Here is a 72089-nt window from a genome sequence, read left to right on the forward strand (position 1 = left end):
AAGGCGCCATCCTTCTTGTGAGAGTGAGATAGTGATTGAGAGATTGAAATCGAGTTTTCTCTTCCGTGAGAGAAATTTTCGTTCATGTAAGAATTCTGTCCATGAGATTGAGAGATTTCCGTTAATCTCCTTCCATTCGATTCATTGTTTCTTGAGAGATCTGCTTTGTGAAATTTCCATTCATTTCTTGAGTTCTTTGTGAGGATTTATCTTCATTCTGCTTATACACCGAGTGAGAGAGTTCTTTTCCTTGCTCTGAGAGAGAGACATTCTATCATATTCTATGAGTGCAATTCTCTAGAGCTTCTTTGACATCATTGTGAGAAATTTTGAGACAGTGGAGAGAGATTTCCTTGTCAATAGAGAGTTTCTTTGAAGAAGAGAGAGATCTTTAGAGCCTACAACATTAAAGGCTCATAATGGCTGCTACCAGTGACTCCATCTACAATAGCTCTATCTGCATAGCTGACTTCTAGATCCCGTGCATAGAGCAACCTAGACTGCACCTCACAATGGGCTCCTCCAAATGAACTGCAACGCAATCAACTCCTATCTATAACATTGGCCATTGCAGCTCCACGCCAACCTCCACATCATAGAGGGGTATCTCCATAGCTCCCACAGTAGACTCTATCGTCGCAGCAACTTCGCCAATAATAGCCTCACAGTTCGGAAGGCCGAGCTGTAGAAGGCTATCGCTAACCATGAAAGGCTCTCTACCAGCCCTCCAACGACCGATTGCTGCTGGCTATAGAGTCCACAATAGCTCCCTCGATGACCAAGCTCCCACACAAGGCCTCCAAGGCCCCAATGCCATTGACGGCAACAACAAGTTGCACCTCTAACAGGCCATGAGTCTCTCCAAAACGACCTCTTTCGAACTATCTTTGCACTAGCAGCCTCCTACGTAGCTGGATCTTCCATAGCAACTCCTTTGACAATACGCCACATCCAAAGCTCACGGGCAGCCAGTGCCCAAAGCTCACGGGTAGTAGTAGAGCTCCTAAGGCTCCAATGCCCATGACGAAGCATCTCCATTCGACCTTCAGAAGTGCCTACGCACGAGCAAAGCTTCTACATAGCCTCCACAAATAGCAATACCGGACACCTCATACGACAAACCTCACAGCAAGGGAACTCTCCATGGTGGCGCCTCCATGAGCCCCACCGTCTCCGCTCCAGACGACGGAATCCTTGGGATTTTGTCGAAATCTCAACGATTTCTGTGCATCTTCAAAAGATTCTGGTCGCCATCCTCTCAACACATGGTGACCCTATCCTCAGGTTAGAGCCTTGGGTCACGCAGCTGACACATGGCAACTGACTGCCATGTCAGCATTATCCATCCACGTCAGCACATTGTGAGAGTGCTCTCAACGGAAGTAGAACGGAAGAGGGAGAGAGAGAAACAGAGAGCCACACAAGTTTTTGGTGGGTGCAGAACACCCTAATCTTCTTTTTTATTCATTTATATATGTGTTTGAGTATTGTACATAACCAGGGTAAAGGCACTGTGACCTTTAAACCCCCACAACCTCCCACTTAAAGGACAATGTGCCTTTAAGGGAGAACAACCAGTAAGCATACTATCCAATGCCCATCAATACACAACAATACTCAAACCACTGACTAGGTAGACTCTTCGTCAACATATATGTAGGCTTATCGTATGTATGAACCTTGACAAGCTCTATGCGCTTGTCCTCAAGTACCTCCCTAATTGAATGGTACCTGACCTCAATGTGTTTGGTCTTTGCATGAACTACCGGATTCTGTGCTAGCTGAATAGCACTCATGGAATCACTATGCAATGTCGGTACACCTATATGAATCCCCAAATCTCTCACTTGCCGATCAAGCCATATAGCCTCCTTGCAACCCTCTGTGGCTGCAACATACTCAGCCTACATACTCAGCCTCTGTGGTAGACAAAGCAACACACTTCTGTGCGCGAGACATCCACAACACTACACCACCTGCAAAGGTGAACACGTAACCAGAAGTGGATCTCCTACTATCCACATGCCCTGCATAGTCTGAATCTGTGTACTCAAGTACATGCATGTCTCCTCTACCAAAGCAGATGCACATCTCCTTGGTACCCTTCATGTACCTCATGATGCACTTAACTGCCTCCCAATGCCTCTTTCCTAGATTAGCCATATACCGACTAACAACTCCCACTGCATATGCAATGTCTAGTCTAGTAGCTATCAGAGCATACATAAGACTCCTAACCATTGATGCATAAGGAACCTTGGCCATCATGGCCCTCTCCGCATCTGATTTAGGACTATTTGTATGACTCAATTTCACATATGGAGGCAATGGAGTACTCACTGCCTTCCCCCCCTCCATATTGAAACGTTGCAATACTTTTGTAACATACTCCTTTTGTGAAAGCCAAAGGAGTTTCCTACTCTGATCACGCGTGACGCGCATACCAAGAATATGACTTGCAAGTCCCAAATCCTTCATATCAAAGGCCTCATGCAACTTGGCCTTTAATGCATCTAGCTCATAAGTATTCTTGCTAGCAATTAGCATATCATCCACATATAGTGCCAGGAGTATCAAGCTATTATCCTTAGCCCTTTTAGAGTAGAGCCAGTGATCAATTTCACTCCTAGGACCCACAGCGGTGTGGGGACGAGTTAATAGAGTTTAGAATTAAAGGGCACATATTGACTCATGTTTGAAAATGCTTGTACAATCTTCTTTTTTTTTTTTTTTTTTTTGGTTGGGGTAATCTTGCAGCTTTTTTTTTTGTTTTTTTGAAACAAGCCGACTTGTATTGCATAACCGGGAGGTACAAAAAAAGGCCACACCAAGGGGTCAACACCCATGGCCCACGCTAAATTTAGCAATTAGACTCATCTCCACACGAGATGATATTTACACCAATAGAAACCCCACCATGTCCTTTAGGGACTGAGCTACCAGTGAATCACTTTTGAACAGGATACTCGAAAAATCTAGCAGTGTATTTCTGCAGTAAACCACCATCGCTGATTCTGTAAAGCCCTAGGGGTGTAGTTTACCAAAAGAAAGTCTATTCAGGACTAACCACACAACTTTAACCACCACAGCTCTGATATACCCAACACACCATTAGGGTAGAATGTAAACCTGAAGTATTACCCAAGACCCCCCGCTTCCAGTTTCCACCCAACCTGAAATTCGACATCAGCTGCGCTTTCCTTATAGCTGCCTCCCTTGCACCATAAAGACCTCATGGCTAGACAATGCCAAAAAACATGAAGGGCATGTTCCATTGCATTTCCACATGTTGCAAAGGGATTGACCACAAATTTTTTCATAAGTTTTGCTCGCAGGGGCAGCCAGTTATGCATCATCTTCCATAAGAAGAAACTGCTCTGTCTCACTTTACAATCCTTCCATACACTATTATGGGCACTCATCCACCATCTAGGGGACCTACGCATGCCCTAAACTTTGTTCAGATCCTGTGCCACTCCAATATTACTCATCAAACCTCTGTAGATTACTCTCATTGCTACCAGTTTATATAAGTAGGTCCTAGCTCTATAAACCACTACTTTGGTCTCAATCTAGCATATTCAACATAGTTTGTTGGCCAGGATTGTGGAACTCTATCCAACACCATGTGAAGGGGATTCTCTTCACGCTGACTCAGCCTAAACTATCCACGAATAAGCTCCAATGGCATCCAATCCCCTTTAGCTCGATCCCACAAGTGAGACCAAGATCTTAGACCCTTCTTGAAAAGATTCCGAGCGCAAGCTACGTTCAGTCGAGCAAATGGAACATCCGCAGCATTAACCGCCTTACCCCACCAAATACCTTCACTAAGGCTTCCATCACCCCGTAGGCCTCCATGGCCTTTCCACTCAAGCCGCAGGCTTTCCAAGCATCCACCAGGCCTGAAACCATGTCAGATCTAGTGATCTTAATGGGAAAGTAAGAAAATAACCTCTCATACTATGAGAGTCCCACCCACATTCCAACTGCCTTGCCCTTACCTCGCTCAATAAACCACTTGGTCATCTCTACCCATGGAATAGAAAGGTTGAACAACTTAGGCAACCATTTCCCAATCAAGGATGTGTTCTTGGATGCTATATCAATGAGTCCCAGCCCCCCCTGCACCTTTGGTAGCTTCAGCGGGGGCCAGGGAATGTAATGCATCCTATGCTTTCCTCCTTCCTCTGCCCAGAGAAAGGCTCATAACATCCTCTCAACCTCTGCCCAGTGAGACTTCCTAAACTTTCAAACTATAGAAACATATGTGGTGGCTACAGACAATACATGATTAATTACAATGACCTGAGCATTCCAGCCCAACAATAGCCCATGCTAATGCCTAAGTTTCTGCAATAGCTTGTCCTTGAACTAGCAAAATCTCTGCTTGACAGAGATACCCAGCCCGATAGGCGCTCCCAAGTATCTGACAACGTGGCCATGAGGGATCCATTCGATCGGTAGCGCCTTTGCCCATTCCGGGAGTGGATCCAGACAAGTTTGCAAGGCAAAGGTTTTTTGCCAACTGCAAATTGAACCTGAGGCATTGCAAAAGACATCCATGATTTGCCTAAGGGTTACCAACCCCATATCATTCTCCTGAGCAAAAATCATGATATCATCAGCAAAAAGCTGAGATGACATATGCTTACCCGAGGGCAGTTTTACCCCTTGCAGGTCCCCTTGTTGGACTGCTCTTTTGATCATATTAATCAGGGGTACCGTGCTAATCGCAAAAAGAAGTGGGGCAATGGGACAACCTTGCTTGATATAACGTTTCAAGTCGAAAGTACCTACCACACCACCGTTAAGACAGAGGATGGCTGAAGCAATGGCAAACAAGGTAGAGATCATTCCAACAAACCTCTCTCCAAAGCCCAGCCTCATCATTACAGCAGTGACAAAATCCCATTGAACTTAGTCATAAGCTTTATCTAAGTCAAGGGCATATACTATACTCTGTTGCCTGGAGGCACATGCATAATCCAAAGCCACAGACACATTCAAAATGTTCTCAAAGTTAGCCCGAGATTTCACAAACTCACATTGCTCCTTATCCACCACCTAAGAGCACACATACCTTATTCTCAATGCCAATGCCTTAGCCATTACCTCCAGTGGTGGGCATAAGCTGTGGTCAACTCTCACACACAACACACACACACAAACCCAACCACATGCTAGGACACCAGGTCCCAACCTCGAAGATTTGAACCCACGAATTTAATTCTCTTTACTTTCTGTGTTTAATTCTCTATCCATGCTAACATGTCATCAACAAGACATGCGTGTCACCTTTGTTTCCCTATCCTAGGTCCCCCGCACCCACACATCCACCCATACATGGCCAACTGTGAGAGGCATAGTCGCCCGTGGCTAGGTAGCAGGGGTCATCCGGAGGGAATCCAAGTTCACAGTGTTCACAGAAAACATATTTCTTAACAAATCACAAGACTGGAGGTTTCAAATATCGAAGGTTTTTCTTGAGAATTTGCGGATTTTAAAGCTGAAATATAGCTGAATCGCCCAAAATTTGGCCCTTATAGAATCGAGGAAATGTTTTTTTAAGAGGTGGAGATGTAAAAAAATGTTGCAGGTTGATTGTATATAGTTTGCAGGTTTACCGTGTGACCACTGACTCGGGGCGGGCACGCGCATATGTAGTGACTCATGGGGATCTGGAATATTCCATTGGGGAATCTCCTCCCTCCATCTTTGAAAGCGTGGAGGAGGTGGCAGAGGTCTTTTTGGAAATATGAATTGGCTCATAGCTAAACTCTGATCCCTGCACCTGCCCAAATCTATGGCGTCTCCTCCTCTCAGCTTCTTTGGTAAGAGCTTTTCTCGCCCTCTGCAATCAATTTCTTTCAATCCTTAGCTTTACAACATAGTCCTCTTGCATCCTAGAAAATCTTTGCATCATCTTCCTCATGCTTTGTATAAATTTTTGCAGTCAGAGGCCCTGAAGGGTTGTCGTTGCTGTCTGGGCCTCCCTTTGATGGAGAGCCTGCCGCTCAACTTAGCAGGTAAGACATTAATCGACGCACAGACTCCTTGATGAGCCTTTGTAACTCAAAAGTTTGCACTCCTTTGTTACTCAAAAGTTTGCACTGTCAAAATTCGTTTTTTATTGAGTATACAGGATATCATGTGCATCGGCACGGTTTAGTGACGACGGCAGTAAGTTAGCTGTAACCACAGCCGATGCTGTGAACATTTATGACACGAGCAGTGGCTCACAGATCCGATCATTCAAGTTAGCTGCGGTGAAAGCTGCTATTTTCTCGCCGAAGGGAACGTTCCTGCAAACCTTTGAGCCACCAACTCAACAGCAGAAAAATGTCACTCTTTGGAATATTATGACAGGAGATATTGTCTTCCAACAATTTCAGAAAACCTTTTCAAAGTCTGCTTGGTGTGTTCCTCAACCTTTCCATATGTGTCTCATTCCGATCTTTTGGACCATCAGGCATCTGTATCACAATGGTATGTATACGTGTTCACAATTTGCACATTAAATGCCATCTTATTTGGTTCCATGTTCAGGCCAACCATTCAATTTAGTGATGATGAAACCATGGCCTGCCGGTTGGTAACAAACGAGGTCCATTTTTTTGACCCTGGGGATTTCTCTAAGGGCATAGTGGATAGGCTTCGGCTTCCAGGTATTGCAAGTGTACAGCTTGCTATGTCACCTCCCACGCATGTTGCTGCATATGTGCCCGAGATGAAGGTTCCTCTCTCTCTCTCTCTCTCTCTCTCTCTCTCTCTCTCTCTTTTCCCCCCGTGTGTGCGCACATGCGTGCAAGCCTGTCTTTCTCTGTCTTAATTAGCAGGCTCTAGAACTTAACTCCCCAATGGAGGAGAGCATTAGTCTTTTTATGATGAGGATTTATGACATATTAGCTATGTTTACTCCTTCAAACGTTTTATGAATCAACGCAGGACTGCTGACGGTCAGTTATATTTTTAAGAGAGCAAGTTGGGCATGTTCCTGGATTCATATATATATATATATATACGTATATATTGCAATGTACTTAACCCGACATCCAGCCCTCTTTGCCTTAAAGCATAAGTATATCGTTACATTCTTAACCCGACATCCATCCTCAGGGACCTTGCTGCAAAAACTATGATATCTGACAACAAGCCCCTCCATGGCATGAGTTAACCCTCTAAAATACATTAGAATGTAGATCCGAGAAGGATATCCGTGCAGTTGAACTATCTTAGCTTAGTTTATATTATCCCTCTCTTTGGGTGATGGCATTTCCCACAATCTGAGAGCACCTTTATGGGTTCTACGAAATGCATTGGACCTACAGTGTCCAATGTATGCAAGTGTACTACTTACAAACAGTGGAAGACTTGCATTGCTTGTTGGAAAGGTCACCTCCCCATCTGTAAGCCTCCATATGAGGAGAGCGTGGGGGAGGGAGACCTAGGGCAGAACATGCCCAGAGAAAAGCATGTGGGCAGCAAGCAAAGGGAACACACCTGTAGTCAAGGTGGCTGCAACAGATGGCGCCAACAACAGGAGCAGATGGCGAGGCATTCAGCATCAGGTTCTGGCCTTGAAGAGGGTGGATCTGGAACAGCAGACATGGTGGGGTATCCCAGGTAAAAGGCTCCTATATGCTGAGCTCATTAGCAGGGGCTTGAAGGTGTCGCAGCAGATGGCGGGATCCGTGGGCAGGCTGATGGCCTGCAACAGGCCTTAGAGGTGGTGCGATATGATGGGGCAGGGATCACCTTGGATCAGTTAAGTGACAAGGCTGGTTGGGGCTGGTTAAGCCAGCCAACCAGGCCTTGGAAAGACTGGTTAAAAGGGCACAATGAAACAAACAGCCATTTTGGGCATGCTGGGTCGGTCCACATACCAGCCATCTGGGCGTATACAAGGAGGGCATTTAGCCCTCAGTTCTCATCCAGCCTAGCAGCTTTGGGAGGAGCAGAAAGAAGCAGCATATCCAGCATCCTTGGGCCTCTACACAGGAGAGAGGTGTTGCTGCAGACTTAGCTTCAGGGAGAGGCTGAACCTAGACTGTCTTCTAGGGCAGAAGGTTGCTGAGATCATTCTGGATGGAAAGTCTACAGAAGCTCGAGGTGGAGCATGCGGGCTGGAGTCTAGAGATAGCCGGCAGATAGGACACCACAGGGCGACGCAAGCTACCTTGGTTGGAACTTGGCACTAGCATCTTCTATGGCATTAGCAGCTCAGGGCGATTAGAGATGTTGGTACGCGCGTACATGCGGGTGGTTTGAGAGATTGGTATATAGACAGGCTGCCACCCTTCCAGTGCAGCATTGACGCTCCATTTGTCTCGTTCTGGGGAACCGAATTCAACCCAATCATCCAGGAGGATCTCTTACAGCTACACACATTCAAGACTTGGCTAACACACGCATAGCTCCCTGTGAAGCTCAGCTTCTATCGGGACCACTGCTTGCACATTTCAGCGGAGGGTTTCATCATTCCACTGGGGTATACCCAAATCCACCTATCACATTCACTCAGGATTGCCCTTGGACAATTACTTGTGTCATCGCACTGACTCCGTATCGAGAGCAGGCGAGCAGAGGGGATACCCAAGGAGAGTCCTATTTGCACATTGTGTGAGCACCATGAGGTGGAGTCAGAGGAGCACTTTTTCTTCCGTTGCCTAGTCTACTATGAGATTCGTGGACGACACCATTGCCTTTTCAGAGACGGATTCAAGGGTCTCTCTAGACTCCTCCCATACCTAGATTAGAGATGCCCGGTAGCTTTTATTCATGAGACGGTCCGGCATAGTGATTGTCTCATCAGATTGAGGAGTAGGAGCAGGGGACCGTGCATGGCACATCCCATAGTACGATTACAAAGTCTTTTCAGGTAGAGCAGGTTGCCCTCCTAGCCACAGATAGCAGGAGAGGTAGAGACCTTGAGACCGAGATGCGGTAACCCGACATAGGACAAACGCATAGATCACACTCATTGACATCTCCTCTATTTTCAGATTTGGGGTGCAGCCGATCGAGGTTACTGTGGCGCTCGTCAAGCGTCAGGTAGCGGTCAGGAGGGCATGGCAGATTACTCATCCAGATAGCAGACAACAATCCATTACGGGTTTCTTGCCTACACTACCTAGGCGGTCATCGGGTGTATCTTGACGTTTTGTATGCCTATTGTATTGTATTGGATTAGATTGCATCTCCACATGAGGATGATGACACCAGGATGGCTGTATATGATTATGGTGGACATGTACGATGATATCACTGACTACGTCTACACAGTTTTCTAGTATGGGTTAGAATGTTTGCGTAGTAGCTCCACCCTTTTTGTAGAGAAGGGGGTAGGGACAGATTTGGAGAAAGGGGGATAGAGGAGCAGAAGGGGGAGAGAGAGAGGGGGAGAGGGAGAGGAAGGGTAGGAGAGAGAGAATGAGGTAGGAAGAGAGGGAGAGATTGAGAGGGAGCAGGGAAGAGAGAGAGAGAGAGTGAGTGAGCGTAGGCAGGAAGGAGGAAGGGAGAGTAGATAGGATTACATGTCACATCAAAAAGTACATAGTAGGGGATGGATGGAGACTTATATAGTCCCTACACATTTTCCCCCTAAAGGGCCTCTAACTTGGCCTCTTTTTCCCCTTCATTATAGCCATCCCTTCCCATAGGTGCAGCAAACAGCAAATAATAATCAGCCCGGTAGGAGATAGGGGTTGTCCTCGACAATGCTCTCTGGCTGCCATGAGTTCTCATCCTCAGGGAGTCCTTGCCACTTGATAAGATACTCGGTGTAGACTTTGTTTCGGAGTACGTGATCCCTGAAACCCATGATGCACTCTGGAACATAGAGTATGTGGCCCTCCTCATCCATAGGTGGTAGCTCAGGAAGGACTTGGACATGCTGTCCGACATGTGGCTTCAGCAGGGACACATGGAAAACATTATGAATCCTGGAGGTCCTGGGTAGCTCCAACTCATACGCCACCTCGCCAACTTTGTGGATGATCCTGTAGGGACCATAATACTCTCCAAGTCATTTCTTGCTTGCTGATTTTTTACAGCCATGTCTGCAACTAAAGATGGCATACCCACTGTGCATCCATACATAGCCTCGAACGGGCTCATGCCAATAGAGATGTGCTTGGTATTGTTGTAACAAAATTCAGCAAGTGCCAACCACTTATCCCAAGATTTCTGTGTGTCATGACAGAAATGCCTCAAATACTCCTCCAGTTCACCCTTTCTGACTGTCCATCCGTCTCAGGGTGGTAAGTAGTGCTAGGTGCAAGAGAAGTACCGACTGCTGTAAATAATTCCTGCCAAAAGTGACCCATAAATTTTGCATCTCTGTCGCTGACAATCTCCTGAGGGAAACCATGATGCTTAAAAACATGCTCGATGAACTGCCAAGCAACCTGTGATGCTGAATAACGGGTCTTAGTGGGTATGAAATGGGCCTGCTTTGTCATTCTGTCAACCACCACAAAAATGCTATCCCATCCTGCTCTGTGGAAGGCAACCCTGTGATGAAATCCCTAGCAATGTGAGTCCCTTTGGCTTCTGGAATAGGTAATGGCTGCAAGAGACCCGCGGGTAGCCGGCTGTCCACTTAATTTTGCTGGCAGGGCAAACATTCATTGACAAATTTAACTACATCCCGCCACAAGCCATCCCAGATAAAGCTCTGTTTGACCTTTTCATATGTCTTAGTAATACCCGCATGTCCTGCCACATAAGATGAGTGCATTTCCTGTAAGACGAGCAGTCGGTACTTTGAATCTGGCACCAAATAAATTCTGTCCTTGCACCACAACAGCCCATTACGTAGCTTAAATTCAGCATGCCTCTGGCTCGATGGCCTCTGTAACTCCACAAGCTGCCTTAGAATCCTGCATGTATTCTTCCTGAATACCATGAATCCACTCCTGGTAGATGGTAGCAATGGCAGACAAACTGCAAGCCCACATATGGGATAAGGCATCTGCAACCACGTTTTCTTTCCCTTTCTTGTACTTGATGTCGAAATCATAAGACTGAACCTTAGCCAGCCACCTCTTCTACTTCATTGACAAGTTGGGCTGCGTAAGGATATACCCGAGTGTCCTATGATCTGTCTTAACCTTGATTTTGCTACCATACAGGTAGTGGTGCCATTTTTCGAAAGCATGGAGGATAGCCAACATTTCCTGATCATACACATGATAATCTAGTTCCTTGGCATCCAATTTCCTGCTTTCAAAAGCAATTACCCCGTGTTCCTGTCTTAGCACAACCCCTAATCCTTTGCCACTGGCATCTGCCTCCACAATGAAAGTACGTGAAAAATCAGGGCATACCAACATAGGAGCATGAGTGAGGGCAAATTTCAGGTCTTCAAAGCTGCGCTGTGCATGTGTAGACCACATAAAAGCATCCTTCTTCAAAAGGTCTGTCAGAGGGGCTGCCCTCTTGGCAAACTTGCGAATAAAGCACCTATAGAAGGAACTTGCAAATAAAGCGCTTGTAGAAGGAAGCAAGACCTAGAAATCCTCTCAACTGAGTAGGGTTGCGTGGTTGCGGCCAATCCTCAATGCATTTCACCTTTGCAGGATCCACTCGAATGCCATCCTTGCTCACAATGTGACCAAGATGCTCAACCTCTTGTGCCATAAAAGTGCATTTGCTGGCTTTAGCATAAAGCTAATGCAACCTCAAAATTTCCAGCAGTTGCTTGACATGTCTGATGTGCTCCTGCTTATCCTTGCTGTAAATGAGGATGTCATCAAAAAATACCAGCACATATTTTTTTTTTCAAGAAATACCAGCACATATTTGAAAAGGAGAGGCTGCAAAATCTTGTTCATGAGTGCCTAGAAGGTAGTTGGTGCATTGGTCAATCCAAAAGGCATCACCTTGAACTCATACAATCCCCTCACTGTGCGAAAGGCTGTCTTGTGCTCATCCCCAGTTTTCATTCTAATCTGATGATAGCCGGACCTCAAATCAATCTTAGTGAAGAACTGAGCACCCTTGAGTTCATCTAAGAGGTCATCTATCCTGGGGATGGGAAACCTGTTTTTGATGGTGACCTTATTCAAGTCTCTGTAGTCAGTGCACATATGGTAAGAACCATCCTTCTTTTTCACCAGGAGCACAGGGGATGCAAAGGATAAGTGCTATGAGTGATGAAACTCTTCTGAAGTAAGTCCCTCACTTGAGTTGCCACTTCTTCCCGTTCTACCTTAGAGAGTCGGTATGGGGCCTTATTGATTGGCTTACTGCCAGGTTCCAGGACTATGGTGATGGCAAATCAGCAAACACATCTGCAAACTTTGAGAGAAATCTCTGCATATCACAATCATCAACACGGGGAGTGCCACCCTCTTTAGTTACTGACACATTTAATGCATATGTGGTGCTGCCCCCTTGAGCTCTCTGGCCAACTGCCTTGCTGAAATGACCTGCAGTTTAGGAGCTGCAATACCATGCAATGTAACTGATCCATCCCTGTGGACAAAGCTGAGTGTTAAGGCATTGAAATCCATGCTGATTTTGCCCAGTGATTGCAACCAATCACAGCCCAGGACAACATCTATTGGGCCCATGTCAAGTGCCAACAGATCACCAGCAAATGTATAGTCATCAGAGAACTTAATCTTTGCATCTTGGCAATGAGATCTACTGATCATATGCTGTCCATTGGCCACTTCTACTCTCAGCCCATGGTCTATCTCAGTAGCAATCAGTCCCACCCTCTGTAGGGTCTTGCAGCTAACAAAACTGTGGGTGCTACCGCTGTCCACCAACACATGCACAATCCTGCCATTAATCATCCTTGTTAATCTGATAGTATCAACATCTTTGGCACCCATCAGGGCATGCATGGAAATAGTATAAAGTGTTGGCTGGGCACCCCAATAAACCTCATCCTCGTTCACAGGAGCATTATCACCTGCATCTTCACGTGCATAAAAAGGTATTGCATCGTGATGCTCCACAGAAAAGAGTGTTGGCCTACGGCCTCTCATGCCACCAGTGGGCAGAATCTCATACGAATGCGAAGCATGAGTGTCATGCGCAGTAGCACCACCAGGATCAAAAGGAAAGTTAGTGCCCTTCGTGGCTCCAGTGTCAGGAGCCTCATCTGCATCATGTGTATTTACCATCTCATCCTGAGATGTATTCAAAGACCCTGGGGCATCAAACAAATCCGCGTCATCTGAGAGGTCAATGATCATGCTGAGCTTGGCAGTACCACTGTTGCGCATCTTGCACACATTCGTGTGCTCAGGTGTCCATTTCTCGCCACATTTAAAACATAAGTTGGCCTCTAAGTCCATTCAAAAGAGAGTTTGTTTGAGTATACTTGTGCTTTCCAAGTTAGAAATGTATTTTTGCCTCTTTGTAGAAACGATACATAAGTGTAAAGGGCCATTTAGCTTTTTATGTTTTAAATAAGAGAGAGTTTCTAGTTTTTTGGAAGATTTTGTTTCTTGACTTGCTTGTTTATTTTTGCTTAGTCACCTGCTTCATTTCTTCTTTATTTCTTGTTTTCATTCTCTTTTGTTTTTTTGACGTATTTTAGTAAGCACTGGGTTTGCCCAAGAGACTCCGCGGGTCTTTAGAAACCCAGTATAGCTGCTTATGCTTGGGCACTGACGACGACATAAGTGTTGCTTTGCTTGCTAAGTATGTCTTCCTTTTGTTTTTCATTAAAGTTTTTGTTTACCTCTTTTTTCTTCTCTTTCATTTTCTCTTTTATATTCTTTGTAGATTTTTGATCTTTAGAACAACAAAAAATCTAAATTTGTATGATTAGACTTATTCTAGTCTTACAAAGGTATATTTTTCTATCACCTTAGCGGACATGCAAATTCTTTGAATTTTCATCCAAGTGGTGATCAGCTATTCAACTACATCGTTTTATCTTACGCGGGTGCAGAAGCCCCAACAGCTAATCTTATTCTCATTTATTCTTATTATTATTTCAATTCTTTTCTTTTTGTTTATTTTTTTAAAAAATTTTAATTCTCTCTCTCTCTCTCTCTCCCCCCCTTAATTTTATTTTATTTTTAATTTTATTTCTTTAAAAAGTGTGCTTTTGAGTTTAGTTTTAGTTGCTCTCCTTGGTTTATTTCACTGTATGACCGCTTTATTATTTATTTATTTTTTAAATTATTGGTAACTTTTCTTTTCTCTTTCTCTTTCTTTGGTGCTTCTAGGTTGATTAAGCTCTTATAGTGGCCTTGGGGCCCTGGCTAACCCTAACTGTAATCGCCAGTTTGGGGGTATATTGGCATTAGCGATACATGCTTTGATGAATTCGCCTTTTGGAAACCAACAGGGCAATCTCCTAGGATGTCATCTGGCTCGTGTGACATTCCCTTGTAGTAGTAAGGGAGGAGTTACCTTGGGACGAGTAATGACTGTGCAAGCAAGCCCTCCCCTAAATACTAGTCTCGTTCCTGCTAGAGTTAGGGGATATAGCAAGGGAGAAACTGCCTTGGGATGGGCAGGGAGAGTGCAAGCAAGTTCCCCAATGTTGGATCGTTTGACCTCACCCAACAACATTGGAAATTCTAGTGATGGTCTTGTTTCTTTGGTAGGTGATTTAGTTGGGTCTAGCTCGGTAAATCAAAACAAAAAAGTTAGAAGAAACATATATAGAGAAAGGTATAACTTTTTAGCTAGGTCAAACATGAATAATCTTCATGATTTTGGGGAAGGTAACATTAATTGGTCTAACTTTAAGGCTTTGTTAGTTAGCACTCATTATACTAATAATAACATAAGAATTCTTAATAAACTAAGACGTCTTAGAAACAAGCATCTCAAGACTTCTGTTTCTATTAGTCCTATTCATGCCACACAAGTAATTTATGTTGTCTATAACATACATAGTAGTAATATGCTTTATGTAGGACAAACCTATAGGATAGCTTTTATTCGTTTTCAAGAACATGTTAGGGAGGCTAGAAAAGTTCATAGGAAGAATTCCTTAATTGAGAATTCAAAACCCTTATATGCAGCAATGGCAAAGTCTAGTTTCGAGTCTTTTCGTTGCTTTCCCATTGAGCATATAGAGGGCCATTTTAATAATGCCAAGGACTTTTACAAGGCTGCTCGTCCTCGTGAATTGTTTTGGATGAGAACTTTACACACTTTCTTCCTAAGAGGTTTTAATTTGGAAGGAAAATCAACTCTTCATAAAAATAAATGAACCTCTAAAAAGAACCCTTTGATGTGGAGAACTCATATCAAGCCCTTTAACATTCCTCATTACCAACATAGTCATACACCTAACATCGTATGGAAACCTAAAGTTATGTTACGAGGTTGTCCTAGCTCTCCTGCAATCTCACATGTAGTTCGTGCTCCCTCACTTCCTCTTCCTCCATTTCCTCCTCCTTTAGTTCCTTTAACTTCCTCAGTTCCAAGAGTTTTTGCTTCTCGAGACTATAAAAGAAGACTACTCTACCTAGATAGATTAACGTCACTAGGTCTTTTTTCAATAAGAGTTTTTGAGAAATATAATGTCAAAGTTCTTTTTAAACTTCAATACACCTTGGAAAACTTCTCTTTTGAGGATTTGAATCTAAATAAGCTCCATTATATACAACTTAAAACTTCATTGGATCGCTTCTTAAAAGTAAAAGCTTCCTTTCAAAGCAAAGAAGTCTATCTAAATAAGGAACTCTTGATTTGTATTTTTACTTCTCCCTCACTTGACAAGATAGGCTTAAACTCCATTTTGAAGTCTCCTGAAGTAATGGATTCTCTCCCTCATTTTGTGAGAAGAATTTGGAAGCATCCAGTAGTAGCTTGGAAGTATGCAAAAACTTTAGAACAAAAGGCTTTCAACTATGGAGAGATAGGTAAAAGGCTTTCAGAGCATTCAAAATCTTCTATCCTTAAAGAACCTTGTTGTTGTAAAAGTAAGAGATTCCAAAGCTTTATTGATGCTGATTTAGGACATGTAGTCACAGCTAGTAACCTAAGAGACCTTTTCATGAAAGGCACGAAATTTCGATTGTACTCTTTTAAAGAGTCTTGCCTTTTAAAAGCTATCGATAAGGGAATCTCAAAGTTTGTTTTGCAATTAGAAGAATGTTTAGGAGTTAAAAATATCTTATCAGAATGGAAAGGGAAGATTTTGAAGAAAGTTACTTTGAAACTAGAAGAAGTCCCTTCGGTTAATTGCTCAAAGAAAAGTAACCATCTTTCTAAAGAAGATGAAACTCTTCTTTGAAAATTCCATAGGAATTTTGTCATTTCTTATGTGGACAAATGTTCCAATAACTTTGTTTTTATTTGCATAAAGTTTTACTTAAAATGTCTTTTGAGAGAAGTGAACTTGTCTGCCAAAACTTACGCCCTACCTTAGTTTCTCAAAAGGATTTGATCTCAAAACATTAGAGTTTTTGCAAGTCTTTTGGATTTGTTTGCAATCCAAGCATACCTTTTCTTTGTGCTGCTTGGAAGTTTCACTAAACTCTAAAAAAGCCAAGATTTATTGTAGCTGCTTGTGAGACTTCTTTGACGGATGTCTCTAAATGGCTAAGCTACTACTTCAAAGCCATGTTGCCTAGTGTCCATGAACTTTGGAGGGACTTATTAAAAGAGGCAGATGTCCCCTCGCACTCAAGCTGGATTTTAAATGACTCTGTAGGAGTCATTCCTGTTGTAAAATTTTTTAATTCCTCTCGAAGTATTCAGGAAAAAGAGTCTCCTATTCTCCTTCAAACCTATGATCTTACCATGCTTTATACAAAGATCGAGCTGGAAGACCTGAAGTTTAGAATTAAAAAGCTAGTGGCTGAAGTTTTCAAGCTGAGATTTGACAAAGATAGATGCAAAGTGCTAAAAGTTGAGAAAACAGCCTTATGCTTTGACTTTTTGTGGCTAAAAAATAAAGATCATGACATAGGTTCTAAAAAGAAAAGACACACAAAGGTAGTAAGTGTGGAAGATATTTACTCTTGGATAGATTTTCTTTTAGATAATCTTTACATCACAATAGGTGATTCTTTGTTTCAACAAGTTATAGGAATCCCTATGGGCACTAATTGTGCCGTCTTTTTAGCAAACTTTTATCTTTTCACTTATGAATTTGAGTTTATGCAACGTCTTATTTCTATCAATACCTGCCCTATCATTTTACATAAGCTTAGTTAAGTTAGGCGTTTTATAGATGATTTATTTGTACCAGGTGTTCCTAACTTTCAAGACTTTATGTACAAAGACGCTAGAGCTTTTGGAGAAGGAATCTATCCTCGTGACTCTTGTGAACTGAACTGCACTTCAAGAGGGGATTCTTGTGTTTTCTTAGATCTTAGACTTTCTCAATCTACCATAGGATTAGAGGTTGATATATACGATAAACGTGAACAACCTGAATATAGTGGTTTACACATTATAAAAATGCCTCACATTGACTCAAACATTTCTGATTTGGCAAAATATGGAGTCATTTCTTCCCAATTCCATAGATTTTCTCGCCTTTGTATAACTAAGGAGTCTTTTATCACTCAATGTAGTAATTTGATCACTTTACTATTACACAAGAGGTATAATCCAAGGAAAATAATGAAAAAAAGTTCGCACATTCTTAGATATGAAGTCTTTTATCTATAGTGTATCGGTCTTAGGTATGTTTAGAATGATTGAACATAAGCTGAAAACAAAAAACGGGGAGCTGAATAGCCCATTTTTCTTTTAGTTTCAAAAGAGAGTTTGTTTGAGTATGCTTGTGCTTTCTAAGTTAGAAATGTATTTTTGCCTCTTTGTAGAAACGATACATAAGTGTAAAGGGCCATTTAGCTTTTTATGTTTTAAATAAGAGAGAGAGTTTCTAGTTTTTTGAAAGATTTTGTTTCTTGACTTGTTTGTTTATTTTTGCTTAGTCACCTGCTTCGTTTCTTCTTTATTTCTTGTTTTCATTCTCTTTTGTTTATTTGACGTATTTTAGTAAGCACTGGGTTTGCCCAAGAGACTCCGCGGGTCTTTAGAAACCCGGGCACTGACGATGACATAAGTGTTGCTTTGCTTGCTAAGTATGTCTTCCTTTTGTTTTTCATAGAAGTTTTTGTTCAACCCTTGGATGAAACGCAGCAGCTTTCCCTTTTCCGATACATCCTGCACAAACAGGGAAAGCCTCCAAAAACGTTGCAAGTACTCTTGGACCGTACTGATCTGTGACAAGGCATAAAATTCAGCCAAGTATTGATCCAACACGAGTGGAGATACAAATGTGGTGACCATTAATTCTTTGAAACCCCTCCAAGTGGTTGGTTTTTGAGGCGAATCCCTCATGTATCGCCACCATGTGTGGGCATAGTCTTGCATATGCATACCTGCAAAAATGATGCGCTCCTCCTCAGACTTGGGGTAGAAGTGGAAATAGTCTTCTAGCTTCGTGAGCCACTCCTCCAACTCATTGGGAGTGCGAGTGTCCCCTTTAAACTTATGAACTGTGAGTTTGTCCTTCATATCCTTGGCTGCATAATTCTTGTGTGTATAGCGTCTTGAAGTGCGGGCATCATCACGCTTGAGGTTCACATAATCGGAGAAGTTTGATGGCCTCAGGTAGGGCCCTGTATGAACGCAAAGAATTTGCCAACATGTCATCAAAAGTGGCTTGCTGCCCACCACCAACCCCCTGCTGTGTAGAAGCTGTTGCCATCTGATGCACTGGCTGCGTCTGGCTAAATGTGCTCGTTGGTGGAGCGATAGGTGCATGAACTCCGGGCTGGGTCTCTCTGCCAAATGCATCTTTTCGGAATGATGGCATACCAAAGGGCTGAGAAGAGGACTGACCTCTCTCCTAGGGGTATGGGCTGTCATATAAACCCAAGCCAACTCTAGGCATACGTGTTGGTCTGGATACCAAGGGAGCACTAGCCGGATGCACATCAACGAGTCTGCCCAAAAGAGACAGCTCAGCCTGCATAGATGTAGAAAGCTGAGAGCCAAAAGATGGCATGACATCCTGCAAGAAGGTGCTCTGTGGCACAGAAAATGCATCATCTATGTCCAGATAATTCCCAAGCTGGGGTACATGCAATGGTCTAGAAGACTGATGCTCATAGGCACGACGGGCATCTGCCATAAAACCCCTGCGTGGAGCAGACCAAACCTCCTAATTGTCTGAATGGTCCCCTTGCTGGGGTGCGGGTTGCTTACCCTTATCTTGCATAGCAATGGCAGATGTGATCTGCTGACCAATCGGCTGTCCCATTTGGACAAGAGCCGTATCTTGCATAGCCATGGTTGTGGTAAGCTGATGACTGAACTCCTGTCCTATCTGGCGGAAAGCACTCTGGAGCATAGAAGAAAGGGCATCCAGAAACTGCCTCTGCGCTGCTTGCACTTCTCGGGATGCAGGAGAGAGAGGCTGAGTGGAAGGAACCTCTGCACCACCAGTGGATGCAACCACTGTGGCAGGCACTTGCTCATACTGAGAAGCCTCATCAGAGTCATGCGATATATCACGAGGAGCACGCTTCGGTGCCATTGTGATTGGTCCTTGAGAGAGAGCCGAATGTAGGCAAGGAGAAATGGATAACAAAAACCCTGTTGTAATGAGCCCCTGAGATAGTGTATGGAAAACATGAAAATGTTGATGGAGAGGCTTAGAAGAAAGGTCGTTGAAGAAGCTTCAAAACGGAGCCAAAATGATCCCAAACGGGCTCTGAAAGACCCCTTAAAGAAGCTGAAAAGTGGGCTTTTTCCTCTTTTTTTTAATTTAAAAATATTAAAAAAAAAATTAATTGGGGGGGGGTTCCCTAAGTCACCTAAGACAGTTAGTACAGCTTTAAACTAAGACCTTTAGGACACTGTCTTAGACCAAACTGACCCAACCTTTAACCTTAGTTAGTACTAACCTAACCTACACACCAACTAACTAAACCTAACTTAGCTAACCAGACCTACTAACCTAACTAACTCCGACTAAGTAGACCTAACTGACCTACTAATTAAACCTAACCTAACCCAAACCTCTAACGTAGTTAACCCAAACCCGGCTAACCTGCGGACCTTAGCAATTGCTAAGGTTCTGTAGCCGCGCAGCACTAATGTAAGGTGGCATCGTCGGGCACGGCGTGGTGAAAAGGTCATGGCGAGGGCACGCGTGACAGCGATGGTGACATACTAGCAATGTGAACAACTGAAATGGCAGGGTGGGCTTGGCGATGGGAAAACTAGATTCGAGGCGGCTTGCGAGGCAACAAAGATGGCGTAGCAGTGTTGGTAACACACGCATTGGGATTTGACGGGTCTGGCAGGGCACGGGCAAGGTGTCGATGAGCAAATACTCCTTCCTTCCTTTGCCTCGTCGGCTTTCTCCTTGAGCAAGCACCAGCTCATTAGCTATGGTGAATTCTAGGGAGTCCCGGCTGACGAGCTAGTTTGTTTGCAAAGAATAGCTGATGGCCGATGTGTCTGACGTTTGGCGCACGAAAAGGGTGAAGGAGGAAACAGAGGTGTCAGTGTTGGGCTCTGATACCAATGTAGAGAAGGGGGTAGGGACAGATTTGGCGAAAGGGGGATAGAGGAGTGGAAGAGAGAGAGAGAGAGGGGAAGAGGGAGAGGAAGGGTAGGAGAGAGAGAATGAGGTGGGAAGAGAGGGAGAGATTGAGAGGGAGTAGGGAAGAGAGAGAGAGAGAGTGAGTGAGCGTAGGCAGGAAGGAGGAAGGGAGAGTAGATAGGATTAGATGTCACATCAAAAAGTACATAGTAGGGGATGGATGGAGACTTATATAGTCCCTCCACGTTTTCCCCCTAAAGGGCCTCTAACTTGGCCTCTTTTTCCCCTTCATTACACTTTTGCTCAATGTATCAGGTTTTCCTTCAGTCTCATAGACGCATAACTTTCTTTCTTTCTCTTCCTGATCATTCCCCTCTCTTTGTATATAGCCTTGATGCTTTGGATGATCATTTTGTATCTCCTTTTGCCTCCATTCCCTCTCCTTGTGCTCCTTTGCATTTCCTCCCCTCTCTCTCCCTCACCATGCCCCCTTGTATGATAAATTCTCTCTTCCTTCTGCATCTACACACGTTCAAGACTTGGTTGGCCCTGAGTGAGGTTCCAGTGAAGCTCCGCTCTTATAAAAATCACTATTTGTGCATTTCTGATGAGGGCTTTATTGACCCCCCATGATGTACTCGGATTTATCTCCCACTCATTGAGGATCTTTATCCGACAGTTTTAGGTTTCATCACATTGACTTCGTATTTAGAGTGGACGAGCTGAGGGAGTACCCAGCAAGAGACGGATTTGTGCCCTATGTGATCTACAGGAGATCGAGTCAAAGGAGCATTTTACCTTCAGATGCCGTGTATATTATGAGATCCGAGGCCGCTACTATTGTCTCTTCAGAGATAGCTTTGGGCTGCTCTCCCACTTTCTTTCCTATCTGGATTAGAGATGCTTAGCTACCTTCATTCATGAGGCAGTTCAGCATTCACAACACTTGCTCAGATTACAGAGGCAGGGACGGAGCACACATGCAGACTCATCTCATAGCGTGGTCACATAGTTCTTTCAGCCAGATCACAGTTCACAGTTCCTCGGATAGTCGGCGAGGTCCTGTAGTTACTTGGATCAATGGGATCCCCTGCCTTGTGGATAGGTGTGGGAGTGTTGAGGGTCCAAGTGTGTGGGAAACCAAGACAAACTACTTCATTAAATAGCTTTGTAAGGATAGGGGCTAGGATATCATTCCCGTATGCAACAAAATCAGTGCGTAAACCCTCATGATCCTTTGCTTGGCCATTATGAAGCTTCATGACCGCGTCTTTGATGCCCCCCTTAGTGAAAAAAGTGCAAGAGGTCAGTCGTGGTATGTTCGAGAGATCAAGTTTGGGCTGGTTGGGGATGTCATAAAGTGTGCGGGTGTACTTATGCCAAACTTGAGTGTGTGTGTGGTGAGGGGGACAGCTGTTCAAGAAGCCGTCACCAAAAGTCTTTGGAATGGTTACTGAAAAGAATGTTCAGTAATTCATCCTCGTTTTGGCAAACAAAGTTTCGTTTCTTTTGGCGGACTAGATGGCGATACTTGCGTAACGTGTCTAGTTTGCTTGGTAGGCCATGTTGGGATTCGAATCAGAGTTGTCGGCGAAGAGCCTTACACTCGTCATCGTACCATCTATTACATGGCATGGACCCTAAAGGCGGTGGACGGTTAGAATGTGTGGTGTATGGGAAGGCACGAAGGGCAGCTTCGTGCAATGATTGGCTAATCAATGCGGCCTGGTCCTCTAGGAGGGGTATGTGGTCAATATAGGTGAGTAGAGTGTAGACCGTGCAGAGCATCTGGGTGAGAGGTTGTTGTCAAAGTGTATGTCGTGATAGGTAGTGTAGGTGGGTGGTGTGGTGAGTGGTAGAGCAAGGCGGGGAGTGGTGATATTGAAGAAGAGATATGTGTGACCAGCCCCAAGTGGTGGTCATGAAACGGAGAAGTTTGTGATGTGAAATGGAGAAGTTTGTGATGTGAAATGGAGAGAGCATCTACATAGAGAGGTGTCGAATGTAGAGCCCCCCAAACATCAAAGAGTGAACTTCTTTTATAGGCCAAGGTCTCCTCAATAAATTATCCCTCGCATGTGGATAGTGTGAGGGAGGCACCATCCATGTGGGCAAGTAGGTTGCACACTCATGCGACAATACCTTGCCTCAATTTTCCATATGAATCAAACCCCCCTTCTCCTAAGTCTAAGATGTCTCATGGCTCCTTCCTAATTTTATAGCATGTACAAGGATCTAGGTCCTTGGAGGACAAGTGGAGGGCTGGCACAAAGATGCTTGCCACCTCCTCCATACATGCACTAAAATATTCCTAGAGATAGGTTGGCACAAGATTCCTTGCCAGCTCAACCTCTTTTATACATTTTATATTTCCATGCCATTGACCTTGTGCGTAGCTGACTTAATGTTGCCATGGGTCCGCCTATGTGCCAAGATGGCCCTTGGAGATTCCTTCACACATCATCCACCTTTCCCATATCTTATTCTAGATGGACCACACTTGTATAAACAAACACTAAATGCACACAATATTTCAGAGCCTAGGCTAAATCACATAATCATCTTCATGAAATAACACCAAGCGCACTATAGCATATGGAATTTTAATTCCTATGTCAACACCCCATTGGGTGCTGGAAACTTCTCTTGTTCTTTCCCTGGAGTTAAATGATTTGTGCGTGATTGTTAATTTTTAAGTTATGGCTATTTGAAATTTTGAGTTTATTAAGTAATATAAGTGAGAATTTCCGCATAAGCACGACTCTGATAGTGAAACATCTCACCTCATGTCCAAATGCCAATGATAAGGTACCACACCTTTCCCTTTGCTGGAGAAGTCAAGACAAGGCCTCATGCCTCTCGTGTATTAGTGTTGCCCTCAACGAGCTTTTACAAGACAAAGATAGGTTATAGTAGTAGCGTCCTCGAATCTCATAGTAGGCTAGGTAAATACAAAGGAAATGCTCCTCTGTCTCAACCGCCCCCAGCGTACATAGCGTGCAGATCCGCTGCTCTCTAGGTATACCCGTTGCTCTCCCTGCCTCAATCCTCAGCGGATGGGATGAAACTTGCATCTGACCAATGGCAATCCTCAATGCATGAGATACTCCTCTATCCTCAAGATACTGGGGTTTGATAATGAATCCCTCCTCTGATACTCACAGGAAGTGGTCGCGATAAAACTGGGTCTTGGTGGGGAGTTCCTGGTCCTCCCCCCAAGTCCGGGATGTGTGAAGCTGGAGGAGGTCTAACCGTATAATACGGTTGATCTCATCTTGCAGGACCAACTCAAGAGGTGTATCCATGCTGTACTAAAAGGGGGGAAGCCTATCCATCTGGATATCGTGCCTGGCAAGCCATGTAGATATGTGTGCAAACCATGTGTCTACCCCGCTCTCCGCGAGTCGTCTGAATGACTCTAGGGCCAATCTTGGGAGTCTCCAATGGGGTAAATCCCACACCTTGTGGATGAAAGTCACTGTCTGAAAGATGGCATCAATCTGGAGAGGTGTCATGGCGAACTCTGCTTGTACTATCTCATGTGGAACTGAGGGCTTACATCGGATCATCCTGGATCCCATCGCCACCTGTAGCCGCTCGAAGCTCCTCCAATCTGTCCTCGGAAGATCGCATCCCCAGAAAGGTGCTGCATACATGACAGTCAGTCGCACTAGTGTGTCGAAAAGCCAAGCCTTCGGTGGTGGATCTTGGAAGTGAGCCTGGAAACACTGCCGCTCTAATCTAGCCATAGCACTACGCCCTCGTGTGAGTCATGCCTGGGCTGCATGTTTCATCGTGAAGATGGGTCGTGTGAAGACTGCTCCCAGATATGTGTATGGCTGCACTATCTCCATTGGTTCACTACGATAGGTGAAAGTGAGTCTGTTTGTCACTGCTCGTGAGGTGTTGAAGATCATAACCTTAGTTTTCCCAAGGTTGACCGTCATATCTCTCTCTCTGCAAAACACCTCTAAGGCCTCCAGATTTCTTTGTAGTCCCTCCGCTGAAGAGGATATGAGGACTATATCATCAGCATATAATAGTATCTGTATGAGGAGATCCCCTAGTGATGAGCCCTCACCACCTATGCGATCTATGAAAGATGTGATCTCATCAATGTAGAGTCCAAAAAGAGTTGGTGAGAGAGGGCAGCCCTGCTTCACCCCAATGGTGCTCTCGACCCACTCCGATAGGCCGCCTGGGGCACGGACCCTGCCTCTGACTGACTCATATAAGCTCATTACACCCCAAATCAGTATCTCTGGGATCTGCATCTCCTGTAGTCTCCTTATCCTGCGGGATCGTGGAACAGTGTCGAAAGCCTTTCGAAAGTCTACGAAGCATGTGTAGACTTTCTGATGTCTAGACCTCGCCGCCTCAATGATAGCCCTCAAAGTAAAAATGTGGTCTAGAGTAGACTCTAGAGTGCTGTCTCCTGAATCCTGCTTGCCCTAGTGCTCGTTGCCTTTGAGAGAGAGAGAGGGGGGGGGGGGTTGTGTGAGGCGGTAGGGGGGGAGGAGAGAGAAGGGGGTGTTTTGTGTGTGTGTGTGTGTGTGTGTGTGTGAGAGAGAGAGAGAGAGAGAGAGAGAGAGAGAGAGAGCTCGAAGTGACCTCTAATACTTTGTTTAATGTTAGGGCTCACCTGCAAGTGTGCGTATATTTGAGTGCACAAAGGTTAGCCAAAGTCAAGCGGTGGCTCGTCGAAGTTTCTATAAATCCTCTAGTGTGCAATTGCTGTGGAATCGTGGATCTACTGGGCTTTTGGTTCTAGCACAATCAGATGTCGACAAGTCGAACCAGAGTTACCTCGGAGAGTCTCGCCTACATTTCCTTACAAGCAATGGAAGCCATGAGGGATCTGTACCTTTAAGTAATCATTTTTACAGCCTTCAATGCATAGTCTTTGTTATACTTATCTTGAAATGCCTTTTTTTTTTGAGCCCGCTTTTCAATTGAACAGGCAAAGAAGGGCCTGTACATGATGTGCAATGGTCTCCCTCTGGTACAGAGTTTTTGGTTGTGTTTGGATGTATCCTTTGACCGTTGTATTTGTACCTGCTTTGTCAAATTTTAAAAGTCATACCCTCTGTTTGATACTAAACACATTTATCAGCTCTCCATTGTTGAAGTTGTGGATTTCGCCTTGAACATGTGTTGCATTGGTGGATTTGGAGGCAGTGAGCTAATAGTACATGTACTGTTGACAAATTATGCCCAGTTTTTACATTCCTTGACAACCTTACAGTTATGCCTGCATGTGCAACCCTATTTGATGCAAAGTGTAAGGTTATTTTCCATTTTAAGAGTGGTCCCTACAACACAGTTCGATGGAATCCGCACGGGAGATGTATCCTTGCAGGAAATAGGGGAAATTGTTATTTACAAAGCTGAACTTCTTGTGTAAAATTTAGAAGGATCAAACCATTTTAAATTTATGGCCGCTTGACTTTTTGTAAACTCTGGTCCACCCATGCTTTACTTACATGTATTCTACAGTCATGTGCCTTGCTGGATTTGGCAACCTTCCAGGAGATATTGTGAGTAGGTTTCATGGCTATTCGCAACTATTGAAAGATGTAATATATTATCATAGTTGGGTAACATTTTTTTCGTAATGGTATTTGCTTGTAGTCATTTTGGGATCGGGCAAGTTTATTGTGCCTGGGAAATACACGAGCTGAATGGTCAGTCACCAGTGAATGGTCAGCTGATGGTAGATATTTTCTGACAGCAACAACAGCTCCTCGCTTGCAAGTAGATAACGGGTATGCTGTTTAGTGACTGGCCTTTTTGTAGATTAATTAATATCTACTACACCGTACCTATATTGAAGATAACATGAGAGGCATGTTATACTCTGCAAATAATTACTCTCCTTTTGAAAACTGTACTATTAAATTAAGCAAAATAATGGGATCAAATGTATTCATTTTCTGTGTCTAAATTGTACATGAAACCACGTCTTTATATGTTCTGCTTGTTTGCAGAATAAGAATTTTCAAATATGATGGTTCTCTATGCTTTGAGAAGAGATTCGAGAAATTATACCAGGTCTTGTACTCCATCTATATCTTGCTAGATATGTTAATACAAATGGATTGTCTCAGCTATACTTTTTCCTTCAGGGATTGCTACAGCATAAACATTGAATTTTACTGATTCTTTTGAGGTGCATGAGTTGCAGGCAGAATGGAAGCCGGCAGCCATGGGGATTTATGAAGATAGGCCTGCTTCTCCACGGCTTGAAATAGGGAAACAGGACAATTTAGACAATTCAAAAGATACAGGTCTATTGTAACTTGCTTTACTGAACACGAATTTCGATTATTAGGCTCAACAATAAAATAATTGTAAATGTAGGCCCTCATGGTCCTGCGCTCTCCGATTGTGTAGTCTGCGAAGTGCTGCCCGTACATTCTGTGTGGTGAACAAGTGGCAAGTAGTGGGCCTGGGCATAAAGGACATATCCGGTGGTGTCTGCATTTGGGCATCATAGAGGGAGCTTGCATATGTGTGCCACACATATGGATCGATGATGGGAATAGGTGGCTTGCCCTACGATAGAAACCCCCATCCAGTGGTTGGGTCTCCTTGAAACGATATGACAATCTTGTCCATCCTATGTGTGAGGAAGGCCTGCCTCTTACGACGTGTCTCGTCAAAAGATCCTGTGTCTCAGGTGGTGTCAGATGACCCAGAGCCCGCTCCTGTTTCAGGTGGGCTCTCGCCTCTCTGCACTCGCCATCGAACCAGGGGTTTTGGGGCATCTTCCCATCTTGGACCTGCATGGGTCGGGTCGTGGGAAATGATCCAGTAGTAGCATCATGTACTACAGAGACAAGGGTGTCAGGGGTGCTGGCGAGGTCTACATCATCTCGAAGTAGAGTCGGGAGCCCCTTGGCTAAGTGACTCATATACACTGGGTCAAGGACACAGTCAAAGTGGATCTGGATGCGTGCAAGTGTGGCGGGGGGGCTCCCTGTGGCTGGCATAGTGACAGAGATATGAAAGGCCAAGTATGAGTGGTCAGCTGCGAGTGGGGGGGGAAGTATTGTTAGAATTATCATTATATTCTAGCAGTGACCAATGTAATGTACTAAGTAGGTTAGGGGCACTTTCCCCTCCTTAGAGGTTTTTCCCCCTGACCACAATTAGTTCACTAACTATGGTTAGTGAAGGATAAGGTTTTGTCACTTAGACAAAACCTTTCCCTCTTGTTATATTCAGTCACTTCATCCATTGCAAACTGACGTTCAGCTCTCCTGCTCTCTCACTATCCTCTTTCTGACCCTGCTCTTCCGTACAAATATATAGCAGCCCACGTTGATGTCCGTACGCCCGCACTAGTGTCGAAGCTCCAACCAATACATTCGTTGTACCTTCGTTGCACGACTGTCGTACAACTGGTAGCCTTTCGTACTGTTCTATATCTGGCCCGTCCGTATATCTGTACAATGTACGTGAGCCATACAGTCTGCATCCCATCCGTACAACGTACGGGCTTTTGTACTGCATGCGTCACTCCATCCGTACACATGCTGTCAGTCCGTATGTACGTCGTCCGTATGCATTTTGTACAAGATGTGCCGTACATGCTTCTGATGTCCGTACAGGTATCTGCGCCGTACGTATCTATCACACAATCGTACGGATTGTTAGTCGTCCGTACAGTTGTGCATCAGCAGTCCGTACTGTTGCTGGAAATCCGTACACATCTTGTAGGCCCTTGTACCTTTCGTTGGTGGCCACACTTTGTGTAGGTTTTCCTTTTAGGATTTTCTTGTAGGATTACTTTGCAGGTTTTTGCTTTATAGGTTCTTCTCTTTGCAGAGAAATTGGGGCTTTTGAGATCTTTGCAGGCACATTGCATTTTTTGAAGTGCTCTTGTGCAATTTTTGGGCAGACATTGCAAAGAAGAGCAATTTGGGAGCTTTGCAAGTTTTTTGGACTCATTTTGAGTCACATTTGAACACTCAGGAATTTTCATTTGGACACATTGGCCGTAGAATCTACTCCTTTTGCAGATAAATTGTGAATTGGGGCTTTCAATCAATTTGCCCCTTTTTGAGTTGCAATTTCTTGCAAAAATTTGGGGTTTTTTGCTTTACATGGCAATTTCTTGCATTTTTTGGGCTTTCAAGCAATTTGCCCTCTTTTGGATCCAATTTCCCTGAAAAAATTGGGGCTTTTGGCATTTTGATGCAATTTGGCAGTGTACAAGCATTTTGGGACTGTTGCAGGCAATTTTGGACTCATTTTGAGTGACGTTGCAGACATTGGCAAGTTTTGTAGGTATTTTTGAGTGACATTGGAGAGCATTTGCAAGATAATTGAAGTGCATTCTGAGCCTTTGATAGGCTGTGACAGTATTTGTCACTGTGGGCAGATTTTTCTTTGCAGATTTTACTTGTGCATTTTATATCCCAAGAAGGGATTTCACTTGGTCAGTCTGCTGTATTTTTTTGATATTATCTGGTATAAATGGCTCAGAATAACTCCAATGAGGTGTTCGGGGTTCTCACACAGGAGGATAAGTTGGATGGCACCAACTACTCCTTGTGGAGTTTCATGGTTCGCAACATCTTGGTTGGCAGACATCTTTGGGATTATGTCAATGGAGATGAAGCAAGACCAGATACAACGACTACACCTGTCACTCCTACAGCTGGAGGCAGGGGTAGAGGTACAAATGCAGGACAGGTGGTTGGAGCAGTCGCTCCAGGAGCTCCCACAGCAAAGCAGAAAAGATGGGACTCTAGAGATGCACAAGCTCTTTCAATAATTTCTCTTTTTGTCAAGAGGTTCATCATACCTCATATTCGGTCATGCAAGACATCTATGGCAGCTTGGGAGATACTAGAGAGTATGTTTGCAGCAAGAAATGATGCAAGGGTTTCCTTTCTGAAGCGAGAACTTTCCCATACACATATGGAGGAGGGAGATTCCATGAATTCTCACCTCACAAAGCTTTAGGATCTCAGGGAACAATTGTTGAATGTTGATGAAGTCATTCCGGATTCAGAGATGATCACCACCACTCTGAACTCTCTTCCTGAGTCCTATCTCGGTTTCCACACCTCGCTGAATTTGTCATTGAGGGGGGGCAGCAATCCTCTCTTCTTTCACGAGTTGGTAGGACTTCTGTTGCAGGAGGAACAAACTCGTAGAAATATGGCAACCCGGGCTGGCGAGCATGCTATGCTCTCCAAGTTCAAACCCAAGGGTAAAGGGCAGCAAAAGCCACATGCCAATCAGCCCACACATCAGCATAAAGCTGATTCTGGACAGCCTTCTTATAAGGCAAAGGGTGATACAAATAAGTAGAAAAAGAAGGCATCTGTCATTATTGCAAAAGGCCAGGTCATTATATTGGAGAGTGCAAGAAGCGTATAGCCAAAGAGAAGAAAAGGGATTCTGGTATGGCTGTGTCAGATGCATCAGTTCCACATTCTCATGATGGAGGAGATGTTGCAGCCAACTTGGTTGAAGAGCACTATGCCTTTTTGTCTTGCACTTCAGATTTTTCAGTGGGTAGTTCTGATATTACAGCCACTAAAGATGATGACCCATATGCTTTCTTGAATTGCAGCTACGATCCTTCAAAGGATGAATGCTCCTTTAGTGTTGATGAGACACTTCATACATGGTATTTTGACAGTGGTGCTTCAAAGCACATCACTTCCAAGAAGAGTCTGTTTGTAACTCTGCATTGTTCACCTACCAAGAAGAAGGTAACTTGTGCGAATAATTCTTCTTATTTAGTGTGTGGAGTGGAAGACATTATTCTCACATCCACTGATGGCACAGATTTCAGAATTTCAGATGTACTCTATGCTAGGGATAAAGAAGAATTTGCTTTCAGTGTCCTCACTCAATAGAGGAGGATTTCAAGTTGTTTTTTATGATGACAACTTACAAGTGTGCAGTCAGAGACAAAGAAAATGACTATGCTTTGATGTTGTCTGGCCCTTTGTATTGGGGTCTTTTTCAGCTTGATTTATATGAAAAAAGATCCCATCTTGCATTATCAGTTAGCACTCCCACTGCTGCGATGCAGAATGCGGAGTTATGGCATGCCAGGTTGGTCCCATGAGGACACTTGCTTTTGGGGGTTATCTCTATTTTGTTACATTCATAGATGACTTTACCAACTACACTATGGATCTATGGTCTCAAGGCAAAATCAGAAGTGTTTATGCATTTCAAACACTTTGTGACTATGGTTGAGAATGAGACAGGACTCAAGGTGCCGACACTTCGAACAGATCGAGGGGGGGGAGTATATGTCTCATGAATTTGAGACATTTTTGAAACAAAAAGGCATCATGCATCAGCTTACAGTGAGGCTTACACCTCAACAGAATGGCAAAGCTGAGCGGAAGAATCGCACCACCATGGAAATGGATAGATGCATGCTCACTAGTAAGAAGTTGCCTCACAGGTTTTGGTTGGAAGGCCTCATGTGTGCCAACTATATTTTAAATCGGGCTCCTACAAAGGCTTTGAAGACAATCACTCCCTATGAAGCATGGCATGGGAGAAAGCCTTCCGTGGACCATTTCAGAGTTTTTGGTTGTGTTGCATATGCCCACGTGCCTGTGGAGTTCAGACACAAGTTGTTAGATAAGGCACTCAAATGCATTTTTGTGGGACATAGTTCACAAAGCAAAGGCTATTGTCTCTACAATCCTGCTACACGCAAGATTTTTGTTAATAGAGATGTTATGTTCTCTGAAAATTCTGCACACACACATGCTGAATGTCAGATTCCAGCCTCTTCAGATGATGTGTTTGAGGGGATGCTTCCTATAGTATTTGGTTCCCCCGCTGAAACTCAGAATTTACAGCAACCTCCGTCAGATCCACATGTACAAATTCAGCCCCCAGCTGAATTAGTACAGCCTCAAGGTGTGGATGAAGTTGTCAGGCAAGAAATTCAAGAGATACACGCAGCCAAAACAGTCCCGCATTGGTTGCTTCAGACTCTTAGGGAGAGTAAGCTTGAGGCTCCATTGCCTAGTAGAACTCGTAGTGCAGTAAGGCACATGGGGGGGGCTCTTTCAGTTGAATCAGCTGATGCAGGTACTCTTCTTGATGAGAAGGAGCTTGAGACATTTGAAGAAGCAAAGGATAATGTGCATTGGATGAATGCCATGCACGATGAATTGCAGTCCATTCATAAAAATCAGACTTGGGATGTCATGGATTTGCCACCAGGTAAGAATGCCATAGGTACATGTTGGGTTTTCAAAGTCAAAAGAAAGCCAGATGGGTCCATTGATCGGTACAAGGCAAGGCTGGTTGCAAAAGGATATGCTTAGAAAAAGGGCATAGATTATGAGGAGACTTTTGCTCCTACATCTAGAATGACCACCATCAGGTCAGTTATAACAATGGCTGCAAATTTTGAATGGAATGTTCGATTCTCACTGATGGTCAGAGTGCTATAGCAGTGGCAAAGAATCCTGTGTTTCATGCTCGCACGAAGCACATTGAGATTCACTATTACTATGTCAGAGAGAAGTTGCATGCAGGAGAGATCAGTATAATCTGTGTGTCAACACATGACAATGTTGCAGACATCTTCACCAAAGCACTTCCACGTGAAAAGTTTGAGGCATTTCACAGTGCCCTGAACTTATCTCCTTTTGGTGATTGATCATTTCCTTGTACATGACATTGGCACTACAGGGGGGTGTTAGAATTATTATTATATTCTAGTAGTGACCAATGTAATGTAATAAGTAGGTTAGGGGCACTTTTCCCTCCTTAGAGGTTTTCCCCGTTGACCACAGTTAGTTCACTAACTATGGTTAGTGAAGGATGAGGTTTTGTCACTTAGACAAAACCTTTCCCTCTTGTTGTATTCAGTCACTTCATCCATTGCAATCTGACGTTCAGCTCTCTTGCTCTCTCACTCTCTCTTTGTCTAACAGGTATGACAAAGTCGTGTATCCGTGAGACAAAATCTAGTGGGCCCAGTAGATAGTCCACCGTACTAGATCCACCACCATGTGGAAAGTAGGTGAGTTCTCCCGATGATGGCCATCTCTAAAGACCATTATAAATGATCCTGCCCCTAGCTCAAGGAGATGTTGTCCATATCGTGTCACCTGTGGGGCATTTGCAAAGTGTCTCAATATCCGGAGCTCAACTGCATCTAGCTCTAGGACTATATATGGATCTTTGTCATCTTGAATCGTCTCATATGGCATGTGTCCGTCTGTAGTGACCTCTCGTGCACAGGATGATGTGTCTGGAGGGAAGTAACACACTGTAATGAAGATGGGTTGAGCATCTAGAAGCTGAACGTGTATCCACATGTGTCATGCATGCTCCTCTCTCCGGACCACAGATATATGTGGTCTCAAATGTGACTTAAAAAGGACAGCCACCCAAACGGAGCCTTGTACTCCGCTATCTCTCCTCAACTCCCTCCTCTGAGCTGAGTCCCAGGTGTATCCTGTTACTGTGGGCAGTCCTCTGCCAGGGATCTCATGTGTCTCAGTGTAGAAGATCAAATCTCTATTACTGTATGTCTTCGAGAGACCTCCCGGGTCAGACCATAGTGTGCCATTACAATTTCATACTGATATTTTCAGTCTGGTGTGTGCACACGTCCCCTAGGCTCGACACCGTCATAATTCCCCATCTTCTTTCTCCCCTCTATCTACTCTTTCTTTGATGATCACGTTGCCATCTCTGTAGGCAGCCCATTTTCCTGCTTTTCTTGCTGCCATGACTGGTACCATTCCCTCCCTCCTAGGAGTCGAGGGCACCAACAATAGGTCTCCGGCATGTTCCGGAGACACCATAACTCATGATGGGACCCTATGTCTAGCCCACGTGGAGCTCAGACTTTTCATGACTGGCACATGAAAAAAGACAAGCTACAGGACATGGCAGGACTCCTGACACATGGAGTCTTTTTCCTTCTGTCCTTAGATTCAATCCATCAGCAGTTTCTTGGGAGAAATGATAGACACCTCTAATTCCCCATCAGGGGTATACTCTCATGATCATTTTAGTTTCTTTAGTCTCATGGGCCTTTTTTTAACCTTTCGCATACATTAATGAATCTCTCTCTCTCTCTCTCTCTCTCTCTCTCTCTCCTCCCTCCCCCTCTCCCTCATCCTCCCCCCCCCAGCCCCCCTGTGAGCCATCGCCCTGCTGCTGCTGCTGCTGTGCCCAGGCCCTGCTGTCGCGCCATCGCCGCCGTGCTCCTGCTGTCCATTGCACCCAAGCCCATAGTGGAGCCTTGCTGCCCCCGGGCCTTCGCCAGGCTAGATGCCTAGCTGCAGGCACCTTTCTTGTGCCAGAGCTCCCAAGACCCCCTCCGTGAGCTGCTACTGCGTCAGGGGCTCCAGGCCCCCCGGTGAGCTGCTGCTGTCTGCGCCAAAGACTCCAGGCCCTCCCTCAAACTGCTGTACCTACAACAAGGGTCCCTGTGAGCTTATGATCGGTCACATTTGACAAGGACCTGAAGGGCCTGCAAACAGAAACAAAGGGAGGGAAAAATCAGATCAACAAACATGGGTTCCAAGTGAAGAGATTCAAGACTGCAAGAAGGGGCTAAGACAGCAAAGCAAGATGCCAACACGAGGCTTTTTAGAAGACACATGGGCAAACAAGCCCTAGACAATGCCATGGTAGCCCTCTCATCATCAGGGACAGCTCACAAAGCTACAAATGAGGTATTGGTCTGCCTCAACAAAAATATGCCTTGCATTAATTGAGAGGACCGACAGTTTGGAGGCCACCAATGTGGCTTTAATGGCTGAGAAGGCTCATGTAGACAAGACACTCAATGAATTCAAGAAGCAAGGAGGAAAAATACAGGAGGAATGGAGGAAAGAAAAGGCAAAGTGTGAAGAGTGGGAAAAAGAAAGAAGGGTGGGAAACCTAGAGAATCAACCTCCAAGACAAGGTACATGCATTAGGGACTGAACTACAGCAAATGAGAGACAGGCAGGTGACCTCAGAAGGGGGCTGCAAAGCTATGGAGGAACTTAGAGCAGAAAATACAACCCTCAAGAGAGAGATGGCTGCCATGCAGTGTTGGTAAGATGCTTGACAGTAGGAGATACTCCAATGGCAGATGCCCAAGTTTTGTCTTGTCCATGAAGATGGGAGTCAATCTCACATGTGACACAGCCTGGTTGGTAGGCAAGGTGGAGACACCCACAAGACCTTTAGTGCTGAAACTCCGGACTGCCATGGATAGATCTACCCTCATGAGTATGAGAACAACTTTGAAAGGGACAAAAATATACTTGGATGGTGACTTCACTCTCCTACAACAGGAACATCTCAAGCTGCTAAGTTTAGGGATAAACCTAGGCCTTTGTGTATGTGCCTGCCCGTGTGTGGTTGTGTGTGTGTGTGTGTGTGTGTGTGTGAGAGAGAGAGAGAGAGAGAGAGAGTGTGTGTGTGTGTGTGTGGAAGAGGGTGTGTGTGAGAGAGGCCACTGCTTGCAGCCAGCACCTTGCGTGCCCTTTGTTTAGGGCTTCTTGCACCCTTTTTTGGTTCCCACTCCAGCTCACGTGCTCCCACGTTGCAGCTGCTCGTTTCTCCTGCCGTTTGACGCCTTCGAGGTTCTGTTGTAGATCCGTTTTTGCTCGGTACAATTCCATTTTGTTACGTACGCTTTCTGTCAGCCCGTCCGTACCTTTTCTCTGTCAGGCCGTATGCCCGTCCGTACGCTTTCTGTCAGCATCCGTACTTCTTCTGTCAGTCTGTACTTTTTATGTCAGGCACGTCCGTACTTTTCTGTCAGGCTGTACGTTTTCTGTCAGGTACGTCAGGTCGTCCGTACATTTTCTATCAGGTTGTCCGTATTTGTGTTTGTTCCATCCGTACTGTCAGGCCGTCTGTACAGATTCTGTTGCTGCTGTACCTGATGTGCTTTCCTCTTTGTAAAGCCTTGCTGCTTCCAAGCCTTCCAAATTCTGTATGCATTTTCTTACTTTAGCCTCCTTGTATCTCCTTTTCCTTGACTCAAATGGCGGATTATTCCTATGAGAAAACCTTTCACAAAGATAAGTTGGTTTCCAACAAGAAACAAAAATAGGTGATGGATTCAGATGATTCCCTTCATGCCTCTAGTGAGGCTCAGCTTGTTTATGAGGTTATGCATGAAGGGTTTGAAGACACCCGCAAGGGTTGGAAAGATCCACTTCCCACCACTGGCATTATGGTGGAAGTGGATGATATCTTTGATTCAGTTAAGGAGTATGCAAAGCATGCCATTATAATTTTCTTCCCAGGACAGATGCCTGCTGCAGCAGATGTTGGGAATTGGTTGACTCAAACCCTGGGTGGTTCTTATATTAAAAAAGCTCATTATGCAGCGAGGGGTTTTTTTGAGATCATCATGGCTGATGAAGAGCACCATCAGGTTTTGCTGGAGAACTCTCCTCTCTTCTATGGCCAGCAGATGATCCATGTCTTGCTCTGGTCTCCCACCTGGGATTATCAGGCATTGATTCGGCATCGTTATCTTGTTTGGGTAGAAGTGTGGATTTTTCTCAATGCTTGTCTTCGCTTTTACCTAAAATTGCAGCTTCCCTCGGTAAGGTGGTATGTCCACCGCGACCCAAACTCGAATCACTTCTGCATTTTGTGGGACACAGATCATCCCACTCCAGCTTCATATTCGGTTACGATGAATAATGGTTCCATGGGGAGTGCCTTTTACAAGCTCAAGTGGAGGCTGTTTGTAGGTGCTTGCTTTGAATGCAAGCAATTTGGGCACATGGCTTCACAATGCCCTTCCTGAGCTCCACGGATGCCAGTGCAAGCTGAAATGGTTCAGCCTTTGAATAAGAATGCAAATGCCTCTTCTGTGGTAAAAAACAAAGGGGTCAAACAGTTTTTCTGTGTTTAAGATAAAGGCAAAGCCCTGGCTGTCTCAAATGGTAATGCTTCTCTTCCTGTGCCTTTGTCCTCTCCACCTTAAGGGAAGGACAAAAATTTGACTGACGGATGGCAAACTCCTCGCAAAGTGATCTCTCCTAGGTGACCTTTGCCTTCTCAGACTTGGAGTGGTGCATCCTCTCATGGGAAAACACCTGCTGAAAACTCTGGTGTTGGCTTGACCTGGACTGCTGTGATTGCAAATTGGACCTTGTTTCTTGAAGAGGAAGTTGTTGCACTTTTATCCTCTCCGGGGCAGAGGCCCGGACATTGAGGTGGAAATGCAGACGTAGACAGCGCGTTAGTTGCTGTACATACCTGTCCCATAATTGTAAATATGCTTGATTATCTAAAGTGTGTTACTCTCAATGTACAGGAAATGTGTGATGGTCGCAAATGGAAACTGGTCTGGATGTATATCAGCCAATTGCAGCCTGATATAGTTGCTTTGCAAGAGCATAATCAGCATATGTATGCTGGTCAGATAGGCGATTTTGCTGGTTATGATATCTTCTATGCTGGAGAGCACTCCTTTTCTGGCGTGGCTTTTTTGGTAAAGCACGACCTTCAACCTATTGTGGCTCTCAATGATCGCCATGGTAGATGGATTATTGTTCAGTTTGCATCGGTTTATGCTCCCTAATCTTCTCGTGATAGAGCTTTGATCTAGGCTGCCATGCATAGCTATCCATGGCAACAACATGCCTTCATTTGTGGTGACTTTAATAATGCCCCTCAATCGGGTGACAACACCTCAGGCCACACTCATATGTTGGCTTCTGAAACACAGGCATGGTCTGATTTTTTGCTTCAGTTGCGCCTGGTTGATCTTTGGAAGGATTTACAGCCCATGCTTCTGGGCTATACCTTTCAGCATAATGCTTGATCTCCTTATCGGGCACGCTTGGACAGATGGTATCAGGTTGATTCACAGCATTGTGATGCCTTTACTTGTCAACTTTGGGTTGATCATGCTTTCACACATTCGGATCATGCTCCTCTTTGATTGAGGCTTTTCTTACATGAATTTCCCACTGACAGATTGCCTTGCCGAAGGCTTTTGCTGATTAATAATAGTTATCTAGAGCATGCTGACTTTAAAGCCTTGGTCTCTGATGCTATTCAGCCTCTCTCTCGTCAGATACACATTGGTTTGGATTATGCCTGGCAGGCTTTTGTTGCTCCGATGCAAGCAGTTATTCGGGTTTATGGCAAATCCTATATGCAAGCCATAAGGGAGACTGTAGCACATGCCAAATTTACTTGTTAGAGTTTGATTGAGCTTGCTCATCTTCGCCGTTTGTCTTCAGAGGAAAGCATGCTCTTATGTCAGGCTCAATTCTCTCTTCAATCCAATGATCGCAGAAAGCTTGCTAAATGGGAAACCCGATCCAGACAATGGGCCTTTTTGGATAAAGGCTGCTCTTCCAAGCAATTTTTTAAGAGCTTACACTACAAAATAAAAGCTGCCAATATCTGTCGGATCCGGATGCCTGATGATTCTTGGTCAACATCTCGTTCAGAGCTTGCCGATTTATGTATGCAGTACTTCTCCACTCATTTTGGGCATGTGGATACTCTTTCTCCTCAGGTCGTGTCTGCACGTCAGCTTCTTTTGCAACATGTTCATCCAATTCCGTCTAATGCTCAGGCTTTGGAACTTGAACATCCCTTCATTGAAAAGGAATTGTCTGATGCATTGAGATCCTGTGGCAGATGGAAATCTCCAGGATGGGATGGTCTCACTGTTGAATTCTTTCTTGCTTTTTGGGATCTTCTTAAATTCACCTTGCTGCAAATGGTAAATGCAGCATGGCAAAATCAGCAAATGCCTGTGTCATGGAAAAAGGGTCTTCTCAAGCTGATTCCAAAGAAGCAGCTATGTGATTCACTAGGTGATTGGAGGCCAATCACGCTCATGCCAATCATTTACAAGATCATTGCCAAAATGGTGGTTGATCGTATTAAAGATTATTTGCATGATGGGTTGCATCCCTCCCAATATGGCTTTGTTCCACGTCGCCATATCACAAATAACATTGCCAATGCTTATATTGGGATTGAATATGCCAAATACACGCAGCAGGATGTTCTACTCTTGCAGGTAGATATTGCAAAAGCCTTTGATACAGTTGAATGGGATTTCATCTCGCAAACTATGCGAGCTTTGGGGTTTGGACAAAAAATGCAGCAGGGTATTTACTGGCTTTACAGAGATAGCAATGCGGCTTGCATTCTTTCTGGGGATATCTCTGATGAGTGGACTCTTCGTTGTTCGGTCCACCAGGGATGCCCTTTCAGTGCTTTACTGTATGCCATTGCTACTCATCCTATGCTGCAATATATTGATCATCTTGTGGCTACAGGATTACTTCATGGCTTGGAATTGGATGCTAATTGCAGCATGGTTGCTCAAGCTTATGCTAATGATTCTTTCTTTACCCCGAAGAATACGCCTCATGATCTTGGTGCCTTGATGCAGGCCCTCTCTGTTTATGGTTTGGCAGTTGGTCTTCATGTTAATTTTCAGAAGTCTAAGTTACTCCCTTTGCATTCCAAAGACTGGCATAGTCTCTTATGGCCTGGAGATATCATTCCACCCACTCAGTTTGTTCGTCATCTTGGTTACCCTTTGGGGTGGAAACTCACTCGCCGACAACAAATTGATTGGGTTTTGGCTAAGCTTCAAAAAAAGCTCGAGTATTGGAAACTAGCAACCTAGCCTTTGCACGTTCGTCTTCGAATAGTGCAGTCCATCCTCGTGGCATATATTCAATTTTACTTGCCATTGATCATGAGCGCCTGCAAGCGAGATTCCCATATGTTCTGTTTGGGAAGTTCTTTTGGCTATTTGGGTTTCATCTATCTAGACCGGAGTCTCATCTTTTTTGCATTTGGGTTTGCTACTGGGCACTATGGACGTTATGGACATATAGGAATTGTAAAGTCTTTGGTGATCCTACTTTCTCTCTGTTTGGCTTTTTCAGGCGTTCTCTGCAGCAATCTTTCTTTGATTGCTTGCAAACCCGCTGCATAGATCATGAGGTCTTTTTGGCATATACTGAAATTTTCAGTTGATGTAGTTGTAGCACCTTGTTTTGAGGTTGCCACTCATGTAATATGATCAATCAAAGATTTCACCCAAAAAAAAAAAGTGTGTGTGTGTGTGTGTGTGTGTGTGTGTGTGTGTGTGAGAGAGAGAGAGAGAGAGAGAGAGAGAATTCTTAATTCAAATTTGGGCATTTCTAAGATGTGTTAACTCAAGAGATGCTTCAACAGGCTTAAGGGCTGGGGTTGCTCCAACCAAACTGGCAACAGCTGCTTCAAAGTCAATGGCATATCAGACTCCACATGCAAAAGCTGCATCTGCTATCAAGGATCAGGTGACACTCAATTTTTGTGTTAGCTTCTATATACAAGAGTTGAGAGAGAGAGAGAAACAGAGAGAGATCGAGAGATCGCAAGAGGGTGTGGAGTGCATATAATCTATTATGCCCGCAATAGGCCAGAGGACTATGAGACCAAAATCTGAACGCCCAATGTAGCGAGAGAGAGAGAGAGAGAGAGAGAGAGAGAGGTAACATATGGATTCGTTTGTCTTCATTTGCAGTTGCTTGGAGGAGATGCTTTCGGGTAAGAGCATTCAAGGCTTTTTGGGAACACTTAAAATTATATTGTATCTACCTTGTGTTTTCAATTTGATGCCGAATTGCCTTGTTTATATCTTTAATCGAGTGGAGGGTGCAGATCTACTGGTGAGCTAAGCAAGAGTGCTTTGAAGAATAAAAAGCGGAGGGACAAACAGAAAGAGAAGAAAGATGCTTCAGACCCTGTTGCAGTTTTGAATGAAAATGCCATCTCTAATTTGGTATGGTACTGGACTTTGGGGATCAGGATGCTTAGTATAACTCTATTGTATCTTTTTAACTTTGTTTTGGTCATGTATCTGTGGGTTTATTGTAAATTGAACTCCATATCAAACTAAAATCAGATTGTATATTTAAAAAAATTCCAGATGAGTTATCCAACTCCGGATGTATTTGGGTGACACTCGTATGTCAGCAGGTGGGGTGATTTGAAATGCAATGGTTTTGTGAAATTGATGTTTTGTAGGGGAAACAACTTGAAGTTCTTCCAGCGGCTCTGAATGGTGGTGCTGATAACTCAGGTAGAAGAAAGAATGTTTTGCAATGTATTTCAAACAGCTGGTGCACCCACTTGATATCTTTCTTTTTCTCTTAAGTAATATATTTGTCTCAGTTTAGGAGTTCATTATTGCTTGTTGCATGTTTACTCTTGTATAGTGGATGATGTTGGGAAGAAGTTAAGGACACTCCATAAAAAACTTCGACAGATAGAAGAGATCAAGCAAAAGGTGCAGGAAGGAGCAGGAACATATTGTTTGAATCCTGCACAGCAAGAAAAATTATCTCAAGAGACCAGTCTCAGGGAAGAGATAAGAGCTTTGGAAGCTCATTAGGAAGTGTCTATTTGAATCTTCCCCTATTTTCTTACAAGCTCTGGTAAAGGCATTTTCAAGGTGACATTGTTGATTTGACTTGTTGGCAATGCATGCTGTGGAAACATGAATGTGTGCCACCTACTGTATTGATCAGGCTTGTTCCCGAATACCTAGTCAAGCAAGAATTGTAACAATAGTTCTAGAGATCTACTGATCCATCACTGAAATGGACAAATTCATGTTAACCTTAGGAGTGAACATAGTCAAGGTTTCCAAATCCATGGGAGCTTTATTTAAGGCTGAACATGCAACGTGTCGTTCCTTCCGAGGGAAAACATCAAGGAGGTTTACAAAAAAATACTCTTGTAAGGCTTCTGTTGAGCTTCTGGAACATGTCTTGATGTCCAGGAAATTTTTGTGGGAGAAACCAAGTCCTCGCCTGAGGCTAATAGTGCTGTATTTTGGAATACAAGTTTGTTTCAGTTCCATCTTGTTTTTTCTCAGCTATGTTATTTGGCAACCACCCCAAACTTTCTCAGAAGCCTGGAGTATCATCAATAATTTTCTGAAAAATACGGCTAATAAGGCATGGGGAGTGGAAAGGATATTTCTGCAGATTGCGTGCAAATTATAAAGAGGATAATGAAGGCTTGACAGCGTGAGGCCTTGCTACTATTTCATGGTGCTACTCGATGGCACAAAAGTGGTTTTAAAGGATAGACGTATCTTGGGAAGGATTTGAAATGGGCCATTACAAATTAGGTTCTGTGAAGGTACATGATAGAGTGGGACAAAAAATACTGTACTCACTGGAACCTTTAGATGAATCTTAAAACTCTCAGGCATGCAGCCTCCCAGGTTGTAATCCACGGGCAAGGTAGGAACAGCTAGATCTGTGAGCGAAGGTATCATATCCCCACTTGTTCTTTTGCTACACACTGACTTCTTGGCATAATGGATGTTGAGAGCACCAAAGGCAAAGATGGAGGGCATGAAACTGCCTGACAACCAATCACATGACTACGTGTTGACAGTACATTTGTCTTTTCAAATTGTAATAGTGCCACTAGTTCAACAACGGTAAGCACTATTATCATTAGCTAACAGTATCACAAGAAAATACTATTTTTAGGATATTTTTCTACATGGTTGGGGAGAGAGTTCAAGCATGAGCTCTCAGTAGCAATTTCTACTGGACGTGTTGCATGACATTGACGAACCAACTAAATAGAATAGCTACATGACCGTTGGTCCATATGTTTTAGGATTGGTAGTAACTAAATTAACTCTTCGGACATCCATCATAATGTTCCAGCTCCCCATTATGTAGTTTAATACTTCTTGTACCACAAGCGTGCTAAGGCTCACCAACTAGTTCAAGTACTCCCAAATTGAGAGCATGACAAGTGTTATTGACATTTGTCATGCTTTGCCCAATGGGGCCTTGACTTTTGGTCCAATAGAAATCCATGCTTTTTTAAAGTTGTTAAATATGAGCCAGTATGACCTCATACTTAATGCTTGAAGTATCACCACTCTTTGTAGGGTAATTGCAGTCATTTGCTCCACAACTTTATGCATTGACTCAAATGTTATATTCAATCTAATTGAATTAAATTTGGGATTAAGGAGATTCTAGCATTATTTTGTAAACGATTCTCCCACAGTTCAAAGCCTTCATCATGGATAGAGATGAGTTCTAAAATGCTCTTATGTAGCATGTCCAATGCCCACCTTTCTTAGCCGGTTGGTCAATGAAATTTTGCTTTGTACAAGCATGCACCCATTGGAGTGTGTTCCATGTATAGCAGATTTTTTGTAACCTTGAATTTTTTTTTTTTCATCTAGAGGTGAAGGGTTTTTACAGTACTCTCTCCCATGTGAGCATTGTATTTTCAGGCTCACCTTGAGCTTGCTTATCTCATATCACATTTGAATTGTTCACCATGTCGTACTAGCATATTCATCTTCAATTGCTAAATATTAGAATCCACCACATGACAATATATAGCACTACTATGTCGCGCTATCGTGTCATTCCTAAATGATAAAGTAGAAGTGGTAATTGATAATCGTATTGTACCAATGCTATGCAATAGAAAGCAGTATTACATAGCAATTGTTTGAAAAGGACATTGCATATTCAAGCAAAATGGGATAATGTAAGTCTAGGTAGTTATAAAAAAGCACAACTTTAATAAAAGAGAGAGAGAAGCTTACATGTCAAGTCAATGGTCTTGGAAGCACAAAATGGTTTGAGATCAATTCTAGTTCAACATGTATCTCTTTTTGGCCTACTTGCTCTCATGGCCATGGGTGCCAATTTCGGTCTCATTCATAAGATAGTAGGGGTCCTTGCTACTGTTGTCAAGGTTGAATGGCCCTAGATGATAGCCACAAAATGAATCATTCTTTGGTACAGCCCTCATTGAAATGACCGACTTAGTGTTTTGTAAGCTTGGCCATTTCTTTTTATAGCAAGATGAAATACATACATTGGGCCTGCCAAGGAGAGGTGATTTGTACTCAAGTTGGGCGCTGATGATGTCAGTGGGGATGTCATAGTAGTAGTCCCTGCTATGCATGATGGAGTTTATGGTTTTCAACCTTGTGAGTGACTATCATGAGATTGAAACTGCACTTTGTTGTGTTTTTAAAGGATGAGTTTGGGAATGTTCTCGGATTCACCTAGAGCAGGGAGGCGAGCAAAGGTCTCAAGTTGCAGCAGCAACAGTGCAAGGTTAGTGCACATACATTACACACAAGAAGCTGAAGCCTAAGAGAAAAACATATTGTAGTCCTAAGCAATCGTCCTGGAAGCTGAAGGATAACACCTTAGTCTTACGCACAACAATCAGCACCTCGGTTGAAAGACTGTTGCATCATTGACCCACTAGTGATACAATGGTGGGGAGTGCCAATTTGTGCACATGTTGCTATATGGGCATCATGGTATTTGCCTTTTGTTTACCTTGTTAACATGCTACTTCAAGAAGAGAGGGTGCCACAGAAGAAGATGCAGCATCATGATGATCAAGAGGAGGAGGATACTCAAGAGGCTATGCTACAATGGGTAAGGGCTCCAAGAAATAATCGGGGAGGTCAAGAAGGTGGCTTGCTCTTCTTCGTTAGAAATATGATGAGGAGAAGAGGCAGCCTCCTCTTTCTCCTACCTCTGCCATTTCTCTCGTCTCAAATTGGCATAGGAATATGATGAGGAGAAGAGGCAGCCTCCTCTTTCTCCTAGCCATTTCTCGTCTCAAATTGGCCACATCAATCTCTACTGCTGCTGCTTCATCATCATGGATTCTTGGTGAGCCTTGCAAGTTACGGACATTGCTGCCTGGCTCAAGCCTAGGATTCTTGCGTGGCGAGAAAGAAAACATTGCCTGTCTAGTGTTGGAAGATGGTGAGGCTTCGCCTTCTTCTTGTGTTGGCAAGTTTGTGAAGCTTCTCTCTCCGCCATCAAGCTCACACAGCAGGGCTACATGCAAATTTACAATCTCTCTACAAATCTACTGTCACTAGCTTGCTGGATGAGAACATTGTCGACCTCTGCAAATCCTCAATGGCATATCCGGTTTGCTCACTGCTGCTTCTCCCAACTATTGTAGGAGCAACGGGATTCAATTGTGGTGGCATCGGCCTCTCTTCCTTTGTCCTCACAAGAGCCTATTAGACCATGGAGTCAGCTTTCTACTTCTTCTCCAGCAACATCATGTTGATGTTCAATGTCACCTACTTTCCCAAAATTTTGAGTAAATTGCTTTTGTGATCTTCTACAATGCGAGCATGCCATGCTTGGCACTTTGGATGAAGCATCAGTGGTGGCAGAGAGCTAGAATGCCCTTTCGATCAAGAAATAAGTCAAAGAGACTATCGAGAACACCAGACACCCCAAAGCAAAAAACATGCAAAGGGTGGTAGGACGCAAGCCATCGGATCATGCGGTCATCTATGATGGGGTATGGCAGACCATGCATTTCGGACACTGTTGCAAAACATGATAGGCACCCGATTTAACTATTGTAGCCGTAAATACCACAGTTTGACTCTGTACATAAAGAATTTGCTTCTTGATTCCTTCCTCCCTCATCCTAAGGCTGCGCATGTTCTCATTCATCTCCTCCACTCTTTGCTCACTTCATACAACAGCTTCATTTGATTCCCTCAGCATCTCTTGAAGCTGCTTAGATTGATTAATAGCGTCAACATGGGTTGTTTCTAAGATTTTAACTCTAGTTTGGGAATCTCTCATGATGATGGACTGCTTTTCAAAACTTTCGAAAGTCACTGCAAGCTCGTGCACAACCTTATCGTAGCCTTGTTGCAAGGTCTTGTGCTTAACTTTCCAAAATTGCAAAAGTGGTTATGCGTAACAAATTCCATTGTGGCTGTTGCAACTTGCTTCACCATTGCTACTCTTGGCATCCTTCTTGGCCTAGAGATCTGCCTCATTGTCTTCTTCACCGTGGCTACTCTTTGCCCCATCCTTCTTGGCCTTGAAGCTCTCTTGCAGCTCTTGCATCACTACTCTGGTTTCTGCATTCTCCATTTTTCAGTTCCTCCATCATCTAGTCTTAATGTTCAATGCGTTTTGCATGTTGCAGAGTCATTTGTAAAGAGCCTCATTTTCAGCTTTTACTTGCATGAGGAGGGAGTCAAAATAGCTACCACTACCTCCATAATGAGGAAAGTTCAAACATAGTGAGAATAGCTCCATACTGATTATGAGTGCTTTGACAAAGAAAACATATTGCACCAAGCCCACCTTATAGTCGTCACCGCAAAAAAGTTTTCACTCAAAAACACTGGGCTGGCTCTTGCCGCAACCCAATTCCAAAGAGAGGATTAATCGATGGAGCAGATGGAGGAGGAGGGAGAGCAAAAGGGAAGTATGAAGGTCCAAGAGGAGGATTGGTCTGAGAAGTCCATGACAAGGGTTTGCGACACATGTCTAACCTGATAGACCTCGATAGCCCGGGTGAAGTGGAGTAGGGCCAAACTCACCGATGAAGAAGTCAAAGAGGAGGTCGACGTAGAGGGAGTAGGCCTTAGTGAAGGCTTTGGTTTGTAGATGGGAAAAAATATCAAATGTGTTTTATGGGGTGCTTTGTTTCCTAAGAAATGCATCATTGGTCCACGTGTTACCTCCAATAAATGTGAGTAGCCAACTAAGTCGATTGCCACATGTTCTCGTATTTTTAGAGATGAAGTAAGCAGTGAGTCTTTGAGATGGCGTTGCGTGCAGAGATATCGCCGTTTTTCTCTTGATGGCACTAGCCTTGCGTTTCATGGCATTGCAAGAGAAGTTCTTCATGGCGCTACAAAATTAGCTTGCAGAAGATTTGTGCCACTCTTGTTAGAGAGGTATGAAGACTATGCTTTTATTTGCTTCATCGCCTTTGTCCTACCCACGGCATGTCAAAAATAGATTTACAATGATTTTTTGGATTCATAAATTTTTGACTAGGATTTATATGACATTTCTTTTTACAAAATAGGTTTACTAAGATTTATAGGATTCATAAAATTTGCATCGCAATTGTGCAATTAGCCTACAGTCCAATTAGAACACCTAAAACTTGCTTAGCAGGATGCCTCGAAAGCAACATGAAAATATCTCGCATATTATTGTTAAACATTATTGCACTCCATAGTATCACCACAAAAAGTTATCAAGACACCAATCCAAGAAACATTTGGTATCACGCCCAACCACATGAACTTGTACTTTTTACCAAAATAATTACCCCCACACTCTACAATAAAACCTACCATGGTGACTATTGTATGTCGTAAGCAAGATATCATGCATATGAAGCAATAGGAGCCTTTTTCACCATTTAAGGTTGTAAATCAATAATGAGTCCACCATTTATGGCTAATGGAATGGCAAAACTTGGGAAGATGTTTGCACTTGTGATGGTTCTACTAGTTCTAAACCTTCTATTTGGAGTCCCTATGCTCATCCACCTTTGGCACTTATTATGGTTGTGACTTCTAGCTCACTCTTGATACCTCTATCATTGGTTGATAGCAAATGGCACCCTTCATTCCCATTGTCCCCATATTGGTATTCCAATCTTGCACACTATCATTGTCATTTACACAAGCAAAAGGAATGAAGGGGGGACCGGGGGGGAAGGGGTTCACTCTTCATAAACCCCTTATAGCATGTGCAAGGAAGCGTGCATTAAAATACCCTATTCTTGCATTTTTTACATTTGCTCATGTAATTGATTAACCCCCTCTTACATGTATACATTTTTCCATTTTAAAATTTAGATACCCCTCCATAAATCTACACACATTAATTACACTATGTTGCTATTTTATAATCCCCTTGTGTTTGCTAAGGCATGTAAGTCCCCCTATTAAAAAAATTAACCCTCGGACAAAGCACAAAACACTAATTTGCACTTGTATCCTGAATCTTTGCTGATCGCAATAGCATAATCTAAAGATATGGACCATATTGTCTCATAAATATAATTCTTTGCGCTCCAAGCTCAACTTTTATGATAATGGGCTATCAATACACCCTTTTTTGCAAGCTCTCATCTTGGACTGTTAATCATCGATATTCTTTGCGGCCCTTTTCACATTTCTTGTCCTTTGATAGTTGTGGGTCCAATGCATGCTCCAAAGAGAAAACACTCTCTTGCACAACCTAACATCACAAATGCTCAATGTTTTTCATTATTAACGATGATAATTCAACAATCCGTGCACTAAGGCTGAGAAATTTACCTTTAATCTTTTTCTAGCCCTTGTTCTTATTAGTCTGCTGCTAAGCTTTTTTTTTCCCATCCCCCTTTTGACCCTTCTTATCACACAATCCTCCTTGTTTCTCTCTCCATGTTTAGCATCAATTGTGGAGGATGCCTCAATGTGCACCTTTGTAATGGGTAACTCATCTTTTATCAATTCTAATGTGGACATAAGCTGCACCTATCATGTGGCAGGTTTGAAAGTGGTGGGGACTTCCAATGGAAACTCTAGCTCTATTGGGCTTGTGGCTCTGACTTTGAATATGATGCATCAATTGCATTAATAAAAACACTATTTTGTATGTAGGAAAATAAAATATGCTGGCATCATCCTTGGGCTCAAGGTTGTGGGTGTTATGTCTAAATATAGTAATTTGGAAGGGTTGTGCAACTGGCTCCTATGTATTCAGGCACGTTTCTAGTTTTCAAGCAATACCATTAACCACAGTTAAGTACATACATTTTGTCTATGTGTTGCTAATTTCTATACTGATCTCTAATGTTTTCAACAATGGTCGAGAGAGAGAGAAAGAGAGAGAGAGAGAGAGAGAGAGAGAGAGAGAGAGAGAGAGAGAGAGATTGTCTTAGAAGTTAGTAGTACTAGGTGGTAGTCAGCAATGATAGCTCTAATGAATACCAACTACCTAGCTCTCAAATGGTAGCTACTAGCTACTTTCTGTTATAATTGGTAGCTAGTAGCTACTTTTCCAAATGGAACTAACCCAAACAAGATCATAGTGAGGGTAAGGGCTTGTCATGCTTTTGGATTTCTTGTAGCTTGGGGGTTCCATCCCAATCACGTCCATGTGCACTAGTATTACTTGCCACAATCGGTACAATGGCCACATGTGAACAAACTACAACACTATCCTAGTTGAATGTTCAGCCACATTCTCTGCATTCACAAACATCCCAAAAGAACCTCCCTCTAGATCTCCCCCTGAATGACATATCACATGCGCGAGGAGCAACAATATGGGCTTAGGTGGAGTTCTCTTGTAGATTCTCAAGTGTGTTGAATGTCTTTTACTTTTCTCTTCTCTACATATTAAATTGCCTAATACAATGGCATAATCCAAAATGGAAAAATTAAAAGCAGTAATTTTGTGCAAACCACTATTGCACAGTGACTTGCTAATGATTGTGATCTCAATTTAGATGTTGCACTGAATTTTCTCCTCTTCTATGCCCTCTTGCCCTTGGGGCCCTTGCACATAGCTTTCTACTCCTCTATGCCCTTTTTTTCTTCCACCAAGCAAAGATCATCTCACACACATTGCATTATGCTCTTGGATATCGATTAATTAGGTATAATTGATCATGATAGCACCCAATAGAAAAAGATGGTCTAGGATCCTGATTTGTCATCTTGCATGTGAATCACTTTCCTAGCTTTGCTATCTATCATTTGCCAACCATCTTACCAACTTCACAAGCATGTAGCCATGCTTCTCCGTTGTATAGATGCCACTCTTCACTGCAAATGGCAAGGGTTGCCATTTTGTACAACTGAAATCAAAGCCCTTGACAAAGTGTATACCAACCTTGAAATTAGGAGGTGCCTCATGGTACAATTTTTAAGTGCAAGAGCACAAGTGCCCGATAAAATTCAGGCGTCATGTTGTGCACTTTTTCTTTTGGGACTTTTTACATGGGCTAGTGAAAACTATGAGCCATTGCTCCTTCAATATCTCTAGTAGCTTGTGGGGATTTTTATCCTCTAGGATCACAGAGTATCCCTCGTTGAAATTATGAACTATTTTTGAGAATGTTCCACTTGTAAATTTGATGATGGATTTGCCAAGAGGCCATGGCTGGTATGGTACATTGAGATTAAGAGTTAAAAAAATAAGTGAGGAAGTGTTTTGAACTTTAACACTCACACTTTGCATGCATTTTATGGTTGTCTCAGTGTGTACTTGATGGGAGGTCAACCCTGAAGTATCTCTAATTCATTAGGTATGTTTGAAGATAAGATATGTTTGTCTCTTCATATCCTGTGTGTTTACATGTCTCCCCCTCCCACAATGTGTCTCACTCATCTCTCTCTTTTCCTCCTCCCCTTGTCTCTTTGTGCCTTGCTTTTGTTCTCTTTCTTCTCTCTAACATGGGTTGTTCTTTTTCTTCTTGGCTCTCTCATTTCTCAAGTGATGTCATGGTGGTTAGCCTCCATTTTTTCCAAGAGTGGAAACATTCCATCATATGTTTCGAGAAGCAACCTCTTCATTTGGAAAAGGGAACCACCTAGGTGTCTCCTTTCATGTTGCTAGTACTATGTCATAGTAATATGTGACACTTGGAATTCTAAGTAGTATTAGCTAGCAATGAAAAATAGTACTATGTACTAAGATTCCCTAAACAAGATTTCTATTATATGGATTAGAAGTACCATGTATTGTTGTTCTTTGAAATAGCATTGAAAGGTAGTCTAGTACATCACCAATGCCACACTATGGGATAGGAGTATGATTAACAATGCTTTTGTATGAGAATGAGAGAGAGAGAGAGAGAGACTAGTCCTATGTAGCACTTACCAATGGTATAATAGCAAGTAGTACTACCATGGAATATCACAACAAAGGGGTGATTTAACAATGCTTTAATATATAATCACTGTTAGCAATGGTGTAATATCAAGTAGCAGCCTCGGCATAGCACTTATATTTCTTAAAACAGATGGCAGTGTTAGACCATGACATATCATGTTGCAATGCTACATGTAGGACCTACCATGTAGTAGGGAAAAACTCAAAATTTCTTAGATAGGTGGTTCCTTTGAGGGAAGCTCTATTTTTTTAAAAAGAAGATTTTAGACAAGATTTATCTACATGAATCCAGGAATTGCGGAAACTCTCTGTCGCAAATTTAAACGTGACAGTCACAAGGTTACAAACCACTTGTACAGTAATACTGTACACTCTTTACAACCCCATGCACCATATAGCAATCCTTGCTCTCGCTTCTGAACTAGAGAACCAGTATAATCATTGTTTTTCTTATTGCTTTTCTTTATTGCAGGCAGTAACTATGAATATAGGAAATATACTCTGTAATAAGCTTTGAAAAAGAGAACAGATATTTCTGCCATTGTCCTGGAAACCACTATAACTTCAGTTTAGTCATTGCAGTTCAGAGAACAGTAGCAAAAGCTGAACCCAGAATTTGTGTCATACTCAAGGGCTATAAATATTCTGAAGCGGATGCACACGAAGGCCACTAAGCTACATACATGCAGCTGGAAGAATAAAGCCATTTAGCGTGTGGAAGAGCAAGCAATGTGGTAAAACTGAACAACCTTGAACTGGCTTCTTGAACACTGCATTGCTATGCGGCAATTTAATGAGTGAGATGATCCTGATAGAAAAGCAAGGCTCCCAAACTGTGGCCATATACGTTGAACATTCGCAGTTCCAGCGTTTAGAAGATCATCCCAGAAAGTGTGTTGCAGCACACAAATCGTGCCATACGATAGCGGATGGACATGCAGATTCAAGGCCCTATTCCTTTTCACTGCAAGTCTCTTGTCTGTATGGTCAAGCTCAAGTGTTGTCAGCCCCCCCTGAACAAAGTTGAGAGGCCACCTTGCCCATCTTGTTCTCCATGGGGATGTCCAAGCATTAAGTTTCATGTGGTCTACCCTCTAGCTATTATCTCCTTGAGAAAGGCCTGACACTTAGGATCACAACCTCTAGCCACCATGCAATTCAATATATCAGATGCTTCACTTATTTTACCCTCCTTACAAAGCCAACCCACAATTGAAGTGTAAGTCACATCATTTGGAGTACATCCTCTCTCTTCCATTCCGAAAAAAGTCGAAAGGGCCATGTCACTCCTTCCTGCCGCAAATAAGCCATCCATCAAAATGGTATACGTTACAGTATCAGGAGCACATCCCATACTCCTCATGTGCTCCACCAATTCCAAAGCTTCGTCTACTTTACCTGCCTTTAAAAGTCCTTTTGTAACTGTGTTGCACGTCACCGTATTGGGTATGCATGCAGATGCCTTCATTCCTTTGAAAATGGACATGGCCTGGTCCATCCTCCCTGCCATGAAAAGCCCATCAATCAATGTACAGTACGTAAAGTTGTTTGGAGTACACTGCCTAGTTATCATCTCATCCAACAACTCCAGAGACTCCTCTATTTTTCCATTCTTCTTCAACCAATTCATCACTGTTGAATAGGTCACCACACTGGGGTCAGTGCCCCTTTCTGTCATTCTCCTTATGATATAAAAGGCACCATCAGTCCTGCCTGCCTTAAAAAGAGCATCAACTAGAGTAGTGTACGTAACGATGTCAGGATTGCATCCCCCCTCAATCATCCCATTTGATAATTCCAACGCTTCGTTGACTTTTCCCACTTTACACAGCCCTTTGATGTGCAAGTTATGAGTCACCACATCGGCACTGTGACCCTTTGCTATGAGTCCCTGTGAAAGGGAAAGAGCCATCTCTGTTTTGCCTGCCTTAAAAAGATCTTCGATCAATCTGTTGTACAATTTAGTACAGGGGCTGAAACCACAATTTATCATCTCTTCTGAAAAATCCAATACTTTATCCACCTTTCCATCCATCACTAATCCTTTGATCAGTGTTCGGTATGTCACTTCATTTGGACTAAATCCATTCTCTTTCATTATACTAAGCACATGAGTAGCTCTATCTCCTCTGCCTATCTTGAAAACACCGTCTATTAACGTGTGGAATGTCCCCATGTCAGGCTGAGGCTTCGTGTCTATCATCCGCTCTAGTAATTGAAAAGCCTCGTCCACTTTACTTTCCTTGCACATCCAATTGATGATAGTGTTGTAAGTCACTGCGTCAGGAATGCATCCACAGCTCTCCATCGCACTAAAAATTACGATTGCAGTCGTAGCTCGCCCCATTTTCAAGAGACCATGAATCAGCGAATTGAAAATTTTGGGGCCCGGATTACATCCTGTCTTAACCATGAGCTCCAAAAAAGGCAAAGCATCATCTGCTTTTCCTAGTTTGCAGAGCCCATAAATTAGGATTCTATATGTCACTACGGTCGGAGTGCAACCTTTTTCCAACATCTTCCTTAGAACATCGAGAGCTTCTTCGTCGCTATTTACCTTCAGCAAACCATCTATCACTGAATGGTATAGGTATCGCGGAGGTAGACAATCCTGTTGAGGCATGTCCTCCAGAAGGTCTCTCGCCATGCCTACTGCCCCCTGCTTACAAAGGGCATTGATTAAAGTGCCGTAAATGGAGTTACTTGGGGAAATCCCGTTCTCGGTCATGCTTGTAAGAGAGCATAGGGCTTCCTTCAATTTCCCCGCGTTTACTTGAACGTTTATCAAGCTATTGTACGTCCTGAGAGTGGGCTTACAATAAGTTTGCATAGCTACGAAAGTTTCTTCCGCTTCTGCAGTCAGTCCGGCCTGGCCATAGCGCCTGATAAGTAAATTGAATGGAGCGTCCGTAACCATCAATCCTTGCTCCTTCATGGAACGGACGATGCGCCAGATCCCCTGGTAGTCGTCCGCCTGGGCCAACATTCCGATCAAGGCATGATAAGTCGCCAAGTCGTGCGAGAAGTTAGGCTGCGCGGCGGCCCAATGGAAGAGGCGCAAGGCCAAAGAGGCATCGGTGTGCGACTTGAGGATGTCCATGAAGGAAATGTGGGTGAGGAGGGGGGCGAAGTGGGCGAGGGCGGATTGGAGGCGGGGGCTCCAATGGCGATCTTGAAGGAGGATGGAACGGATAGATCGAAGGGAGACGGATTGAAGGGAGGTGGAAGAGCAGGTGATGAGGAGAGGGAAGCGAGGGCGAGGAGAGGGAGAGGGAGAGGGAGAGGGAGAGGGCGAGGGCGAGGGCGATGGAGGAGGAGAGAAGAAGGCATGATGGAGAATGGACATCGCTCACCAATAGCTCTCCCTCCTCATCCTCAGGGTTTAGGGTTTAAGGGCTTTCTTTACAAGGCCTTATGCCATTCGAGGGCAATTATATCTTCACACGTTTTTGGCCTCCCACTCGATGCCTTCCAAAGCGAAAATGCTCAATTTTTGTTGGCCTCCCACGTTTCCAAGGGAAGCCTTATTATTAGGCAGCTTGAAGAAGAGAAAGTCTTTTTGGAGCTATTTTTTTCTCGATTTCCACCTATTGATTTCTCCCCCTTTCTCTCTCTCTCTCTCTCTTCTTCTTCTTCTTCTTCTTCTTCTTCTTCTTCCGCTTCTCTCTCTCTCAGCTTCCAGTCCATAGCAGGCCTTTGTTCTCTCTCTCAGCTTCCAGGGCAAGCCTTTTGAATGTATTCAACTTGTTGTATTTCTTTTTATTGCTCCACCATTTTCTCCCACTTCTTCTCAACTCTCTCTCTCTCTCTCTCTCTCTCTCTCTCTCTCTCTCTCTCTCCCCCATATTATCATGATGCGGCCAAGAAGTTGTAGCCTTGCTCCAACTCCTTTTGGGTAGGCCTTATGAATGACAAAAGTCATTCAAATTTTTCCCTGCCCTCTCGGTATAGTGATGGTTCTTTAAGGTAAAACATTTTTTGGCCTGCCCCCACTGGGTAGGCCTTAGGAATCTTTTGGCCTCCAAAGAGAAACATCAAGTATTTAGTTATTTTTTGCCCCCAATGGGTAGGCCTTAGTATTCGTTTGCGTCCGAAAGAGAAAAATAGAGAATACCTTTTTTTAAAAAATCCCTTGATAATTTGCCATGGTCTGATTGGACAACATTTTGTTGCCCATGTGAGTATTGCATTGGTGAGGGATCTTGTGAGGTCGTTGCTATTGAGGATGACCATTCCTCAGCTGGTTTTGTCATTGAATTTTCTATCTTTGGTTGCTTGCATGCCTATTTTGCAGCTCGGTATGGGCGTTTGGGTGCCTCCTCACCTGTTCAACGTGATTCTTAATGCCATAAATTGCTTCTATGCCTATTTTGTTGTGGCGGTGTATGCAAGATGTCTTCTTTCGTCATCAGGTATGGGGGACCCATGTGTGGGCTTCAGGGATAGGGGACGTTCTATTTAAGCAGTGGTACTGCTACCCTTGGATCGCATTCTATATTCTACCCAGTTCGTCGGTGGTTAGTAGGGGCGCTCTGTATTGCGCTTCAGTGTGATGATGATGGAAGAGAACAAGAAGATGGATGTGTCTATGCAACCGATGGACACTGAAACGAGCAATTTTTGGAGAGGTTGTTGACTTCTTCTTCATTTTCTTTCACTTCGTTCACTTCCCTTTCTTGCAATTCGTTTTTGTTCCTTATTTGTGGCCCTTACAGTTTGCTTGTGCTAGACTTAGAGACGAAGTTCGGGGACTACGTGGGGGAGAAAGCTTGTCAAACCAATTTGCTGTCAAGCGGTTATTTCTAAACCCTTTCTCCTTACTCCGTTTGCCTAAGATTGTCCTTTGAAATTACCTTGTGGACAAGGAATTGACATCGCAACATGAGGAAGGAATCTATCATTTAGTTTTAGTTTTAGCTAAGTCTACCCTATAGAGCTTGATTTGTGATAATCCATTTTCTTGCATGTCGATCAGAGCCAAGTAATCAATAGCTCAATCCCTGACAAATTGTCTACCTTGCTTTGGCTAATAATGGCATAAAGCTGTGTAGACTAACAATAGAGGACTGAGAATTGGAAAGGGAAATGGCAAATGCATGAGGTGTCCCTCTATAAATGAAGGTATTTTCCACCTCTTTGTTACCTGTCTTGCTGCTAGAAAGGTGTGGAAAATAGTACAATTTGAAACAGGGGAGCTAATAAATTGGAAGGCCATACTACTAGGAGATATGGACACCTATCAGAGCACAGTTACTGTGGTTTATTTGGATAACCAGAAACAATTTTCAATTTAATCAAAGTGTGTTGCATGCTGACTTACTTTTTCTCAATTGGTTGCATAGGACCAAAGGAAAATTACAGAAATGATAAACCAGCTCAGAACTGATGCTGCCCTTTTTAATGTTGACTTGTTGTAAGACCAACTACAAAGCTGCTTTGGGATGGACAACACTACTCCTTTTGAAATCCCCCCTGAGTTTATTGGTTTGTCCTCCCTCCAACTGTAAAGAAGGAACCAGTGCCACCTAGTGAAGCCCAGGCTGCTACCATAGATGACTCTAATAGTTCTGGTGATTTAGAGGACTTCAACTGCTCTAATTACTCTAATGATGATGGCACAAATGATTCATATGTACCTCTCTTCTAATTCTGCTACTCTGACAAACTCAGAAGCCCTCAAGCTCATGAGTGTCTGTCAAAAATGTTTTGTTAAAGAAACCTCTCCCCATGGGGGCTAGCTATTCTATGCTAAAGAACATGTACTGTGCATATTGATGATGATGATATAATATGATACAAACTTTTTTCTGTCAAAAAAAAAAAAACGATCAAAATCCTTGTGTGACAACTCCTCTCTTCAGTGTGGGTGCGCATGAGAAAAGGCCAGTTGCGAGGAAGAACACTAAAAGCAAAAGATACAATAGAAGACATGAACATCGAGAAACTTTTGCAATTGAACATGGGATACCGGGACTTCACATGCCTTCGTACATCCCTAAATTGTAAATTCAAACTAAAGAACTTATTTGCAATGGTTCGACAATTGGGACGGCTGACATTCTTTGAAACTTTTCTCCTCTGGAGAGAAACAATGGGAGCCACTCACTACATGCTTAAAACATCTTCACCAAGCTTTGTATGGCCCCAATGAATGTGAAGTTCAAAGAACGATAAGAGATCTCATAAGATTTGATCCGATTACTACAGTTAGGTATTATGTCAACAGGTTCCAAGCGATGAAGAGGATACTAAAGCGAGATCAAACAATTCTTGGGACTCCAAATGCATAACCACAAGAAAACTTGTAGGAGACGAGGGAAAACATGTAGATTCGGATTCCCTCGGTTGCTTATACAAGCAACAACAATCATATACCCATTGGAGCCTACGCTAATAATAGCAAACATCAAGAAGAATGTAAAGAACATTGAAAAGGTCTTCGCATACCATTCTACTATGACTGCAGACTTCAACGGCTTACTGGAAAAGATAGCACTAACGAATGAGGAATACATTGAATGCATGCAAGCAACTGTTGCACATCTAATGATAATGCTGAAACAAAAGCCAAAAGATATGTACACAAATAATTTCAATCCGACAATGTCTAGGCTATGGGATGCAAACATAGACATACATTTCTCGTCCTGAACTCGCACGGTGCAGCTACTTACTGCACATTGTACATGACCAAAGCAGACAAAGCGACGGACGAAAGCAATAAGAGAAGCAATGACATCATCCATGTGTACAGAAGCTCCAGCTTCCCAACAGATATGAAAGGTAGGCAACGCTATACTTAACACGCAACACATAAGCGCACAACAAGCTATTTATATAGCCCTATCACTACCCCTCACAACTAGCGCCAGGAATTTCATTTATATTAACACAAGCACCCCGCAAGACCGTACACTTCTTTTGAAAAGGTGCCACCATCTAGAGGCATTGGATCCAAATAATACAGATGTTTTCTTCGAAGATCAAATAAGAAAATATTGCAAGCGCAACACTAGTATGCAACACTTATGCTTGGTAGAATTCATAGCAACATACGTTAATCAAAAGAAGGGATTGCACAAAAGAAAGCAGCTGAAGATAATCCGTTTTAACAATTACAATGTGATGAAGGAGCCAGAAAACTACTTTCGAGAGCTATGCCTCCTATACTTACCATTCATTGGAAACGAACATGAACTTGACAATGAGATCCTGACATCGCACGATAAGTACAAGGAAAACAAGGAAATAATAGAGCATAACAAACAAGAGTTCAATAGAATACTATCCAAGGAATTACCAACAACAACAGTGTAACATCTATTTCAGGTACGTAACATTGGTACCCATTTTAAGATTCCCTCAAAAGTTCATTAAAATTATAACTTAAAAAAAAAAAGCTATATTTTGCGTAGTCAAAAACTAAAAACTTACAGAATTCATACATTTTTCAAACATCATGCCTATAAATTAAAAAGGGCCTCCACTATATTGTAAAATATCTTTCGATTTTCTATATTCTCAAAGTCTTAAAGATTTTTCCTTCCCGTGCCCTTTGTATTTTTATCAAAAAATATCTTTTATTATCTTAACTTATTGTACCTTATAGCACGTTCTACTCATTATTGTCCAAACAAGACTTTTCACCCACATTTTAAATCACATAAAGAAAGAATGGAAAACTTTTATTCGAGTGAGCCAAAACCTTTAAATTATTTGAGAAAAAAAAGTACTTTTTTTGTAGATTCATATTTTGGTACCTTTGACATTTTAAATGATCTCGGAAGGCCTCAAAATCCTAAAAATGACTACAAACATGGATACCATCTGACAATTTTTTGAAAATCACAGATGGGAAAGCATGCACCCGGCTCTCGGTCGATGATATCACATATGAGCTTGGAAGGCCCCAAAACCCTAAAAGCAACTGCAAACATGGGTACCTTCTAATGATTTTTTGAAAAAGCCCAAAGGGAAAAGTATGCGCCCACGTGCTAGGTCAACGATATCATCGACTTGGCATGCGTTTGGTCGATGATATCATCGATCAAGAACATCCCACGTGCTAGGTCAACGATATCATCGACTTGGCATGCGTTTGGTCGATGATATCATCGACCAAGAATGTTCTTGATCGATGATATCATCGACCAAACGCATGCCAAGTCGATGATATCGTTGACCTAGCACGTGGGCGCATACTTTTCCCTTTGGGCTTTTTCAAAAAATCATTAGAAGGTACCCATGTTTGCAGTTGCTTTTAGGGTTTTGGGGCCTTCCAAGCTCATATGTGATGTCAAAAGTACCAAAATATGTATCTACAAAAGGTTTAAATTTTTTCCCAAATAATTTAGAGCTTTCAAAGGTTTTGGCTCACTCGGTCAATGATATCATTAACCAAGCATATAGCTTGGTTGCATAAAGCAAGCAAGGTAGAGCTTGGTAGATGATATCATTGACTGAGCAATTGGGTTATGTATTTTGGTATATGCATTTCAATTGAGACAAGCAGGGAAATTGCCAAAGGTGACACAATACATAACATTATCCCAAAAGATTCCAAAGACATTGATTGGATGCAATGCACAAGTTAAAGCCAAGAGACAGCATGCAAGAAAGAGGGTGGCATCTCAACTTGGCTAGGTTGACTCAGAGAATGTTCCAGTGGATAGTTTGGAGGAGAAAGGCTCTTATAACTTTTACCCCACAAAGCTTTAGCTCTAGTGCATTTGAAAGGTATAGGATCTGAGGATGAATACTATTCTTTGTAGAATCAATGGCATGTATATTTGTGAACTAATGTAATTTCTAGCATGCTAGACTTTTGAAATATGTCATGCCATGGCCCTTTTATTTGCATTAGATGCATAGGTCCATATTGTAATGGATTTGAGACATTATTGTATTTTATGTGGATTTTGTATTCTAAGTAAAGGTTTTCATGCCTGTTTTTTGAAATACCGTTGTCGAAATTTTTTCAAAAAAAGATGGTTTTTATGTCTTTTGTCAAAAGGCTCATTCTGCAAAATGGCCATCATTTTTAAAAATATCTAAAATTCACATGAAAAGAAGGGAATCTCCCCTAGAGTTCTCATTTTGAGGTTACAGTTCTCAAATTAGATGTTACAATATTCAACATAAACACTGCAATAAATGCCACATCCTCAAGCGACTCCGAACAGCCACAAGTACACAAAGGGTTTGACCTTACAATGGAAGTAGACCTCTCACTAAAGAAGAAACAAACTAGTTCGAACAACAACTTTGTGTATAGAACAATGCCAAACAATGAGTTTCACTACAAAGTCTGACAACTTACACAAGAGCAAAGACTCTTGCTGCTGGAAGACTTGATGTTAAAAAAGCGCACAAACCCCGAATCACACTTCATGTTATTTCTAACTGGCAATGCGGGGACATGCAAAACTTTCACTGCGCTACTTATTATGCAAGCACTTCTCAAATATTATAATCACAAGAAAACATTAGAGACGTTGACCTTCCTAGGGTCCTTCTCATGGCATACGCTAGTAGAGCAGCATTCATCAGACATTGACCTTCCTAGGGTCCTTCTCATGGCATACATTGGTAGAGTAGCATTCATCATAGGCGGTGCAACCATCCACTCCGCACTACACTTGGCTCTGTTGACTTCGAATTACACAAGCTTATCATCAGACAAGCCTCAGTAGCTATCAGGACTATATAAAAATGCAGAGCTTATTGTGTTTGACGAAGCTTCCCTGATTGGCCAGAACATGTCATCGCAGCAAACATCCATATGCGTGAGATAAAACATAATCCCATTGAGCCCTTCGGAGGAGTTAATGTACTATTATGCGAAGACTTATGCCGAGCAAGCCCAACAAAAGACGCATGGATTTTCTCGGGGAAACCCATATCTACATCAATGCTACCCTCTATCTGGCGAGACAATGTCCAATACTACGAGCTAAAAAAACCCATGCGTTAAAAAACTCACAATTCCTCGAAATATTGAATCAAATCCGCATTGGTATACAGACGAGGACATTGCATACCTTAATAAGAACTACCAAAGACAACCAGCATAAAAACACACATTGTTACATCTCTTCTACACAAATCCTGTAAAGGATAAGCACAATCATGACGTCTTCCAAACATTGGCACATACAATAAAGGGAAAGGGCACGAGGCACAAAACATGCAGTAAATCAATTAAACTACCAAATGACCCCAAAACAATGACTGGACTACATGTCAAGCCAAACCTGAAAGAAGGCATGCTCGTTGAAATATGCTCAAGAAACTTGGACACCAAGGATGCCTTGGTAAATGGAGCTGATGGAACATTCACTATAGCAAGCACTAACAAGTGCAACAGCGTACTCTGGATTGATTTTGTTGACAAAATGATTGGAAAGAACACGCGCACACATAACAACTCCCTACACACAAAGGACAAACCAGAAACCTGGACTCCTATCCTGCCCGTGACAAGGGAATTCCAAGTTGGTAAGAATAGCCTCAACACTATTGCAAGGACCTAATTCCCAATACAACCAGCAGTAGCAAGAACAATACATCAAGCTCAAGGGCTGTCTATCGTGTTCGACCCATCATAAATAAAATCCCACAACCTGGTATACACAACACTTTCCAAAATTAGAGACCCATCCAATCTGCACTTGCTAAACAAAATAGAAAAGAATCAGGGAAAGGTCGACTTTAATGTCCTTCAGGAAATAGAAAGGCTGAGAACAAAGGTCGCATGGAAGACAAAACAATTGGACTTTTCCAATCCCAAAAACAAATGCTTGAACATACAATCCCTAAACACACTAGAACGTTTGTGCACCTCGAAGAAGACATCATGTATTGTAAAAGCATACTAGTAGCAACATTCCTCTGCTACAAGAGACTCAGGAAACAAAGACACAAAATCTACAACTACCAGTACTCAAACTTGCATGCCCTGGTGGGAAAAATGGAATTGCAACATACTACGACGAGAAAATAAAATTGCTACACACTTAAGAACAATGTGAAAATGGAATAGAGTCGCTACTGACAATCCATGAAATCAACAAACAAGACTCAATTGCTATAATCAACATATACAAACACCCACAAGCAAAAACAACTATGCTAATGTCATCAATTACAAAAATGCTATCCCAAATACCAACGCAAATGCAAACATACATGTTGAAGACTTCAACATCAACATGAACAATCATGAAGTGACAACATCCACATCCTCATGCTTCATGGACAAAAACAATCTACAACAAATCATACATACACCCACAACAATATACACATCCTTAATAGATCACATATGGACAAGAAAAATAGATTTCAATCATAATGCGGGAACAAATTACGTCTACTGGTTTGACCATTCTCTCGTGTACACCTCGATCTCGTACAATTAATCTTACAAAAACTTCATTAATCAAGTTTGGGCGGGAAAGTTAAAATAAGATTTCTGACCGTAGGCCACTTGAATGAAATTCACCTTGTTTCTTTTTTGCATTCATTGATTGGAGGAGCATGTGAGTACCCATGAAATTCTCCACCTTTTTCTCTTCTTCCTAGAAATCCTCCACTTTTTTCTTCCCCCCCCCCCCCCCCTCTCTCTCTCTCTCTCTCTCAACTTTCAATTCGCCCCCTTTTCCACTCCTTCTCACTCTCTCTCTCTCAAAGTTGCTATTCACCCCCTTTTACACTCACCATCTAGGGCTGAATGAAATTCATCTTGTTTTTATTATTATTATATTGCCCTATGACTTGTAAATAGGTTATTGGTGCCTCACACCAATGGAACGGGGCCCTTCGTTCATTTGATTAAAGAATTTATTGATGAATTTTGTGTTCTTTTGTCTGAGTGGATGATGCGAGTGAGTGATATTGAAGGAATTCCTAGGGTATTCAATAGTGGCGGCTATTCGTGAGTGACGGCGCACAGGAGAGAATTGCATGGTTGAGCTGTTCATGCATTCGGCGCATAGATTTGATCGTTTATCGTCGTGAGGCACAGCATGGATGGCTCTGGAATTCCTATAAAATGAGGTTGTTCGTTGGTAACCTGCGTGTTTTGTTTGGCCTGCACATTTGCTTCCTCCTTTGCGATGGCAGATATCGATTCTACACCAGAGGCCATGGATATGGAGACCAATACGTTTGGCAGAGGTGTGCTAGCTTACTACTTCCACTTCAACTTTACTTTCTACTTCTGCTTCTTGTGAAATTCGTCATGATTTGTGCTCTTCGCTTGTGTGTACCATCGTTTTCTGCGTACAATTTTTTTGCATATAACGAAAGGCCCTTTGTTGCAAGGTTTCTTAAGCTTCCGAAAGCGATTTTGATAAATGGCCGCTTTGCATGGGGATACAAACCGTTGGCTCTGCTTTTGTTACGCTCCAGCGTATGTTATTAGTTTAGAAGCGTGTTCAATTCGCCGTCATACTTGCTCTTCTCACTATCTACCATCGTTACAACAGAATTGGAAAAATAGTATGGAAAGGGAGAAAAAGTGGACGCAGAGGTAGACGAGACAGTCTTCGATGGTACGTTAATGAACATGCACATGCTGTCTGTCCTGTTTTAGCGTGCATGTTTTGACGCTTTGCATTTGCATAGTCGTCAAGCTGATGGAATCCGAGCGTTTCTTAGACACTACTAGCCACAATGAAACCTCAGACTCAAGCCTCCCAAGGATTCTCATACTAGCGTATACTACAAAAGCTGCATTCAATGTCGGTGGCACAACAATATGTACACTCTGCGCTTCAATTGCCACTCATGACTGCTGCGTACAAATGCCTCTCAGCTGAAACTCTACGAACACTTTCAACACTTTACAAAAACTTGGACTTGATAGTTTTTTATGAGGTTTCCCTCATTGGGAAAAACACTTCCATTGCTACTAACATGCGTATGCGTGAAATAAAGCATAATCACTTGCGGCCTTTCAATGGTGTGGACGTCCTTCTTTGTGAAGATTTATGGCAAGGAATCCCAATGAAGGATGCATGGATCTCCTCTGACAAGGTCACTACACTTTCTTAAGGCCACTCACATTAAGCATGTTTTCCTTCTTTGTGAAGATTTATGGCAACGAATCCCAATGAAGGATGCATGGATCTCCTCTGACAAGGACACTACACTTTCTTAAGGCCACTCACATTAAGCATGTTTTCCTTCTTTGTGAAGATTTATGGCAACGAATCCCAATGAAGGATGCATGGATCTCCTCTGACAAGGTCACTACACTTTCTTAAGGCCACTCACATTAAGCATAAAACATGCAACACGACAATCCAACTTCATGCTGAACTATGATTAAAATTTGCAATAGTTGAACTTTGTTCAGGAAACCTCCGAATTTCCAATGGCTAGGTGAATGGTGCAAACGCAACCTTCATGGACTCAAACACAAACCAAAAACCATACATCGTGTGGGCGATTCAAAAACTTACAAATCGGCGCCAAAACCAGAGTACTCAAATGCAACCGATAGATCATGGACATGAATCTTCCAAGTCACTCGCGAGTTCCAAATAGGGAAAAATCAACTAAACATTGTGTGCCAACATCAATTCCCTTTGCAACCTGTTGCTGCACGAACAATTCATCATTTCCAAGGCCTTTCTATGGATTCCTTGGGATTCGACCCAACTAGCACTAAATCACATTGTCTTGCTTACACAGCCTTGTCACGTATTCGAGACCCAACCAATCTCTACATGACCCAACCATTAAAAATGAAATACATAAAGGTTGAAAGAACGGTTCTACAAGATATGGAAAGGCTGAAGTCAACTTCCACTTGGAACTTCGACTGCTTAAAACCTTTCTCTCAACACAATGCACAACATCAGTTTCTAGTATCCTTGAACACAAGAACATTCTAAAGACACAAAGAAGACATACTTTCAAATACAAATTTGATTGCGTCAAAAGTTCTATGTTTGCAAGAAATACATGGGCAAGACCATGACAATAGTAACATTCCTAACTTCAAACAAATAATGGGGAAAATAGGTCTTGGAATCTCAACTTACTACAAGAGTGACATAGACCCCATGGACAATCAATTCTACTTCCAAGGCGGCATCGAATGTTTGTGTACAGTTTTCCAATTTCTTCTCTTCGAAACAATAGCTATAGTAAATATTTATTTATAAGTCACTAAAAGCAAATACAAACACACTTACAAACTTACTAGAGAACGTTTTCATATACTTGAACTCTAATCCTCGCACATACATTGTCGGAGACTTTAACATAGACTATAGAATAAAATCAACAAATACGCAAAAACTACTAAACGTAATGGAGCATCAAAACATGCAACAACTAATATATGACCCAACGACAATACATAGGTCCACATTGGATCATATTTGGACAAACACATCCCTTCAAAACTGCATTGTTGGAACACTGTACACATATTGGTCTGACCATTTGCTAACGTACACTTCTCTTTGAAGCATTCAAACTCATACTTGCACCAACTTTGGCAAGCCCCATGAATGTAATTCAACTTGTTTTGGGGAATTTTGGTAACAAGGTATGTGCCAGGCAGCCTTTCCATCGTGAAGCACGTAACTACTAACTTGAATTGAACCTAAATCCTAGTATTTTATCAAAATTTTAAGGAAAAATGTGAATGAGTAAAATGGTGGGCATGAGACACAACACAGGGTTTGTTAAAAGTCCAACAAATACATGAATAAGATGATGCTTACAAGAGCTCATAGCTGATCCTCATTGTAGTCTATATAATGTTATCACATGGACTACATCAAGGTGTTGACATCTTTCAATCTTGCATCCAGCTTGGCTTTCTTTCCTCACTCGCATCGAGAACATGCATCAAAAGAGAGGAATGTTGTAAGAGTTCATATAAAAAACAAGCAATTTTGAATGGACAAGCAATTGAAAATATTTGTATGATAATATATAGTATATAATTATTATAACCACACATGGTGTGGGCCGGCGGAAGGTGGCACGCCTCCTTCCCCAAAGAGTTATAATCCGAGGGGACGGGCCCTTCCTTGGGCATCGAGAATATAAGCGCTAAGAATATAAATGCCAAGAATAAGTCTCGCAAATAGATAAGATACTGGCATATTACCTAGATGTCAATAGCTATAATCGTATTTCTGCATATTGGTCGTAAAGCCCCCATCTTTCTAATGACTCCCATGTTAACCTGTACCCACAAATAGAAAACGAGCAATGCACATAAGGGTGCTAAAATCCACATTTGGCAGAGGACTTGCAAAACCTAGCCTTTATCAATACTTCAGATATAAATTAGTAGGTGGATCATTGGATTCAAAGCCAAAACTTGGAGGATACGTTTGCTATTAAACTAAAAAAAAGAGCTTGCTACTAGAAGGAACCCTTTTTGGGGCCAATTTATTGTTGGCTACAACATTCCATACTCACCACCAGCTTTCTAATACACGTAAGTCAAGCTACACTTTTCACAATAATGAAGTGGTTTGCCATGAAAGTGCCCGCTCCGCATTCCTCATGAAGACTATGAATCTTTCCAGAATCATCCACCTTGTAAAATTGCAGCACTGCAAGTTTAACTTTTTTCTTTGTTGTGCTTAATCTTCTTTGGCTTCATGTAAGTTAAATCTTAGCACCACCATGCAACCAGAGTACTAAATGGAAAGTAGACTCTTTTTATATGTTGTAATCCCTTAGGCTGTAGCCATCTTCAAGCTGCTTAACGGCAAAAGTTATTCATTTGCTAGTCTGGAGTAATTCCCTCCTTTGCTTGAATCTTTGTCTTCACATTGTCGATGGTGTCTGAGGACTCAACCTCTAGTGTGATGGTCTTCTTGGTCAAAGTTTTGATGAAGATCTGCATGATGGAGGAGCTTCCATGAGAAACTCTAGATGTTTCCTCCATTGCCCCTGCTCTGCTCTCCTTCTTGCTTGGCATTGTCTTCCGTGCTGCCATGGTTTGTGTACCTCCCTACACCCAACCAAGGACATCCTTCCCATATTCGGGACATATTGTCTCTCGACAAAAAACGTTTGGTTGGCCAAATGTGAAAATTCCACCAAGACTGACCAATATATGTTTGTTTTCAAATAGCAACAATCTTGAGAAAAGAGTAGCCAATGCTTCTCTGAGGTTGTGTCCTGTGATGTAAAGATTTTCTCTAAGATTTTTTCTCAATAGATTTTTTATTAGCATAGATGGCATCATAGGCAAGCACAGGAAAATCATCCAAGCCAGTACCATCTAAATGCTTTTGTCGAAAAGGTGATCCTACATCGTTTTTTAAGCTAGTCAATATGCTCGCAGGTTCTCTACCCGTAGTCGGAGCTGCATTTACAATGTTGGGAATCAGTCTCCAAGCAAGAGGGCGAGGCCCTACAAGAAATAATCAGCTTCTTAAGTAGTAGGACCTAGTTCGATGAAGAATCTAGGTTTCGATCAAGGCAAAAAGGGGGCTATGAACACCATTGATGAGGATCCAAATGAAGGAATCAACATCACTTCCTCCACCATGAGGCGCCTCAATATGGGCAGCAATATTCTACCATGGATGAATTTTGATGCACCCAAAACATCATCCTCAATAGAGGCACTAACGCTGGAGAATGAGCAGATGAAGAAAGAGCTCCAGCGCACAAATTCGAGGTGTCTTACCTGGCCCCTTCGAACGTTCTCCATGAACTACTTTGTTACTCTTCATTGCTTATTTCAAGCTTGACATAGGACAATTCCTAAAGCACAATTACAAAATGTTCTGCAGTTGTTCATAGCAACCTATCTGTACGTGCTACACCCAAACCAATTTTTGAATCCTTCGCTTATGTATTGTGTTGGTTCACCCAACTGCCTCAGCACTACACTCCAATTCCACATTCTCAATCCTGAGCCCACCGTTCAACGTATGTCAATCCCCTAATCGAGTTCTCCAATCAATTGAAACCCAGCTCTATCGCTAACCACATCAGACCATAGTCAACCCACAACTCTTTGATGTCGATCCTTCACCTGAACCTGCCTTTCCTTCAAATTTACATATTTGCAGAAGCACATCAAATAATAATCAACGCTTAATTTTGCTAGAGACTTTATACAAATCTTCAAATGTTTCACTACTCTACGATGCTCATTGCCAGAGAGCATGATAGGGCAGAATCAATTCATGCTTACACTCAATTAATTGCCTTGACAATCCTCGCTAAATGAATTAAGTTGCACCTTCAACACCACTAATTACTTCCTGTGTGATAATGGGAATTATGATGGTAGTAGCAGCGGTCTATAATGCCAAATCAACAACACCTCTTTGATCACGCATTAGTTCATCAGTATGCCTCTCCTCTTTTGCTTTTTCTGGTTGTTTCCATTCTTGTTCCGTTTATATCTTCTTGGTTGCTTTTTGTCAATTCACGGAAGAACATATATGCTCCAAGGTTTCGTTTTGGTCATGGTAGTGGGAAGTGAAGAAGCCAAACCGTAAGGAAGGACATAATCCAATGCATGAATGTACTAAAAGTTTAGCTTCTATGCTCTAGCCAAACCTCACCTCTCTGATTATAGAACAAAACAGCCTAAAAATAGTGGGAAATATTTTTTTTTCCCAAGTTCCAAAGTTTCCAACATATCATTACCCCCTAAGGAGGGAGGAAACCGGTGAAACCGGTGCGGTAGAGCCGATTTTGCACTACATAGTCCCATATTTAAAGGAAAATATTTCTATTTTTTGAAAAATTTGACAAAAACTAGGTGTCTATTCAATTGCTCTGCTGCTCCTTAAACCTCTCTTGATAGGAAAGAAATTCCTAGTCGTCACACATCTTGAGCAGAAAAATGAACAGAGAACTGCCATGTGGTGGTTCACGACCTGACGGTCGATTTTTATGTTGCAAGCTGCTATTTAATGTTGCCAATGTTTGACTAATGCAACATCCGAAACAGAGTGTTTGGTTCAGTCGGCATGAGTTCAATCGCCATGGGAAATTCTTTTAGTTGGCCATGGAGTGGGTGGGCTTCATATTCTAAGCACTCCATGTCAATGGGCACAATGTGTAAAGGTCTTCCCTTCTAAAGAGGGTATTTATATACCTTCATGCAAGGATGAACTTTTCAGGAGAACGAGCTACCCTCTTAACTTTTCGTGGCGTTTTTTACTTCTATGTAGCAATATGACAGTGCAAGCTTGGATATGTTGAGCTCTTTTAAAATGACTCTAAGTACCACTTTAGAGGGTGATTTGAATATAATCCAAGTATATTTTGCAATTTTGATGGCCTTGCATGCATCCATCCTATAGAAATACGTCGGAGTATAACGTTTAAATACCAAGAAAATTGACTTGAAGCAACTCACTCATATAGTAAGGAGGTCCATACTTTGAGATATATTTTTCAAGTTTTAGCATATAAATGTGTACATCAAGGTCTTTTGAGTGCACCTGCATGTATATATTAAAATTTGGTGGAGCAATAGTTTAAAGGAGGCCTTTGGCATTTGATGGAACTTTTGGTATTGGTATCAGATCTCATCAAATATGAGGTTCGGACTGGTCCCATGTACATAATTCAAAACCAACCTATGGTAGTGTTGCCAAGGTCTCATAAAGTGACTAAAAGTAATCGATTCCCTGACATGGTGACTACGTGAAAGACAACCTAGATTTGGACATGGTAATGTGGCTAGAGCCTCACAAAGTGACTCAAAGTAATAGATTCTGTTGCATGGGAGCATGCCGTTTGTATTGTAAAATCTATGTTCTTTAATGCATTTCCCTTATCTCACCTATGAGTGTAGCTAGAGGTTCCATTCATTTTTTTAGGGAGTCATGGCAAATCTTGGGTTTTGAGGTAAAGATATCTGAATTTTAAGAACCTAACTTATAGTTTCTTTTTGAATTTTAGGAAGCAACCTTGTTTCCTAAGCCAAAAGCATTCAAAAGATGTAAATGTGGTAGGGTGTGGGCCTCTCCAATATTATAAATCCAGCTCAAACTTGCTTATGGTAAGGGGGTGGCCTTAATATCAAGTCATTTAATGGAATATTTATTGTCTTCTAGCCCAAACTTCAGCTCAAGAGAGTGACTAGAAGTAGGGACAAGCATAAGGCATGCATGCAACTTATAGTGCAAACATGGGTTTTGTGCATATAGCAATCTTGCAGCATGTTGTGTGAACATACTTGAACACTTTTGGTAGTATCCAAAAAACAACTCTAAGTATCTACTCTCTAGAGTGGTGTTCATGGGCTTCACTCTTGGGAATATGTATTTCCCTTGTAGGTGTGGTTGCTCATATGTATTTCCCTTGTAGGTGTGGTTGGTCATATGGTGTCTTACCTTGCTCAAATAATTGTGTATCTTCTCCTACCAAGCCCATGGAGCTTGTTTGAACCCATAAAGTGTCTTACAACGTACTCACTTTACTTCTAGTCCAAGATCACAAAACCCATGATTTATATAGACTTTCTTCTACAAATCCCCATTTAGAAAAGTTGTTTTTATGTCCAATTAATGTACTTTCCAACCATTACATGAGTAGCTATGAAACAACACACCTAATAGTGGTCATCCTAAAAGTAAGGGCAAAGGATCCATCAAAACCTATTCCCTTCTACTAAGAGTAGCCTTGGACAACTAGCCTTACCTTATACCTATCAATGGTACCATCATATTTTCTCTTAGGCTTTGTATGCCCACTTTGTCACAATAGCATTTTTGTCTATGAGTAACTCCACGACATCCCATGTGTTGTTCTTATGGATTGAATTCAATTTAGCCCACACGGTTTTCATCCAATGCTCTCTCTCTTAAGCATTTTAAATGCTCTTAGGCTCATCTGCATCACAAATTGTACTCAGCTAAGACATGTCACCATATTGTGCTCCTTTGGAACTTCTTAAACCATCCCTTGTCCTACTAGAATGAGAAGCCAACAAATTGATATTTTAAAAAGTCCATTTTAGCCACCTGGGAAATTATAGAAGCTATTTTTGGAACTCATTCATGGGTTGATTTGAGTTTTCAGCAAATACCGCATCACTATTGACAAAAATCCTATGAGTATGTGGAAAATAAAGATGATGCCCCTTACTTTCATTAATATTGCCAACAAATATGCATTTCATGGTCTTGTCATCTACCTTACTCTCATTTGATGAGGCAGATGTGCATATAATATGTAGCCAAACACCTTCAGATCATACATCTTGGGTTTCCTATCATGCCAAGCCTAACAGGGTATGATGGTTTTCAAGGCTTTGTTTGGGCATCTCTTTAAAACATGTGTAGCACACATAATGGCTTCCATCTAGAATAGTATGAGGTAGCCTTCTACCCTTGATCATGCACTTGGTCATCTCCATCAAAGATCTATTCTTTTGCTAAGCAACACCATTTTTTTGAGCTGGTTGGTTAAAGGCATTTGACATAGATCCCCAAACCCCCCCTCTATTTGTCTCAAAGTTAGCAATCACAACATGTCTAGCTTTTAACCATGGCAACAAACTAGTGGAAAAAAATGAATACTTCAAAATTCTCCCTCATAGGATAGACCATAAATCTAGAAAAGTCATATATATAGGTTACAAAATATAGATACTTGCCCATGGATGGTGTCCTTGTAGGACCACACACATCACTATGTATGAGCTTTAGGTTTACAAAAAAAAACTCTTGTAAGGCTTCTGTTGAGCTTCTGGAACATGTCTTGATGTCCAGGAAATTTTTGTGGGAAAAACCAAGTCCTCGCATGAGGCTAATAGTGCTGTATATTGGAATACAAGTTTGTTTCATTTCCATCTTATAATAGATCCACCCCTTGGAAAGGCATTCCCAAAATGCATCCTTTGTAGACATGTTTTTGGAGGAGTTTCCACTGTAGGCATATTCAAAACCATATCATGCTTTTGTAGAAGCTGAAAACCCCCATGTCTTATGTGACCAAAGCTGGCGTGCCATAATTTTGCATCTCTCATTGTAGATGCTAGTGTTGCCATTTGCTTACTGTTGCCACACTCACAAAAGAGGAGATATAGAAAGATATTTGTGGAGAAGAAATCTCATGTACGATAGATTGATTTGCTCCACCATCATCTTACAAAGTGCAATTTAAGAGGGAGTGTTGAGATATAGGTAAATTGCACTAGGACATGAGCTCTTTAGGTCAATGTTTTTGTGTGGAAAAAGAACCATGTGGAGCATTTGAGGGTTGAAAGTGATATATAAAATCCGCATTTCCAACAAAAATTACAATATTTAACATGCGGGATTAGTTTTTCCATGAAAACCTTTTTTCGAGGGCTTTAGTGTGAATGTGTTCAAGGTAAACCCTAAGGGTTATGGTGTATAATGTACATTCTCTTTGTAAAACATGAGGACAACTAACATCTTGTATCTTGCATCTTATTATGTAGGTGGCTATCCCTCTTCTCACCCTCTTCCCCAACACCCCTTAAGTGTTAGTCTTCATTGTAGTCGAGTTTATTTATTATCCTTGGAGTGATATCACAATTTTGGTACACATGCATATGCAAGTTGGTGTGTAAATATTAGAGCATGGGGTCATGCATAGGACTACACCCACTGTTAGGTGTTGAGGTGAGCTATGCATGATGTAGTTGATATGTTCTAACCTCTTGGATACGAGTGATATCAGTGTTTTAAGTGTAGGAAGGTCTGTATAATGATTTAGTTATGCATTGGTAAGATGTAATATGTTTGCTAATACGAACTTGCCAACTTGTTTAGGCGTTCTCATTGTGCATTGGAACTAAGGAATAGGTGCCCATGACATTGAAAAGTAGGTATTAAAATTTGTGGCTAGATGGGTGAGACATAAGGTGAGAGGGCAATACAATGTGGTGGGAGAAATTCGAGAAGCTG

The 72089-nt window shown here is 42.5% G+C and overlaps 2 protein-coding genes across 2 annotated transcripts; one reads left to right on the forward strand and one right to left on the reverse strand.

Annotated features, from left to right (window-relative positions):
- Positions 1-5664: 5664 nt before the first annotated feature.
- On the forward strand, positions 5665-41258 carry LOC147898554 (Eukaryotic translation initiation factor eIF2A family protein). Its single transcript, XM_087379697.1, has 16 exons — positions 5665-5834; positions 5957-6029; positions 6146-6418; positions 6550-6736; positions 25136-25370; positions 25461-25529; positions 25746-25847; positions 25997-26037; positions 26132-26265; positions 26488-26551; positions 26685-26787; positions 39695-39798; positions 40026-40048; positions 40163-40283; positions 40529-40583; positions 40720-41258. Exons 1-16 carry the CDS (start codon positions 5807-5809, stop codon positions 40893-40895), a joined length of 1788 nt encoding a protein of 595 aa, XP_087235823.1. The 5' UTR covers positions 5665-5806; the 3' UTR covers positions 40896-41258.
- A 9277-nt stretch (positions 41259-50535) lies between these two features.
- Positions 50536-53568, reverse strand: LOC147898555 (uncharacterized). The gene has a single exon (XM_087379083.1). It carries the CDS (start codon positions 53540-53542, stop codon positions 51284-51286), a length of 2259 nt encoding a protein of 752 aa, XP_087235209.1. The 5' UTR covers positions 53543-53568; the 3' UTR covers positions 50536-51283.
- Between the last annotated feature and the right edge of the window lie 18521 nt (positions 53569-72089).

Source organism: Dipteris shenzhenensis, chromosome 9 (genome assembly GCF_047967505.1).
Source record: "Dipteris shenzhenensis isolate YYH24624 ecotype China chromosome 9, Dip_SZ_1.0, whole genome shotgun sequence".
NCBI classification, from domain to species: Eukaryota; Viridiplantae; Streptophyta; class Polypodiopsida; order Gleicheniales; family Dipteridaceae; genus Dipteris; species Dipteris shenzhenensis.

Excerpts from the sequence above, each read along its gene's own strand:
- LOC147898554 (XM_087379697.1), top strand. The coding sequence starts at position 5,807 with ATGGCGTCTCCTCCTCTCAGCTTCTTTG. Across the intron at positions 6,737-25,135 it reads CATATGTGCCCGAGATGAAG|GGCTCACCTGCAAGTGTGCG; the intron begins GTTCCTCTCTCT and ends GTTTAATGTTAG. Across the intron at positions 40,284-40,528 it reads AAAATGCCATCTCTAATTTG|GGGAAACAACTTGAAGTTCT; the intron begins GTATGGTACTGG and ends GATGTTTTGTAG.
- LOC147898555 (XM_087379083.1), bottom strand. The coding sequence starts at position 53,542 with ATGTCCATTCTCCATCATGCCTTCTTCTCTCCTCCTCCATCGCCCTCG.